Genomic DNA, 72,089 nt, shown 5'->3' with positions numbered 1-72,089 from the left:
GCCCAAACCAAGCTGCCTTCTGTCTTTAACAAAAGGATGCGTCTCAAATGCCACCCTATTCCCTATAGTGCACTTCTTTTGACCAATTGGGACTCAGCCAAAATGTTACAGAGGGAGAGAGTGTGTCTGAAATATACACCATAAAATCCAGTGTTTATCTTCCCATGCTAGTGGAAAGTTCTGTAGCAAGCATTAGCGGTCGTTAATGAGTCATACTGTAGCTTGATAACATGTGGTTGTACTTAATGGTCTTATATACTGTATTGTATGTTGCCATCTACTGATAAGATCAGAAGAACTTCTGCCACCAGAAGTACGTTTTTTAGTAGTGTTGAAGTGTCATCCTAAAGATCAGGATCTAGCACCACAGTGAGTGTCTATAGAAGGTCACTCTGTTAGCCAGCTGTACTGTCGCATGTGAAAGTGGCCCAAGTGTTACATCTGACGAATGGGTGTAGAATGTTCTGCCAGCATTCATAGGGATTATTGACTATTCAAACAGTGGTTTCACCAGTCCTGGACACCCCTTGTATTTTTGTTGTCTTGGTCTCCAAAAAGCTTTCAATCTGTTGATGATTATAACATTTGGAAGCCTGTTGTATCCACACCCTGATCTGTTTCACCTGTCTTTGTGCTTGTCTCCACCCACTTCCAGGTGTCGCCCATCTTCCCCATTATCCCCTGTGTATTTATACCTGTGTTGTCTGTTGCCAGTTCATTTTGTTTGTGAAACCCACCAGCGTTTGTTCCCCTGCTCCTGCCTGTTTCTTGCTCCTTCCCGGTTTTGACAGTTCTGCCTGACCCTGACCCTGAGCCTGCCTGCCTGCCGTTTTTGTACATTACCCCACCTCACTGGATTATTGACCCCTGCCTGCCCTGATCCTGAGTCTGCCGGCTGTTCTGGACCCTTTGCTTCCCCTCTGGATTATTGACCCCTGCCTGTGACCTGCCGTTTGCCTGCCCCTGTATTATTTWTWTWTTTTTATTTGACCTTTATTTAACTAGGCAAGTCAGTTAAAAACAAATTCTTATTTTTATTATTAGAAATAAACATTTGTTTCTTCGACACTGTCTGCATCTGGGTCATACCTGAAACGTGATATACAGTATATTTTATATTCATCCCTCTATCAGCATAACATTAAAAGATATAAAACAGATTTTTTAAATTTATTTGATCAATATTTAAACAAGGTCAGTCTTGAAATAGATGTTTTATTTTTAAGTGAGGACTCACCTAATTGATAAAAGAACAATGCAGAGAGTCAGGAAATATGGGTTACGTAACGAGAGGAGAATTCACTGAGAAAACATTACATTTCAATGTAGAGTGCATGTTCTTGGAATCTATCCATGGAATTCATTTCCCAAACAATTACTACTTTTGTCAAAGAATCTGCTCTACGGTCAAAACTGTGTCAAGATGCCCTGGTGTCCTGGTAACCTTTTGTTAAGAATTTGCCATCTTATATTCTCGCTATTATAAGACAATCAGTATAGATTATTCTGAAATGAAATGTCAATGCCTAACAATGGATCTGTAAAATATGGCTGAAGGGAATGTAATAATGAAAAGATCATACAGAATCCACGACGAGAATGGCAAAGCCCAAGCCCTATCATTATGAACAATAAATGAAGACACAACATTATATTTAACATACTAGAGCAGCTATAKGATTCAGATAAGTGCCCTATGAAAATAGACCTACAGTATTTAGTCATATTGTTAAATAGTAAAACACTTACACAAATTACAAAATGGACTAAATGGAATGTTGTGGTTGTTTTGAATGTATAATGTCATACAAACCAGTTGTTTGTCTGACAGAACTGGCACAAAGGCTTCATTGAACAGGCCAAATACTGTATCACAATGGTGACGCCCATCAGAGGAGCATGATGGGAGTAGGTCTGTGTTTTCAGGGTGTCCATAACAAGGTTGGGTGTGCTTCCTATTAGGACCTCAAATATCAAGGCCAAAGTCAGCCAAATAGTGAAGCAATGGATATTCATCCTGCCTATGGGAACGTCAGTCTAAAAGAGCAGACGTTGAATATCCCTTTGAGTATGGTGAAGTTATTAATTACACTTTGGATGGTCTATCAACACACACAGTCACAATAAATATACAGGTGTCTTTCCTAACTCAGTTGCCAGAGAGGAAGGACACCGCTCAGGGATTTCACCATGAGGCCAATGGTGACTTTAAAACAGTTACAGTTTAATGGCTGTGGTAGGAGAAAACTGAGGATGGATCAACAACATAGTAGTTACTCCACAATACTAACCTAAATGACAGAGTGAAATGAAGGAAACCTGTACAGAATAAAAAATATTCCAAAACATGCATCCTGTTTGCAATAAGCCACTAAAGTACAACTGCAAAAAAAGAAAATGTTCTGAAAAGAAAGTGTTGTGTATGGGGCTAATCCAACACAACCATCACTGCGTACCACTTCATATTTTCTGTGATAGGAAAAAACTGAGGATGGATCAACAACATTGWAGTTACTCCACAATACTAACTAAATTGACAGAGTGAAAAGAAGGAAGCCTGTACAGAATTAAATTAAAATAAACGGAATGGCGCTAAGCACAAGGAAAATCCTAGAGGAAACACTGGTTCAGTTTGCTTTCCACCAGACACTGGGAGATTAATTACCCTTTCATCAGGACAATAACCAAAAACACAAGGCCAAATCTACACTAGAGTTGCTTACCCAACCTGGTCTCAGAGCATTTCGTATTATTCTGTACGCAAACCCGAGACACTTCGTTTAATGTGATATGTTACATTTCATGTGGTATGTATTAATTTGTGGATGTCATCACCCATTTCATATGATGTGTTACAAATTTGTATAATATGTTATGAAATTACTAAACATACAATATGTTACAAATTTAGTAAAAGTACATTATGTTACAAATTTGCAAAAACATATGACATGTTATGAATTCTAGCTAGTTGGCTAGGTTACCAACGTTAGCTAGTTGGCTAACGTTAGCTAGGCTTGGCTAGGGGTTAGGGTTAAGGTTAAGTAGAGAGGTTAGGTTAAAGTTATGATTATGGTTAGGGGAAGGGTTAGCTAACATGCTAAGTAGTTGCAAAGTAGCTAAAAGTAGTACTGTAAGTAGTTGAAAAGTTGCTAATTAGCTAAAATGCTAAAGTTGTCCATGATGAGATTCGATCTCGCAACCTTTGTGTTGCTAGATGTTTGTGTTATACGCCTAACCATCCAACCCGACCAACCACCCTAYTTTCTTATTTTGCCTTAAGTAACCATCTGTCTTATTTAACCATACCGAACATAACATATCATACTAATTCCAGTGTCCCAGATTTACATTTACTATGTTACGTCTAGTCATTGAGTGGCCTAGTTACAGATTTGACTTAAATTTTCTTGAAAATCTATGGCAAGACCTAAAAATGGTTGTATAGCAATTGTTAACAACTAAAATGACAGAGCTTGAAGAATTTTGAAAATATTAATTGGCAAATGTTGCACAATCTAGGTGTGGAAAGCTCCTAGAGACTGACCCAGAAAGACTGTAATCACTGCCAAATGTGATTCTAACATGTATTGACTCAAGGGTTTGGGTACTTATCTAATCAGGAGATATTGCTGTTTAATTTTTCATATTTTTTTTGTTCCACATTTACATGACAGGACATTCTGTATAGATCGTTGACGAAAAAAATGTCATTTAAATCCATTTGAATCCCACTTTGTAACACAACAATATGGAAAAAGTCAAGTGGTGTGAATACTTTCTGAAGGCACTGTATCCTTTGATATCGTATCTGTACGTGACACCATCGGTGTACAGATAGGGATTCATAAGAGAAAGGCTAGATAGTCATGCTCTCTGAGGACTGAACAGTAAATATGTTGGAGGATAGAGGAGAATAGGCCTATAGAGGTTTGTCATTGTGACCACATTCTGCTCAGGAGGTTGACAGTTACAGAATTCATGCATGGAACTCCCTTATCAAGAACAGACGGAACATAATGATAGATTATTGTCTTGTTCTAAGGCAGGGAGGATTTTTAAAAATTGAATACACCAGTTTTGTGTCATTTTCAAGTTACAGATGTAGAATAGAGTCAGGCTGCCATATCATTACACATTAGGAGTAAAGACAGATCCCCCCCCCATGTTGACCTTTTGGAAAATAATTTTGCTCTGTGTGTCTAGGTAAACCATTTGATATCACTGTTCTGTATCTAACCCCAGAAATAGACATCTGGCATCTCTTCAATAAAAAAAGGGAGAGACTGGGCGGAGCCAGAAGACTGACACACAACATTTCAAATAGGCTTCCATCCAAGTGCCTCCGCAATACGCACCACCGCACCCCCATTCCTCCCTCCCTTCCCCCCACAATAATTGCACTGTCAATGCACCCCTTGAACCAAAATGGCTTCTGCAGTGAATAAGATATATTCCACATGAGGTAGACATTGTACAAAAAAAAGTCTTATGTGTTTGTTGGCTGAAAAGGTGAATTGACTGACCTACACCATGGAAACTTGGACCAATCACAACAGAGCGATTGGAGCATTCATTGAGTTGATTGTTCCCTGCCACTGAGGTACAATGTGAGGTGATTGAGCCTCAAAGAAGTGGTCTGTGTGCTCCAGGCATTGAATTGTGTCTATTCTCAAACACTCACTTTTGACATAGAGAGAAAAAAAATCATGTTTTTTTAAATTGTATTTTCAAGACTGTAGTATTTATACGTTAATACTGTATGAATGAAGTAGGCTAACTCACAGGGCACAGASGTCAGTTCAAACTGTAGTTTTGATTTCCATTTGGTTGAGTTTTCAACTAACGTGAATTCAACATGAAATCAACAAAAAAGGTCACTATGTCATTGGATTTAGGTTAAAAGTTGGGTGAAAAAAATACGAAATGCCCTTACGTTGATGATGTTTTGCAAATCCAATCAGTTTTCCACATTGATTGAACGTCATCACAGATTTTGGGGGTTTGAAATAACGATGTTGATTCAACCAGTTTTTTCCTAGTGGGAAAGCATAGCTGCCAATCATCGTATTTATATATGGTCTGTGAACGTTCAGAACTATTATTATGTGATTCATCATAATCCTATTCAAAGTGGTAAGAAAAATAAATGCTTGCTTTCCTTCAGTTGCGAAAAATGACTATAAAATTACCATTACATACCGTCCATTATAATTTTGTACATCCCTCTTAACCATACAATATTAATGCAGCTTGTTAGATCTTCCATTGATCCAAATCTTAGCACAGGCCTATAGCATATTAATATACATTCAACATAGACACACCCTATACACACAAAGACAAGAAGACAGCTAGCAAGAGAACCCCCATAGCCTGGGGAGGATCTAGCTAGCACCAGCTAGCACCCTGCTGTGGTGACTCCCTCCATAGTGGGAGCTAATTGACTGTGCGGGGGCTTACAAGTCAAGCCTCCCTTTCATCTGTACAGGGATGAAGAAGCTTGAGCTGGGCTGGGGAGAGGGGACAGGAGGGGGGAGGGGACAGGGGACAGGAGTGAGGAGGCTGCCTAATGCCGACACCCATAGACGGTCATGAAATATGTATGGTTGCCGAGCAGCAGGCAGCCATAATTGATCAGAGGGCACCATTACGACGCCACACCCCTATTTGGCTGCACCTGTGGACCCGTCCACTCCATTACTCCTCCATGATGATCAGAGAGAGGAGACATCCCCTGACGAGTTATAGCCACGCTCACACTGTGCCTTGGGCCGGTTTAGTTGGTCTTCTTTACTTTTATGGAACAGTGTTTGGCTGCTAACCTTCAATGTTATGCGATGTCTTTGCTAAGGTAGTTTGTATAGGGAGTGGGCTTTAGTCTTCCCATGCAATACCGATATGAATACCGTGTAGTCAAAAGGATGAATTTTATCGATTAAATATGTAGATTTAGCTTAAAGAAATAGAACTTGCAGTTATGCTACTGCCTTTATTCTGTCTATCGTGCTAAACAATATGGCTTGAGCCAATCTAGTTGCAGAATTAACTTTAATAATCATGCTATGCATAATATACATTGAATAACAGTCATGGGTAGCAGTGCTGGTCTTTAGCGTAGCCATGACCCGTATCTGGTGTCTGTGTTTGCACACAGGAAAAGGTCCACATGTAATCCTMTGGCAGCTGTCAGGCTGCGCATTCTAATTCATTTCATGCATTGTTAGCTGCCCCTCGATAACAGAGAATAGTAATCAAATCAAATCAATAGTAATTGCGCAAACGTGAAGGAGGACAGGACGAGGACGGCGTGAGATGTGTGTACCATTGGTGAACCCAATTTCCAGTTGTCGCGTGACGATAATCCCCATGGACAGGTGAATTGAAGAGAATACCCTTGCAGATTGCATGTGTTTCGGATAATCAATGGGTTGCAGCTGGGAGGTGGAGTGAGCCCTACTTACCCTCTGCTCTGACTGAAAGACATAGTCCTGACACTCTTCTATCGTTTTTAATTACAGATCTGAGGAGACTGTTGAGAAGAGCAACATGGTGGACATGGACAGGGTACTGGATTTTGAAAGTTGGAGAGCCATCACTCCAAACCCAATGATTCCTTATCTATACAGTGCCATCTGTCAAGGCTTGTCACTCCAGAGCAGTAATCACCTTGAAGGGATGGAGGGTGGTAGGTAGAAATGCCTTTTTAGAAAAGGTGGACAGCCACTGAGAGATTATTGATTGCCTTCACAGTGATTGAACTCCGGGATAGAGGTAGAATCATCTGTTTATGGCCCTAGAATCACCATCAGTCCCAGTCTAAACCTATGAGCCTTCATGGACATTATGGCTATTCTCATAATACATACCGGTATACTATGATTGCTATGATGATATACTATCATTGTATTATCGTCATCAACAATCATGGCAGTCCTTTTCTTTTTGCCAGTTACACTGTGGAATTGCTATCACATTTGTTTTATAGTTTCCGACAGTATGGGACAACGCGTTTCCATCTGCTGCATTCGTCAAATTGGGCCTCTGATTTGATAGAATAGTGCATTATGTACTGTCTGTAGCTAGTGGATGGCACTGCAGGGTCTCGAACTGTCTGACTACAAATGGATTGCAGGCCTTGAATCACTCCGTTTCTGTTTATTGGTATTCCTCCGATTAAAGTCCGTCGCCTACTGCAGCTGTTCCGCTCATTTCTATCTCCCCGCTGAAAAAAAGTGTATTCAATGTTTGATATTTGCATACAAATGAGGAACGTTCTATTGAGAAGTTTTACAAATCAATAACCAGTGGTGGAAAAAGTACCCAATTGTCATAGTTGAGTAAAAGTAAAGAAACCTTAATAGAAAATGAAAAAARTCAGTCACCCAGTAAAATACTACTTGTGTAAAAGTCAAAAAATATTTGGTTTTAAATATACTTAGGTATCAAAAGTAAATGTAAAAGTATAACAAATTTCACATTTCTTATATTAAGCAAACCAGACGGCACGATTTTCTCATTTTAAAAATGTACGGATAGCCAGGGGCCACTCCAAGACATAATTTACAAACTAAGCATTTGTGTTTAGGGAGTCCGCCAGATCAGAGGTAGTAGGGATGACCAGGGATGTTCTCTTCATAAGTGTATGAATTGGACCATTTTCCTGTCCTGCTAASCATTCAAAATGTATGGAGTATTTTTGGTTGTCAAGGGAAATGTATGGAGTAAAAAGTACATTATTTTCTTTAGGAATGTAGCGAAGTAATAGTCAAACATATGCATAGTAAATTACAGATACTTTAAAGTACTATTAAGTCATTTTTGGGAGTATTTTTCCTTAAGTACTTTACACCACTGTCAATGACTCAGGTGTTTAAAGACCAAGAAGTTTCACCTTGGTTTCCCACGTCATTATTGGAAAAGTGTGCACATGTAAGCTAAGTATTTACTTCATGTTAACAGTACAACTTCATCATCATCATCACCTCATTATGCAACTTTAAAGAACTCTGCCAAGCTTATATAACCTGATGACGATACAAACCGATGACAAAAGTTCTTATAATATTCAACATTCGGTCGTGTATCTTTAGGTACAAAGATGTGCCAGTCTGAAAAGGCTCCAAGGCAGCCATTTCTGAGCTCAACACGACCATGGCACGCTGAATTGAATTTCATTGTGGACACCAAGGCTGTGGGATGTTTGGCGCATTGTTAGATGTCATCTTATTTCATCCCACTGTTTCCACTTCTGGTACTGGAATCCTGAGTGGCGCGGTGGGCTAAGACATCTCCGTGCAAGAGGCGTCACTGCAGTAACTGATTTGAATCGAGGCTGCGTCACATCTGTCTGTTTTTGGGATTCCCAAAGGGTGGTGCACAATTGGCCCAGCTTCATCTGGGTGTGGCCGGGGTAGGCTGTCATTGTAAATAAGAATTTGTTCTTAACTGACTTGCCTAGTCAAAGAAATAAATAGTGTCAGTGAAGTGTGTCATGACAAACATAGGGAAGTAGTTAGATCTGGTAACTTGTATTTAATAGAGCCTGTTGTTTATGTCAAGTACATGTAAAACACAAGTATGATTACAGCAAGCTTCTCAGTACTTCTGTTTAGAAATATTGAATCCATTTTACTGGAGCTGACTTCACTCTACAAATGTCCTTGACAGCTTGAAAAGCAGATTGAGATATACAGTATAAACAACTTGTTCATTTGTACAGGTGTATTCATGAAGAGGATGTTGGGTGAAGTTCAGGACCAAAATTACATAACATAATTTCCCACAACAGAAAAAAAATGAAAGTTAGTGAACACAATTTAGAATAGATTACACCTCTCTTTAGTCTACTTGCATCAATCTCTACATGTTTTTAATTGGTTGTAAAAATGCTACTAAATGATACTTAATTCTCAGTTTCATGAAGAAAGACCATAGTGGCCCACCAACTTTAATTCAATATATACACCCATTGTAATGCTATTGCTGTTTGAGTCATCCAAACCGTGTTTGGAACAAGTTGTCTAAATATGTATATTTYCCTAAAAGAAGACCAAAAAGTCCACAGACTCATGAGCAACATCTTGAAAAATAAAAGACGTCGTTGGAGGCCAAAATCGAAATGATGAGCCAAAGAAGAACAAAACAGACAAGCAGTGGACGGAAAAGGGTTTTCCCCTTGTCTCTGCTTTGTACGACTGAGAATTGACCCATGTCTCATTAAAAATGCCCTTTCTTTCACTGTTCCATCGTTTTTTTTGTGTGTGCCTGAGCAGTAATTTGTTCCAGGGGCGTTGATGCGCATGTAGTGCATAGCACCCTAATGGATATGTGAGGGGGTGGTCTGCCCTCCGAGGGCCTGGCAGTAGCTGCTAYCTATGACTCAGCCGTTCAGAGCTGGCCTGCGTACAGGTTTCTCTCTCTTCCTGTTCTGATCACTGTTTCAAGGCGATAAAGTGTGCTGTTAAAACATGCTTTCATAAAAGCCCACTTTTGGTATGTGTTTGTCTGTTATGCGGTTAGAGTACAGCACATATTGCAGGTAGTTGTTCATAATGAAAGGCTTCTGTTTATCTCAGTCCCCGGTTATGACAAATAAATAATATTATCAGATCAACGCTCACTGAAAATAACTCACAAATACTATTAGATTACAAAATAGATATATTGATTTATTGTACATATAAGTAACTGCCAAAATAAGGGAAACACCAACATATTTAATGAACCTTTATTTAAAGTCAGTTAAGAACAAATTCTTATTTACAAAGACGGCCTACCCCSGCCAAACCCTAACYCGGACGACGCTGGGCCAATTGTGCACCGCCCTATGGGACTCCCAATCACGGCCGCTTGTGAGRCAGCCTGGAATCGAACCAGGGTCTGTAGTGACACCTCTAGCACTGAGATGCAGTTCCTTAGACCGCTGCGTCACTCGGGAGCCCCATAATGGGGCAATTAAATATAAAGTATCTTAATAGGGTGTTGGGCTGCCACGAGTCAGAACCGCTTCAATGCACCTTGGCATAGATTCTACAAGTGTCTAGAACTCCCCGTTCCAACTCCACTCCACAAGAAATACCATAATTTKGTGTTTTGTTGATGAAGGTGGAAAATGCTGTCTCAGGCGCCGCTCCGGAATCTCCCATAAGTGTTCAATTGGGTTGCAATCTGGTGACTGCGACGGCCATGGCATGTGGGTTACATCGTTTTCATGCTCATCAAACCATTCAGTAACCACTCGTGCCCTGTGGATGGGGGCATTGTCATCCTATGGGGGCATAGCATTGGTTGCCAAAATAATGGCCTGCCCACCATTTTTATACATGACCCTATGCATGATGGGATGTTAATTGCTTAATTAACTCAGGAACCACACCTGTGTGGAAGCACCTGCTTTCAATATACTTTGCATCCCTCATTTACTCAAGTGTTTCCATTATTTTGGCAGTTACCTGTATATCCTTTCTGTCAAGTGCTGTAAACACATCCAACACATACATGCAAACTACACGTGCTGTAGCTGCACCACTCGCAATAGCAAAGCTAGCATAACATGACATTTTTTGTCATTTAGCAGACGCTCTTATCCAGAGCGACTTACGGTAGTGAGTGCATACATTTCATACTTTTCATACATGCGATTACAGTGCTACATGTGTTGATTTGGTTTAATTTACGGCATGTTTGAGGGGTGGAATAAACGTAGGAGAAAACTCTCAGAAGAGAACCAATTATGAACGATCTCAGATTGGCTGAAACCTGTTAGTGATGCTCAGAAGCTGTTGTTGAGGCAACACTCTATAATTAGTGTGGCTTTCAATTAATGATTATCCTCCACTGAAGTGTTGTTATGCAGCTAGTGCCGCTTATGCAATTTTCAATATCCAGTCAACATATCAAACATACACTCCTCTCCGTATTTATTTGCACAGTGAAGCTAAAACGTAAAAATGTGTCTCTATACTCCAGCATTTTGGAATTGAGTTCAAATATCTCACATCTGGCAACAGTACAGCATGTCACCTTTTATTTTAGGATATTTTCATACATACTGTATCTGTTTTACCGTTTAGAAATGAAATCACTTCATGTATCTAATCCCCCCTATTTGAGAATGTCACAAGTATTTGGACATTCTCTTATAGTGTATTAAAGTAGGCAAACGTGTAGTATTTGGTCCCATATTCCTAGCATGCAATGACTACATCAAGCTTGTGACTCTACAAGAAGTTTGTTTTGGTTGTGTTTCATGTTTTGCTCAATAGGAACTGAATGGTGAACGGTATTGTGTCAATTTGGAGTCACTTTTATTGTAAATAAGAAGTCTACATTCTACATGAATGTGGATGCTTCCAATAGTGAATGATGATGATTGAGAATGTTACAGAGGCACAAAGATCATACCTTCCAAAGAATGCTTACCTCCCCTGTTATTGGTAATGGTGAGAAGTTAGCATTTGGGGGGGGGGGGATGATCTTTGTGCCTCTGTAACTTTCTCACTTATCATTGTTGACGATTCATTCATGAATCATAGGAAACATTTGATCTCAAATCCAAAATGCTGGAGGATATAGACAAATGTAAACATTTTAGCTCTGCTGTCCAAGTACATTTGGAGAGGAGTGTTTCGGGCCTACATATTTTGTAAAAAAAAAWATATATATAATTTAAATGTAGCAGAGAACTTACGTCAAAGAAACTTTGACAAAGAGGATGCATTACGTGTGGGATGCAAAACCAAAGAAAACATTTCCACGCACGTCTCCTCTTGTGTGGGACATCCATTTCACAAGACACCTATCTCTCCTTTAAACCCCACTGGCCTCACAGAAAGTCAAAATAAACAGATAAGAAAAGATCTTGCCTGTAGTTCCATTTATATGTTAATCTGTTGCCGCCTTGTTCTTGGGCCCTTGAGTGATTCTCGTTTAAGGCAAGGTAATGAATTCAGCTGGATATATTCTACCGGTCATGTAGAGCCTATACATGCTTTTAACACAGAGGCAATCCATCATTGTGTACGTCCTGCGATGCAATGGGTTCAAGCCTCTATAATTGTCCCATTTATTTAGAAGATAACTGGTGTAGAGCTAAATGACTGTTGAATTTAAATCAGCCTTGTAACCATAGCTAATCATAATCGTATCCCGAGGACAAAACATATGAATTTGCCTTTTGTCCAGTGCGAAGGATATACTGTACGTTCCTATTTCTTTCAAACTCACAGTGAAGGTGAAGAAGAAAGGGGAAGTGCTATTCTTCATGGACTACTAACTAAAACCCAGCACTATTTAGTCTTACCATTTGCATGATGGATTGTACCTTTTGTCAAAGTGAAGGAGCATTGGACCTGCGCTGTGTCACCCCCTCAAACACTACTATACATAAAGGAATTTCAACACTCCTGTGAATTTGAGCTCATATGACATATGAATCCTTCAAAGTGTGTGTGATATCCCTTCTAAGCTCCATGTAGCCCACATACGCAGATGCTTGAAACGTCAAACCCAACATATTTGTCTCAATTACTCATTGCAAATAAACAGTGTGGAACTATCAATTGAAACCAGTTTCAGACACGATCAAAGGGACAAAAACTAATTGTTTCACACATCTATCAAGAAAAGTACACAGCACTACCCAGAGTGGTGTAGTCTAGGTTAAAGTACAACCCAAGGTTATGTGTTGTACATGTATTTATGTCCACCGCAATTCAATTTGACTACCACAAACTACCAAAGTGCAATTGTGGCACATGTATGTGTACACACAGTCTGCAGGACAAATAAACCCAGGCTACTTGAGAGCCCTTACCTCTTCCACAGCCGTGCCTCTGTGGCTAATGAGTTCAGACTCTATGTGCTGCTTGGCTGCCCGGGGCAGCAGAGGGGGGCCCCTTTACAAGGAGCCAAAGGTACTGACCTGGATTAGGGGTTGCTAATAAAGAGAGGGGAACGTAAGGGGCCACGGGGCCAGTGAGAATGTGCATTTGTGGAGCGCTGAATCGGAAGGTCATGCACTGATTGTGCTGAATGACGGTCAACTTTGAGGGTCAGTCAATGATTTCGAAGGGGGTTAATGCACGGCTGGATGGGGGTGGCAGGTTAAGACGGGGCGGTCAGTGAGCAGGGCAACATGTCTGTCTGCACACTTTGGCTGCCCAAGAGTTAGCCCTTACTGTCTCGCCAGTTTGTCATCAGGAGACTATTCAAATATATGTTTCTTCGGCCATGGAGTCATGGGGATAGTGGGTTGGCTAAAATAACTCTAATTGTCTAATACCCTCAGACAGGTTTGGGCTATGTAAAATATCGTCTAGACCCACGAATTCACTTCCCCTGGTGTCTTCGCTATGTTGATTTCCCGGACCCTTCCATACTCATTCTCAATTCCCTCATGCACGGCAACTGCTTTTAGTTTCTTCTCCAGAATTCTCCATCTGTCCCAGGGCCCCGTTACACCCAGGACTTTGATTCGCTTGACACGCCGTGGAGAGCAGCGCAGCGGAGTCCTGAGCTGAACCCTGCAGCAGTCGGCGAGGACTGTTTGCTGACAGAACACCAGGGAGAGAAAGAGTCTCGGCTGCCAACGCTACTAAAATTCCCCAGCTCCCCGCTGTAATAGCTCAAACAATAAKCTGTGCATGTAGCTATTCAACATGCATAAATGCGTGCGTTGAGGTATTCCTCAATTTCGTGGTTGGATAGTGAATGATATGTTCGATTGAGTCTCTATCTCGTTCCGTTGTGCACAATGTTTATAGCTGAAAGGGGGAAGGCGAATCTGTTGATGATCATTCCCAGCTGTCTCTGTGAGATTCCAGTGCCCTTGTGTCCCAAACACGTGAAAAAGAGAAGCTATCACAAGCTACAGTATCAAATGCTGTAAACAGCAGTTAAATGTAGCCCTCTGTCTTGGCCACTGGGACGGTTGGGCTGTAATGCAGTACTGTTTATTGTCTTTGGCTTCATCTGTAATGAGTAATGACGTCTGTGTGGTACAATGGTACAAGGGTACTGAATATGGGCTATTCACATACTAAAGGCCAGCCTTTCAAAACGACTGTCTCCTCAGAGACTGCACATAATCTACAAGTATTGTGAAGAAATGACAGATATGAATGTTCAGTCATGAGGGTATAATCAGAAAGGGGGGCAAATATATACGATGTTGTGAAAAAGTATTTGCCCCCTTCCTGATTTTCTCTATTTTTGCATATTTTTGATGCTGAATGTTATCAGATCTTCAACCAAAACCTAAAATGAGATAAAGAGAAGCTGAGTTTATAAATAACAACAACAAAAAATCCTCTGTGTGAACAAGTAATTGCCCCCTGACACTCAATAGCTGGTTATGCCACCTTTAGCTGCAATGACTGCAAACAAATTCTTCCTGTAGTTGATCAGTCTCTCACATCGCTGTGGAGTAATTTTGTCCCACTCTTGCATGCAGAACTGCTTTAACTCAGCGACATTTATGGGTTTCAAACATGAACTGCTCGTTTCAAGTCCATCTCAATTGGGATCAGGTCTGGACTTTGACTAGGCCTTTCCAAAACGTATCATTTATTTATTTTGAACCATTTTCATGTAGACTTGATTGTGTGTTTTGGATCATTGTCTTGCTGCATGACCCAGCTGCGCTTCAGTGCACAGACAGATGGCCTGACTTTCTCCTGTAGAATTCCCTGATGCAGAGCAGAATTCATGGTTCCTTCTATTAAGGCAAGTCATCCAGGTCTTGAGGCAGCAAAGCATCCCCAAAACCATCACACTGCCACCACCATGCTTGACCGTTGTTATGAGGTTCTTACTGTGGAATGCGGTGTTTGGTTTTCGCCAGACATAATGGGACCCATCTCGTCCCAAAAAAGTTGACTCCAGTTTTCCAATATGCATCTGGAACGACCTGGATGATCATCAAGACTCTTGGAAGAACGTTCTATGGACAGATAGGTCAAAAGTATAACTTTTTGGACGACATGGGTCCCATTGTCACTTGGCTGTGGCTTGCTTTATAAAGCAGGCAGACAAGCAGCGAGGCAGACAGTTACTGTCAATTGAATGTTAGAATGGGAAAAATKTGTGACCTAAGAGACTTTGAGCGTGGTATGATCTTCGGTGCCAGGTGTGCCACTTCCAATATCTCAGAAACGGCCGGCCTCCTGGGATTTTCACACACAACAGTGTCTAGGGTTTACCGAGAACGGTGCAACAAACAAAACCATCCCAAAAAACATCCAGTCAGCAGCAGTCCTGTGGGCGAAAACAGATTGTTGATGAGACTTCGAAGGAAAATGGCAAAAATCGTGCAAGCTAACAGGCGGGCCACAAACAGGCAAATAACGGCGCAGTACAACAGTGGTGTGCAGAACGACATCTCGCAACACACAACTCGTCGGTCCTTGTCACAGATGGGCTACTGCAGCAGACAACAACACCGGGTTCCACTCCTATCAGCTAAAAACAAGAAGAAGCGGGTCCAGTGAGCACTCGATCACCAACACTGGACAATTGAGGAATGGAAAAACATTGCCTGGTCTGACGAATCCCGGTTCCTGTTGCGTCATGCTGATGGCAAAGTCAGRATTTGGCATAAGCAGCATGAGTCTATGGCCCATCCTGCCTGAATGTTTTCCTGGTACACGTTAGGTCCCTTGATACCAATTGATCAAAGTTTGAAACTTGTCGAATCCTTGTCCCAAAGAATTCAGGCTGTTCTGGAGGCAAAGTGGTGTCCAACACTGTCCTAGATGGGTGTACCTAATAAACTGGCCACTGAGTGTATACACATCATTTTAATTAATTATATGAAGAGTGCCTTGGTCCTCTTTTCTTTTTGATGACCAATTTAACACTTTTACCAAAGAGCACCTTCTGTCTACCAAAATGTACTATTGTGTACCTTAGTAGCGCTTCCCTTCCTCCTCTTTCTACGGTATATGCATATTCTATTATTATTTTACGTCAAATATTAGTATTATCTGTCTTGAGCGAGCTGCCTTTAAAATATTGCCATATAGCTACCTTTATTGAAGAAGGCATGTTTTTAGCATTGTAGATCAATATTTGGTTTGATGCTACCTTTGGTCAAGAAGTGAAAAACGTATCTTAAGTCTGACACGTATCTCTTTGAAATAATGTATTTTGTACCCTGTCACTCATGAGGGCCCATTCATTAATTCCTTTGAAGAGTCTCTTAGAACACAAGCAGACTTTCCCCATGGCTTTTATGATTGAAGCATCTTAACAAATGACCGTTTAACATCTTTGTTTAGTATCGGTTCAGTCACGTCGTCTGCCTTAATTAAAATGTTGCCTCGTAAGAAAATAAACAAACCCTTTCACCAATTTACAATTCAGGCGATCGCAGCACCAGCTCCCAAGCTCATGAGATATGCAGCAGGGCACGTATATAATGCTGCTCTGAAGTTCATTTGCCGCCTCCATCTGCAACGTAATAAATCTCCATCCAGCATGAGCAAATCAATACCTTTTCCTCCAGTGAATTATCATATAATTGCAGGAACGTTCAGCAAAATTCAAAATCTTCTTTTCTCGCTCACAATTTATGACTATTAAGAAAAGCCTAGCTATGGCAACCTCTGATGATTTAATTTGAAACCCAGACCGGTACTTTTGTCATTAAAAAAAGGATGGATGGATTGACACAGTGTTTCCCATTGAGAGCTTTCTCCATGCCCTTACCCTACTCCCTCATCACCAGCTCCTACATTGATCTGTTTAATTGGAGTATTTAGCTGTTGTACATGCCCATTTCCTTTAACAGCAATTAACATTAGAAATAGATTATGCCTGGGCTGACAGGGGGTGCACTGCTTCACTCCAATCCAGCTTATCCACGAATTGAACTTGTTTTGGAAAAAGAACACAGCAGCATATTGTCCCATCACGTGTCCAAAGATCACTCACGTGAACAGGCATCAAAACATGCCAGTCTGTGTGTCCATTAGAATGCAATGCTTCTTGAAATTGGTCTATGGAAAACAATTGTGCTCTTTTCAGAGGTTGTATTGTGAGAGATTGTTGGGATCCAAAACAAGGGTGGAGGAGGAGAAACAGATGTGGTCACTGTGGAGTCCAAGAGACAGACACAACCATGGACACTGTCACGCCCTGGCCTTAGTATTCTTTGTTTTCTTTATTATTTTAGTTAGGTCAGGGTGTGACATGGGTATTTATGTGGGTTTTGTAGTGTCCAGGGTGATTGTAAGGTTTAGGGGGTTTATTTAGAGTRGTTGGCTTTATGTTTAGTATAGTTGTCTAGCTGTGTCTATGTTGTGTGTAGTTGTCTAGGAAAGTCTATGGTTGCCTGAATGGGTTCCCAATTAGAGACAGCTGGTTTCTGTTGTCTCTGATTGGGAGCCATATTTAAGGTAGCCATAGGCTTTAGTTTGGTGTGGGGAATTGTCTATGTCAGAGTTGTGCCCTGTGTGTGTGTGTGTGGTGTGTGTGTGTGTGTTGTGTGTGTGTGTGTGTGTGTGTGTGTGTGTGTGTGTGTGTGTGTGTGTGTGTGTGTGTGTGTGTGTGTGTTGTGTGTGTGTGTGTGTGTGTGTGTGTGTGTGTGTGTGTGTGTGTGTGTGTGTGTGTGTGTGTGTGTGTGTGTGTGTGTGTGTGTGTGGTGTGTGTGTGTGTGTGTGTGTGTGTGTGTGTGTGTGTGTGTGTGTGTGCGCAATACGTTATTTAGCTTCACGATCGTTTGTTGTTTTGGTAGTTTGTAAGTGTTTTTGTTTCGTTTTGCCTTCTTCAATAATAAAAAGAAGATGGCTTATTTTCCTCATGCTGCGTTTTGGTCCGTCTCTCCTCCACACGATCGTGACAGACACTCCTTTTTACAGCGCATGATGATGTCATCACCAGATGGTTTGCTCATTAACACCCTGGTTGAATCCCCAAACACCTTAACACAATCTATAACTGTGTCACGCCCTGACCATAGAAAGCTTTTTATTCTCTATGTTGGTTAGGTCGGGGTGTGATTAGGGTGGGTCATCTAGGTGATTATATTTCTATGTTGGCCTGGTATGGTTCCCAATCAGAGGCAGCTGTTTATCGTTGTCTCTGATTGGGGATCATATTTAGGCAGCCATTTCCCCTATGTGCTTTGTGGGATCTTGTCTAGGTATAGTTGCCTGTGAGCACTTCATTTAGCTTCACGTTTCGTTTGACGCTTTATTGTTTTTTTTCTTTGAGTTTCTCTTCCGAAAAAAGAGGATGGAAACATACCACGCTGCATCTTGGTCCACTCATTATAACGATCGTGACAAGCTGAGGACCTACAACATGGAGCTTATTTATTACTGGCCTACATGGCAGGGTAGGCATATCAAAGATCATGTCCCYCTTGTTTGTAGTTGGAAACTCTGTAATCCAACGAGCAAGATTCGTTTTTTTATTTATTTGGAATTAGAATAAAACAGTTCATTGCCCTTGTAACATACAAAACCATCCCTGTGATTAGACCTCTTGTGGATCTCTTCCTATGCGGTGAACTTAGTGAAGCAGAGCTGTGATGGAGCTTGGCACAGAACCTCTGTTCCACTTCAGTTTGATCCAAATGCTGCGATGCATGCAGTGTCCTGGTTTGGCCCTCCACCATCAACTCCACGGTGGGGAAAATATCCAGTGTACCCTGTGGTTATGTAGCTTTAATAACAGGAAAATCGGACCCTTTTCTACATCTACCTTCTGGATTCCCGACAACATGTCCACCCACTGGAGGCTACTGAATCAGGCCTTTATTTGACTTGATATATCGGTCTGCTCTCGGATCAGTCAGCTAGAAATAATTACAGTTGCTATACAACCTTGACCTACATGTCATTGCCCGAAGTAAACAGTAGACAGCCAGGTATTAGTCATAGATAACACAATTGACACAAGGTTAATTGGGAAATTACTAGCCCAGAAGGTGACATTCTTCTCGGGTGTATACAATTATCTGGTCAATCTATGTGTGTATATGTAGGCTTCTTGAGAGTCAAGGCATAAAGGCAGGCAACACTGCCAAAACAGACAATTATTTGACGATCAATCGATCACAATGTTCGGTTAACGGTTGCTTGATGCATGTAATGGCCTCGGATGTAAGGTTAGCCAATAGGGCATAGACATTGCATAGTATGGATCTCTGTTAAGTGTCTGGTCAGTTGTACAGTGATTGAAAGGATACATTGAGAAAATGGTAGTAATTCAATTACAATGATGTAACAATAGAGAATCTGTCATTTTCCAGCAGTAAAGCAAATATGTTTATTAAGCACTTTAATATACATCAGACAATTCTGCTTAATATAGTACAGGAAATACATTTTTTGAAATGAAAAGTTCAATGTACACGGTAAGTTATTTACAATCAAATTGTTTAGGGTCAATTCAAAACAATATGAGGTTTGAGCGATGGCGAAAGAAGTCTGAATACTGTCCAGAATTGATCCTAAAAATGAGTCCTTCTTCCTTTATACCTTCATAGCACACCTTCAAGCTGTCCTGGAGAGCAGAGGGCTTTGACTTGGGTTTATACAGTGTGTTTGCGACGGCTTTACCATTTTTTCCCCCTTCTCACTTTTAACATTGTGAAAAGCCTGCAAAAAAATATGACACACAAATGCTCACACAGCTCCACAGAGTCCATGAAAAAACAGATGTTTCCAATCCGAGAGCACCGTCTTCAAGCCCCTCCCTCTACAGTGGAGCTATTGCTGGGTTAACTGACATGCAGCCGCTCAGAGAAGAAAAAATAAATGCTTTGTTCCAACTTTGGCTTGACAAGTATACATTTCAAACCATCCTTTAAAACCATAATATTATTGAAGTCTACCACTCAGTGAAGCCGTGACGAGTGAACCGTAAGCCGTTTTTTCGTGTGTCTTGCCCCAAAATATACGGCAATTATCAAAATATAAGCGACACTGCAATAATAGGGGAAACAAAGTTTGAATTTTGTTTCTTGAATTGCAGGTTATAATAAGAATTCCACCAACGAAAGCACTCGTCACCGCTTTCGCTTCAGACCTTTGCATTTAAGCGCCAACCACTGTAGTTGACAGTATACGCAACGGTTATTTTAATCAATTTAAAATGCACACAAAAACACGTGAAAAGTCCCACAGGGACGAAATGAAGTCACGTGGGTTTAACGTTTTCAATTCACTCTCTCCCTTCGGTATCTGTAATACTACAATACACATAGCAAAGAAAATAGTATCAAGATGACCAAAATGGAGTCCAAAATAACCGCAGGCAACTTTTGAACACAGCACCATGATAGAGCATACAATACAACTTAAAGTGGCTTTTTCCTAAATAAATATGGTTGATTATACTTGTATAGCAAATTGCCTTAGCTATTAACATATTACACACAGCATATGTTTAGTACACTGAACGAGGTTAACACAGATTTTTTGGGGGTCTTCAGAAAGGCAGAGTACCAATGCGTATCACATTATCCCATGTCATCGATTATCTTGATGTCCTCTGGTAAGATGTGATGATGCACTCAGCGGTACATTGCTGTCGGTGTGTATGATTGCAGGCAGGACAACAGAAACAAACATACAGTATAACAGAAAAACAATGTATAATTATTTGGAACAATTAGTTTGAAACACAGGAGCATAAAGGGGAGGCTGAACAAATACACGTTTGTCATTTTCTCTATTTAAAAAGTGCATACACCGCATATTAAATATCAATACATTAAAACGATAGTGTGCATGATTACACTGAGAAGGCTGTAACAGATGTAGGCACATTGAAGTATCAGGTCATCTAGGCCTTGTGCAGCGATCAACATTCTTCCCTAGGTTTTCTGAGGTGTTCCACTTGAGAGAGTGGACATTAAAAAAAAAAAAAAAAATCATTTCTTATGCAGATGGAAAAAAAAGTTGCTTTGGCACATTCCCTCCGATGTCTCCGTGACGAATGGCATTCAAGACATCTGAAATGGTAATGATTTATGTTAGTGCTGAGTTGGRAAAAAATTGGCGTCTTTTAGGCCAGAAAAGTGCATTCTTCGAAATCCATCATTCATGTAAGTTTAAGTTCTACTAATGATAGGTCAATGGACCGTAATAAAATATTGACAAGACAGTTTTTTCAGTAGTGGTGAGTGAGTCATTCAATTGTACTTTAATAACAGCATACTGTATCAACAATGTGGCCATAAATCCTATAAGTAATACAAAGACATTCATAATAGTATACRGGGATTCTGATTTTTCAGCCTACATACCATCCCTGGATGCTTAACATATACTYCTACTATCTTCACGATGAACCCGTTTGAAATCGTAATGAAAATAAAGCATGTCTGACCTGATCTACTTCTAATATCATGAGTAAAACAATTATGTTGAACATTAGAATAACTCTATAGTTGGTGGTTAATGCTTAGAAAAAATGTACATTCTAATTACATCAGATTCGTTTGAGAATGAAAACTTACCAGCTATAATGGTGTCTCCTTTTTGTAGTTAAACCCAGGGTCTGATCCTTCTATCTGCAGTTTCAGTGCTTGTTTAAGGCTTAATTCAGTCTCCCCTATAGGGTAGTTCTCCAGCACATCCTGGTGCCCTCTATTCTGTACAGTCCATGGGACAGAAACCCTCCCGAGAAAAACCTGATTGCCCTGAAGATGGTAGTTGGGGTTGGTCATAATGCCATTTCGCTTCTTCTCTGCAATGCTCTGCTGTTGGATGAACAACTGCTCTTGGGTCAGTCCCCCATCTGGCTGGGTGGAGCCGCCAACCATGATCTTACAATGAGGATCCTTCACGGCAATGTTCGCTACAGACTTGTTGAACGTAATCCTCTTATCAAACTGGGTCATCTCATATTCCTGACCCTGGGTCGAGCCAATGCTCTTGAGCCTTTTCTTGTCTCCTGACCCCCCTTTGCCGTTGGATGTGTCATTTCCGGTCTTATTCCCTTTGGTCGACTTGAGACCGGGCTTAACCTGAGCCCAGTCAAATTCACTTGATGGAGACCCTTGATGATGTCCAATTGACTTGGTGGTGGAGGAAGGTGAGACGATGGACTGTCGGCTCCGACTGCGAGGCAAAGAGTGCTGCTGGATTTGCTCTGTGAAGGTCATTCCGTGGAAACTGTCTATCGGCACAGTCTGTGCAGTCGCGGTGGACGAGGTGGTTCTCAGTGAGTTCTTCGAACTTTTGAGGGAATTATTTGAGAGAGAGGATTTCTGTCTGTCCACGGTAGAGTCAGGAGATTCTGAAGGGGAGCTGAAGGCGTGGACAGGACCGTTCTGTAGACCACGTCCAGATGACTGCATGTCTCCAGCTCCTGTGCTGCCAGAGCTGTTGGATTTGATTGTGAGAGACTGCATTTTCCCAGCTACAGAGAGTGGGGTTTTTTGCTCCATAGTGTGTACTGGCGAAGGACTACAGCCATTAAGACTTGAGGCCCCATACTTCTCAAGAAGTTTGATGATCATTGAATGCCCCCCTTTTGCAGCCACGCGCATGGCTGTGCGTCCAAACTGGTCTGCGTGGTTGGGGTCAGCGCCGTGCTCCAGAAGGATCTGCACTACATCTCTGTGCCCCTCTTGGGCAGCAATGCCAAGCGCTGTTGCCCCCTGATTACATGTATGATCCACGTGAGTGCCATTGTCAATCAAGAACCGCACAACCTTTGCGTGGCCTTGCCAAGCCGCTGACTGGAGGGCGGATCGCTTCTCGTTGTCACAAGAGTTCACGTCGGCATGATAGTTGATCAGCATCCTGACCATTTCTACATGCCCTTGCCAGCAGGACACGTGGAGGGCCGTCCTTCCCTCTGTGTCGCTGACTTCCACATTGGCCCCATTTTCCAGGAAGTACTCTGCCATTGCTAGTTGATTCTCAAGTGCCAATATGTATAATGTYGGGCGTCCGTCTGCGTCTTTATARTCTATATCAGCRCCATGACTCAGCAACAGTTCAACAATATCCCTGTGRCCTTCCAGTGCAGCCRCCCTGAGRGAATTCCTCCCATCRTAWCCTCTYTGGTCRATGCAAGACTTGTTTTCSAGAAGAATRTGGACACAGTCATAGTGRCCCTCTTGCGCAGACAATATCAGGGGTATTCGACCATCGTTATCCACCTCTGTGCATCGGGCACCTTGCTCAATGAGGGCATCGCATACTTGCCGGTGACCCTCRAATGAGGCCATGTGCAGTGGGGTCCAGCCTGMGTCATCTCTGTGATTYTCRTCCAGCCCTCTGTCCAGCAGAGTTCGGACCACCTCTACGTTCCCTTGAGCGGATGCTATGCTCAGAACAGTCCTTCCTTCACTGTCGATGCTGTCTACAGCTGCACCCCAGAAAAGCAGGGTATTGACAACAGAGGCATGGCCCATGGATGCTGCTGCAAGAAGAGGCGTTCGGCCATTGTTGTCAGTGTGATCCACGTCAGCTCCACCTTCCAGCAGCAGATCAACTACGTCCACATGTCCTTCATAGGCAGCCACAAGGAGGGGGGTCATGCAGTCTTTGTCGCAGTGGTCGACCTCTGCACCCCTGTCAATGAGGAGGCTTACGACAGAGGCATGGCCTTTACTGGCAGGCACACAGAGAGCAGCAACTGAGAGGGCTGTCCTTCCGTCCGCATCTCCATGGTTCACCTCTGCCCCGTGTTCCAAGAGGTGCTCTACGATTTCTCTGTGCCCCATGTATGCCGCTGCAATGAGAGCTGTCCTTCCTTCATTGTCTGCTTTGTTGACTTCTGCCCCGTGTTGGAGGAGGTTCAGCACGATGTCTTCATGACCTCCCCAAGCTGCGGCTCTTAAGGCCGTTCTGCTGTCGGCATCAGCACAGTCAACTTTGGCACCAGCGTAGAGGAGAGCAGACACCACCTCCGAATGCCCACCCCAGGCTGCAGACCTAAGGGCGGTCCACCCATCATGGTCTGTGTGATTGATGTTTGCSTCACAGCCRATGAGGCAGTTKACSACCTTAGTGTGCCCTTGTCTTGCMGCAAGAGTAAGTGMCGTTTGTCCATGGYTGTCCTCCAKCTCCATGYTKGCTCTTCTRGATATGAGAAAGTTCACCACATCCAGGTTTCCACTGTAYGCWGCATTGGCCAGCAAAGTTCTSCCRCTRGAGTCACATTGGTTCACAGAGGCYCCATTGTCTAGCAAYGTCCGAATSGAATCCTCTCTCTCCAGTGCCTGCTGCACTATGCARGAGGCATGGTCGTCSTCGTTGTTGACRTGAGCCCCAGCTTTGACCAGAAGCTGCAGCACCTCCTGYTCTTTAGGTATGGAGGTGGAAAGAGAGTCTTTAGYGGGTGTRCCATTCCACACCATCCAAAGAGCCAGGTTGAAAGTCTCTATCTGCAGGTTGGAGTTGATCAGATGCAGGGCAAACTCCTGCACCTCCAGCGGTTTGAGCTGCTTGGCCCTGCAAGTGTAACTCATCGCCACCATCCTATGTCCCTCCGCTGCATTACACAAGTACTTTTGTGTACAATGCTTAACATCCAGGAGCCACTCGGCAACACTGTAGTGAAAGAGGATCTTAGTACCTCCGAGGCCATCAACCAACAACTTGGAGAGGATGTCCATCTTCTTCTGGAAGTCCTCCATGGTGAGAGTCATGTTTTTGGTCCAGACAGCATGGTAAAGCTCCTTGAAAGTAAGTGGCCTGCAGGTTGCAAGGATCACGTTGAGAATAGGCTGGACTTTGGCAAACTGCTTCCGGACAAACAGCCTTTGGCAGAGCCATAAGTAGAGGCCATTGAGCGTGCCGGGAATGTCACGGATCTCTCGCAACATGATGAAGTTCTCCACCACTCCGTCCAGCACGCGCTCCAGGTACAGGAAGCAGCCGCTGCTTTTGATGTGTAGCTGGTTGAGCATCTCGGCCGTCTCCTTGGTGAGGTGCTGGCGAAGGGCCTCCTCCTGGTCGAGCCGGTGGAGGATGTACTGCTGCACGTCCTTGACGATGTAGGCCTTGCGAAGGTCATCCAGGCTAATTTTACGGAATCCTAGAAAAGAGAAAAAATAACTATTAGTTTACCACATCAAAAGCAATGAATTAAACATCAATGTCCACCCCAACTTCTTTCAACACATTTCCAAGATTAATATGGCTGTATTACAGTTTATCAAAGGAATACAGAGAGGGTATAATTAGTCTTTCCATACGAAGGTGACTAATTCCTTTTTCACATGATGCCCTTATATTCTCAAATAGATATCTGACCTTCAGAATATAGTCACTCCATTTTCCCATTGATCTTTTACCTTTGAAGAATTCTATTACGCCAACCTTTAATTTCCTAAGGCACAGACTAATTAGTGGTGAAGCCATGTTGTTAAAATAAAACCATTCAAAGGAATTGAGAGCATGACCCTGGTCTCTGGCAGAGTAATCAGTAATCAGTTCAGCATCAGTATGACAGATCTTTTGTGAAGGACTATGGAAAACAAAGCTGGCGTATTTGATGCTCTAGAGGGGTATTTGATGCAGAAGACCTTTGATTCTCCTAAGGAAGCGCAGTACATTATCATCCCAGCCATACATTTAACTAAAGAAATATCAATACGATTGCAAAAGTATACAAGAAAGACTTTCATCTACATATCAATATATTTAAAGGGGCAATCAGTAGTTGAAACAATGACTAAGCACACTCCCCTGCCCGTTTTCGGTAAAAAGCTGAGGGATGGGGCTGGAGAAAAGTAACCACTCTCAAATTCATGGACTGAGCTATGGATGCAAGGACCGTCCATGATAACACCAATATAGTGTAAAACATGTTTTGAGTCTATATAGTGTATGTTTACATATACTTTGTTAACAAACATTGGCATAAAAGAAGCTTATATTTTGGGTTCTGGTGGGGTACGAACTAAGATCATGAGGCATTAATAGCTATATTCTTCAAGAATCAATGGGTACWTATCATTAACTTATACGTCCAAAAATGGATGTAACAACTGCAGATTGTCCCTTTAAAGCTCAAGGCCCAACTAATTATTTAAAAGGCCTCTCCTCACATATTTGAGAGAAAAACACAAAGTAGACCCCCGGAAGAGCTATTTCCGTTTCATAAGCATACAAATGGCCATAAGACAACTCTATGGTTTCACACATTAACAGACTACATGCTACCAGCACAGGCTTTTAGAAAGAAATCACCAGGGGGTCTTAATTAATTACCACTAATGTGCAGTGGCAATCCTTTCTCAGACATAAAGGGGTAACTTTCTCCAGGTTAGAGCAGTCAGCTCAGGCTACACACTCAAGGGCAGGGGATAGTTTTATTTACTGTTTCCATGGTCTCAGGCCTGATGGGGGACAGGGGAAAAAAGGGACTCGGCAGAGAAATGTTCAATGCTGTTGTAATTTTTCTCAATTCTGAACTTGCCTCCTGCTGTGGGAAACGAGTGTTACATTCTTTTGTTTTATCTAATTACCTATATCATGAAAAACAAGCTGCTTCTAAATGTTTCCTGAAGAAATGGGCTCATTTACTGCTGTCTGGGTTAGGATAACCTAAGCTACCTTAAACACCCTCAATGATAAATAAAACAAACACTACAAAATGGGGATCTGAGAGGGTTCTTGACAGAGACTAATGACAACATTTAGACACAATTAACATGCCTATMATCAATCAGTGCAGTAAGTACTATAAACTGGATTGCTTGGATTATATAATCAAAGTTTCTCTGTGTACAAGTCTCAAACTGTCGCGAAGCCTGAGGCGTCGTTCCCTCCATGAATGGCTTTGTACAGAAAGAAGACTAAGAAATCTTACCCCGCACAGGGGCAATGGAGCCACACCAGGAGCAAAATGGGGTGGTAGAGTCTAGGGATGTTACAAATGGACAATTTTTAAACGTTTAAACTGCAAAAGAAATACAAATATAAGCAATAAGAAATAATCTTATCTTGTACAATAATGGTCTTATTACGTACACTACTGTTCAAAAGTTTGGGGTCACTTAGAAATGTTCTTATTTTTTTAAAGAAAAGCATTTTTTTTTGTCCAATAAAATAAATTGATCAGAAATACAGTGTAGACATTGTTAATGTTGTAAATGACTATTGTAGCTGGAAACAGCTTTTTCTTTGCAACTCTGCCTAGAAGGCCAGCATTCTGGAGTCGCCTCTTCACTGTTGACGTTGAGACTGGTGTTTTRCGGGTACTTTTTAATGAAGCTGCCAATTGAGGACTTGTGAGACGTCTGTTTTAAAGGTCGACCGATTATGATTTTTCAAAGGCGATACCGATACTGATTATTGGAGGACCAAAAAAAGCCGATACCGATTAATCGACCGAGTTTTTAAAATGTATTTGTAATAATGACAATTACATACGAGCCTGCTGGTGCCTACCATTGCTCAGTCAGACTGCTCTATCAAATCATAGACTTAATTATAACATAATAACACACAGAAATACAAGCCATAGGTCATTAATATGGTAGAATCTGGAAACTATCATCTCGAAAACAAAATGTTTATTCTTTCAGTGAAATACGGAACAATTCAGTATTTTATCTAACGGGTGTCATCCATAAGTCTAAATATTCCTGTTACATTGCACAACCTTCAATGTTATGTCATAATTACGTAAAATTCTGGCAAATTAGTTTGCAACGAGCCAGGCGGCCCAAACTGTTGCATATACCCTGACTCTGCGTACAATGAACGCTTTTTTCGCAAATGCGCTTTTGTTAAATCATCCCACGTTTGGCGAAGTTGGCTGTCTTTGTTAGGAAGAAATTGTCTTCACACAGTTTGCAACGAGCCAGGCGGCCCAAACTGCTGCATATACCCTGACTCTGTTGCAAGAGAAGTGACACAATTTCCCTAGTTAAAATAAATTCATGCTAGCAGGCAATATTAACTAAATATTWAGGTTTAAAAATATATACTTGTGTATTGATTTTAAGAAAGGCATTGATGTTTATGGTTAGGTACACGTTGGAGCAACGACAGTCCTTTTTCGCGAATGCGCACCGCATCGATTATATGCAATGCAGGTCACGCTAGTTAAACTAGTAATATCATCAACCATGTGTAGTTAACTAGTGATTATGATTGATTGTTTTTTATAAGATAAGTTTAATGCTAGCTAGCAACTTACCTTGGCTTCTTACTGCATTCGCGTAACAGGCAGGCTCCTCGTGGAGTGCAATGTAAGGCAGGTGGTTAGAGCGTTGGACGAGTTAACCGTAAGGTTGCAAGATTGAATCCCCGAGCTGACAAGGTAAAAATCTGTCGTTATGCCCATGAACAAGGCAGATAACCCACCGTTCCTAGGCCGTTATTGAAAATAAGAATGTGTTCTTAACTGACTTGCCTAGTTAAATAATGGTGTAAAAAAATGCCCCAATTAATCGGCCAATCCGATTAATCGGTCGACTTCTAGTCTATTTCTCAAACTAGACACTCTAATGTACTTGTCCTCTTGCTAAGTTGTGTTCCGGGGCCTCCCACTCCTCTTTCTATTCTGGTTAGAGCCAGTTTGGCTGTTCTGTGAAGGGAGTAGTACACAGCGTTGTACGAGATCTTCAGTTTCTTGGCAATTTCTAGCATTGAGTAGTCTTCATTTCTCAGAACAAGAATAGAGTGACGAGTTTCAGAAGAAAGTTCTTTGTTTCTGGCCATTTTGAGCCTGTGATCGAACCCACAAATGCTGATGCTCCAGATACTCAACTAGTCTAAAGAAGGACAGTTTTATTGCTTCTGTAATCAGCACAGTTTTTAGCTCTGCTAACATAATTGCAAAAGGGTTTTCTAATGATCAATTAGCCTTTTAAAATAATAAACTTGGATTAGTTAACACAMCGTGCCATTGGAACACAGGAGTGATGGTTGCTGATAATGGGCCTCTGTACGCCTACGTAGAGCCTACGTAGATATTCCATTAAAACAAATCTGCCGTTTCCAGCTACAATAGTCATTTACAACATTAACAATGTCTACACTGTATTTCTGATACATTTTATGTTATTTTAATGGACCAAAAATTAGCTTTTCTTTAAAAAACAAGGACATTTCTAATTGACCACAAACTTTTGAACAGTAGTGTATGTATGACCACTAGGGCCGGGCAATGAAGTTATATCTACCACAACCCTTTGGAGACTTAGAACACAGCTACAGTAACATGTCAATAGCGACAATTGATAACTTTTCAGATAATAAAAAAATGTGCCGCATCAGAAGAGTCGGTATCTTTTCAGACAGTAGAATTCTGCTCCGGCATATAATGTTCTATTGTTTCCCTGACAACAATAAATGTTGCTGATTGATGTGCTGCTGTGTTTTGTATGCTGTTTTTAATGGTAGTGTAGATAGATGTACTCTCTTTCTACTAAATGTATTGGTAAGTCGAGGTATTTAAAGAACTTTTAAGTACTTTTTTAGGAGGGCGTGGTTTGCCGGCAGGCAGCATGCAGGCTGCATGCAGCAACTTGAGATTATTTGATTGACAGTTATGGGTGCCTAGTGATGGAAGTTAGTCCCGCTTCAGAAGCAGCATTACTTTACAAATGCTGTGCATATCTCCAGAGAAGGTTTCGTGCCGGCAATTTAAAAAGCCGTAGTGTTGCCCACCCTAACAGACAAACAAACATGTTGTACCTGAGGCGCTTTTGATGGACCACAATCCATTATATCTGAAAAGGGTAATCGATACAGGCTACATGTAGCTGCAGTTTCATATTATGAAACAAAAACAACTCCAACCCACCAGGGCCGGCCCTGGCCGTTCTGCCGCCCTAGGCGAGACAAACAAATTGCCACCCCCTGCAAAATTACAATAGTCCCTATAAGAAAAATTACGTTGAAAAGAAATAAAATAAAATATGTATTTCTGGACATTTAGAATGCATATTTCCCTGGAGGTTGAAAAGGTGCCTTTTATGGACGTTGAAAGTACGTATTTTCAACTTTAATTCAGAACCAAATTAATTTTGTATTTTATTTTACGAATGCCCATCCATGTGGTAGGCCCAACGTTTGTAAAACAGGCTGTTGCATTGGCTTTATTAATCCTGATTCCTGTGACTAATCCATTTGGCTATTTAACCTCTGAATATCAGCTACCCAACTTCATCAGGAGTTATCCTGAGCCTATTTGCAATGTGTTTACACAGCGAGAAATGCAGAAGTGTTTTCCTTTTCGCTATGATCAGCTCGTCAAAAATGTACGGATACAATCTTGAAACCCATGATTATGACATTTTAGCCCACAGGAGGATTCTCCTGGACAGCAGTTATGAGTAGGCTGGTTGTCCATTCCATAAAGTCCATTTTCCTTTGACCTATCCTGTTTTCAAGACATGTTGTTTGTTACAATTTCAGTGCAGTTTTTTATTTGATTGGGTGCCATTTAGTTTAGGTTCTTTGATCTCAGAAATCTGCATGCTGTAAAAAAAATGTCCATCTCATTACATTATCATACATTTCATCTCCACCCTGTAGACTACAGAAAAGGCCACATACTCTACAATATCCTATATCTGCTACATGATCTATGTTAGATCATTTTTTTGACGGAAAGCTGGTGGAGCGCCGCAGCGATGGGTGTCTCCAACAGAGAGGCACACTGGGAATGGACAARCAAAATATTTTGTGGCCCTGCCTTTGAGAAAGTGGGCACTGCTTATCACAGGGTGGCATCAGCGCTCACCTAAAAAGCCCATATGCCACTGGTTGAGAAAAACACTTTTGTGAGGCTTTACGTGTTGTTGGAGGTCAGTTTAGCTCAGAAAATGCCGACCTCGTCAATTTTCCGCCATAGTCGGCCGCCTAATCCTGCCTAATGAGCAGGCCGGCCCTGCCACCCACTCAGTAACGAAGAGTACCCCGTGCTCGCAAGACTGTCCTGAAGATACCTCTGTATCTCGGCGACATCGGTCTCAGATATCCTACAGGCAACAGACCGAAGACTGAAGACACACTTGTGTCATTAGCAAAGAGAAAGGGCAGGTAGCCCAGTGTCAGGGAGAGAGAGGAGGAGCAGGCAGAACCACGTGCATATGTCTTGGTAATATGCATCTCGCAATGTCTTGTCGCGCATGCCTCGCAAATTCACCAAAGAGGCCTAAAGTTAGCCTTTTTCTCTCTGGTTTTATTGAAATTTACACAACTGTCCACAGTCTAGTTAGGCTATAACACCAAAAATAATATGTTTTGTGATAACTGCACTGTGATTTTAATTGTATGGGGGAAACATTGTTTCGGGGATTAGGAAGTTTTCTTAACGTTAAGGATCTCACCTTGGTTTAAACGTTTCAAGTGGTCACACCACTAGTAGGTACCCCTCTAATCATCGCCATTGTAGCTTTCGATACATGAACCTGGCAGTACTCAAACACGTGCCAGAAACCTATCCTTGAGGAATATAAAGAAACAATGGTTTTTTTTATGACTAATTATGTTCTAAAATGCCAGTCCTAACGAACAAAAACATTCGTGGAGGCTATCTGCGGAACGTTACCATTCCAAGCTATAAGAGAGACGGCGAAAAACAATCTGTCCTATATAATGCGGTCACTACTAACAGAGTACAGTAGGATTATAATAACCCAGTGACCCAAAGCCTCAGTGTCAGTCAATGTTTTTAGCAACAGAGCATTTTCCACTGCCTCTCCCAGGCCCTGTGACCTCCTGCTCCACCTCAGACTGATTCTCCACTAAGCATTCTGGATGCCTTCAGCTGAGACAGGAAACCCACTGGCCGAGAGGAAGAGGCCATTAAGAGGGGGAGGGGGGGGACTGAACGATATCTAGGACAGACGACCTAAAAGTCMATTTTAGCCAGCCGGGAGCCTTTGCCTCAGCATGATGTTTTCAAAGGTTGTCTCAATGTTTAATTTAGACGTGCGTTTACCCACCAAGAGAGTATCAGTGAATCAGACTACACTGCCCAGCCAATCGTAGACGTTTTTGTATTTTTTATTCAGACAATGATTAACAACAAATGCACTCCTTCTCTCCTACAGTTTTGAGATTAGTGGCCTCCCACAGTTCCCACAAAATTGATCATATGTAAATTATGAAGACTTGTGGTGTGGAAAACCCAAGAGAGAYGGCGAGTTAACCGCGGCCATCTTGAAATAGAGCATTAGCCTTGAAAACCCTTTAAAAATATTTCCAGAGGCCCATTGAAAGGGAAAGAAAGAAATGAACAAGCAGGGGCCTCCAGTCTGAACATGCCAAAGAGGCCTTTTCATTCAATTACTATAAATGGAGGAAGCTGACCTACAATTTCCACTTGAGTCATCGCAGACATCACTTCATATGGCCTGAAACTCTGCTGTGCAGTCATGGCATTATCATTGTTCTCCTCATGTGGCACAGATAAGCACAGGCGCAACGAGAGGAACTTGAGCCAACAACTTCAGCTCCTTGCAGTAGCAGACGTGGTCACTAGCTACACAGTGAACTGCTAACACAAGTCAGCGTGACTAACGTTGCACACACCTTCCACAAAGATTGTTTTATTTTAACTGCAGGCAAGTGTGGGGGGGGGGGGGGGGGGTGCAACAGTACGAGCATGGACGGCAGGGGTCTGAACAGAGAGGGACTGCTAAACAACCAACAACTGATGCATTCATCAGCGCCAGGGATGCAGCTCTGAGTACAGGCCTCGGAGCCAGCTGCTGCTCGTTACGAAACTGGATAGTAGCCAGGAGAGACACAGCCCTATGTACAATGAGGAACTGTTTTCAGATGACAAATGAGGCAGGGTGTGTGTACGTGTGTTTGAAGTGGGGGGGTGGTGGTTACAGGTTCTGGCCCATGGACCTGGTTCTGAGCGTCAGCATCTCAAATGTATCAAGTTCTTAGCGATCCACCATCTTTAATTCATAAGATCCAAAAGATAAACAGAAAGCCAAGCTCATCTCCTCTGGCCTGCTGTAAACCCCCACTCGACAAAACGCCTGTACAACAGCTGCAGAGGTCTTGGCTCCAAAAGCGAAAACTGCAGCCTTCCAAACACAAGTACGTGGAACGAGAGACTGCTTAAACCATCTGTAGAAAAATATGTTTTTTTTCTCCAAAGCTCCAGTTGCCTTTTCATTTTGAAAAATGTTTGCTGCTAATATTGATTACATTAGGTAAATGTTAGTGAACAGTGGAAAGATGCTGTAGTCCAGTGGTTATTGAGAAAGGAAATGCAGATGGTAGTTGGTATTTATTAAGGCAGTACAAAGCAAACTGTAGCCTACCCGGAGTCAGGTTTATTTGTTGGGGGAAGCGGAATTATGTAATTGATACAGAATTTCTCCCTCCAATTTATACGCCATTTTTCTCCGTGCACGGCACCCTGACATGAGAAGCGGCATCAAACGTGCAACTGGAAAACAATTACATAAACATCCAAAACAATTAATTTGCAAAGTGTTTATCCTGGCGGCACAAGCATGAACAGTTTTTGCCTGAACTTGTCCTCACCTGAATTTCAAACATGGGAGAGACCTTCCAGTCAGACCTGCTGTGGTTACTGAATGAGAGCGGAGCGCAAACAAAGATTACACTGAAAGGGATACACTCAAGGCCCTTCAGTACGGCCTAGCATTACAGTCTACAATCCAACAGTCCTATCAAGCCACCTTCATGAAAACGCATCATGAGCTGCAGGAATACATCCAAAGATGATTTACGGGAAACACTGCAGAGCCTGGAGACAGATGAGCGGAGATTTCCAGCCAATGAAACACTGTATCGTACTCCAGATATACTTTGAATGGAGCGAGGGCCAGAGCATAGTGGTATGAGATTAAGAAAGCAGCATATCCCGAGTGCCTATGCTCAACCTCACTCTTTGACCCACAATGGGTCACTATATCTACAGCTGGGTTTCACTGCGACATGAAACCTCCTTATTGCATGCAGCTGCACCAATGACTACCTTCATTAAACGTATGGAGATAAAAATACTACCATGTTTTACAACTAAGGGCCAGACATTTTTCCTGACCACATGCCTAGTTACCAGAAAGAACAGTCTTGTTTCGGTTACGGTCTTGCCATGACTGAACTCTTAGTGACCTCATTTGGCCCACTCTCCATGATTTCCTGTTCTCCTGCACAGTAATGTGTTCAGTCCTGGATGCCAATCATGTTTTATTAGCCACTTCAAATAAACCTGTATCTGCTACTGGTGTGCAGTCTGGAACCATTTTGGTCAGCATGTCCACACAACAGATTTAAAGCTCAGCCCATGGAATTTTCACCGAGCTCGCTGTAAAATCAGGTACTTGCAAATGTATTCTTGGCATGCAAGTCGGCGGCAGTATGGGATACCACCCTGTCTTTAGCAAAAGTCACCCCCTGTTGCAAGGCGAACCGCTGGCGTGCCAGCAATTACAGGGCATTTATTTTCCTTAAATCAAATGAACACCTAGTTAAAGATCTTCTCTATCGAAACGAGAACCGACATACCTCTCTACACAGAAACAAAATAAGAATACTAATCTTGTGTATGAAACCGGGATCGTTGGAAGAGGCCTTGCTGCATACGAAAGGCCCCCACCTAGGAGGCAAAGAGACCCAATTCTTCAACCATGTCTCGAGTCACATTTCTGCAGTGCAGCACCAAAGATGTTATAGACCTGTAATTTGCTTGGCTGTCAGACAGCTCGTGGTAAATACAGCATTCAGGGGTATTATGGTTGTCTTCAGTGCAGCCAAAGTATCAGCTCAACACGCAGACCCAGAGGTTAACCAGCATACAGGAATACAGACCGGATGCACAATCTGCATGTCTAAACACCAACTCAGGTGTTAACAGCAACTGGCCTGTTAAGATATTAGCTAATTATAACCTATATCTAAATATGGTTAACAATTAGATGGCCTCAATAGTATTAGAGACTTTGCAATCAAAACCAACATATCTAAATAGTCACTAGTCCAACCAAATACTATCATTTTAAGTATATTTTAGTCAGTTGAGGCTATGCATCCTGTAAGCAATACGTTCTTAGAAAAATAGGTGGTCCACATTTCTAGCAGTAAGTTATTTGAAAAGTCACTTCCACTTCTAATGATTTTACCCATACTACATCCAAGCATCCTGCATCAAAGACAATGATAGTCAGTCCAAACACCGCCTTCGTCCCTCTTCTGGGAGCATTCCACTCCTGGCACAGAATAAATAAACAGTCCTAGATGCTTTATAGCTGTATTTGTGTTGTCAGCAGGCCAGAATACAGTATATTGAGGTCCCTCAAGTGAGGCCTCTCCATTTGCTCAAATAGTAAGAAAAACAATTCCCAGGATATAGATGTTAAGAGTGCTGTGACCTTCTTGCTGAGGGGCCCTATGCTCTGCAGCCCCTCGTAGCCACACTTCGGTCTGCGGGCAAGAGCTGGTCTGAGAGCCGTGGTGGGGGCTGGAGAGTGGGGCAAGCCCACTTCAAACAGGACTGCTATTTTAATTCCTGGTCAGTGGTGGTAAATCAGGCCTGTCACCTGGCCTTGGTGCAGAGAAAGGTCCATTCATGGCTGGAGCTGCGGAGGAGGAGAAGGAGGCACAGCTCCTCACTAGGGTGGGCTTGAGCCTCACTCTGAAGATATGTGAGAGAAATAAACAAAAACACACACCTACCCGAAACCGGCCCGTATAAAATACAGCAGATATCTTGACTTGCCAGTCAGTATATCAGCAATGTTCAGAATTGTACAATAATATCATTGTCGATTGATGGTCTTTTTAATCCACTATCCAGAGTCGGGAACAGATGAAGATTGTCAATATCTCAAAAGACGGTCTTAAATCAAGATGACTGCAGGTCTCAATCTCAAACGAATGAGGGAAATGGCACCATCTAATAAGATGTTTTTTAGGGTGGAGGATGGTTTAAGAGAAGGGATGTGGCATAAATACTGATACACAAGCGTGGGGGGAGTTGATGTAAAGGTACGTATGTTGTAGACATTAGCTATGGGAAAGATTTGTGCTCAAGAGTCCAATGGATAAATCTCAATCAAATAAATGAGGTGGGCAGAATAATGTCCCCTGGATGGGTTTAGGCTTTCAACCACCATTCCTGGGTGAGTAACTGAAATATGCCCGTCTTAAAATTCAGTTGCTATACATAGCCAAAAGGAAAATACCATAATGTGTGTGTGTGTGTGTGTGTGTGTGTGTGTGTGTGTGTGTGTGTGTGTNGTGTGTGTGTGTGTGTGTGTGTGTGTGTGTGTGTGTGTGTGTGTGTGTGTGTGTGTGTGTGTGTCAGCCAAACTTTATTTTGACAGATGGTACCCATTACCGTTCAGTGACACTTCTTTGATATGGAGATCACGCAGGAATGCATCATGCATTTTGAATGAGTTTCCACCTGATTAGTCAGTCATTTTCAATGACGACCTCAATGTTTCAGCATCAACAGGGTGCACACTGCTAACAACGAGTGCAGGGCAAACAGATAGCGGGACAATCGAACAGTCCACGAAGAGGCTGCTTTAGCTTAAATCTTCAATAGACTAGTGTATATCAATCCCGACAATAAACAGAACATTTCTTCAAAAAGTAGGACCTTTCTTCTTTGGAGAGACTGAAGCGTGTTAAATGTCTTAAGATAGCTGTTACATTAGTGGTTGAACAGACTTTTTTTCAGCGGTATTGTGCTAAGCTACCATCTTTAACCCTGATCTTGTTAACCTTCAGGCCAAATTTATTGCAAACTCTTGAGATATTCCACACGTATTAGCTCGAGTTGTTAAAGCGATGAAGATATCTGCAGCTGGGAAAAAATGGGTCTGCTTCTGTTTAAAAGGCTTTTCCATGTCCCGCCAGGCCCCCTTTCTCCCTGCTCTCCTTTTKCCGAAGGCCCAGTTAAATTGGCACAGATTCCACCCAGCTCACAACCAGAATCACTTCCTAAGTGTTTCCACCTCACTTGCCCAACGATGGCCTTACAGTAGCACAAGAAAACACAGGGGGGAAAGTCAACCATGCTACAATAGGCCGCCTGACACACAATGTAAAAGAGCAGCCTTGCAACACACGTACAACCTTTATGTGCCTTCTTCCGGCAGACGTTCACAGAGCGTACAGTACACCGCCATCATAGAGGGTTTGTGAAATGGACTCTGTACAATCGGACCTAAAAGGATTCTTAAAAAAAAAAATGAATTTCTTTAAGCCTCTTCACAGATGGCACGTTCGTTTGTTTGTGTAGCATTAGCAGAGCGGACGTGATGCTGCTGGCTAGTCGGTGGCTCACTCTTCCTGCATGGTCTCTGAAGTGTTGAGACTTCCCAAAGCACATTCCTCTCGGAGAGAGAGAGAGAGATAGAGACATGGAATAACAGTTGAGCAAGTACTTAATACAAGTAAGTCCAAGTTTGCTCCTCAGGTAGAAAAGTAAAAGTCATCCTTAATAACGGAATTCCTTTTGAGTTCAAAGCCATGCAAAACTGTGCTTCCCATACTGAGATGACAAATATAGGATCATTTACAAGGATCATTTGAGCTGGATGGTGGCCCACCCAATGCTTTAGCTTCGAAATTACCTTTCCGTCAGAAGTTGTCCTCCAAAGGCAATCTTTACTATATTCATGCGACCACAAAGTTCACACAACCACAAAACAGTGCGTACTGGTCTTCAAACACCTCCTCCACTCAGGACAAAAGGGTTATTTCCAATAGTCACATTCGGTTGCTTGGCAGATAGTGTAACGCATGACTCTGCCAACAAACTGGCCTTGTAAACAATATGGAGGAGTATTTTTTGTGTATGCTTGGCCTCAACAAGTCTTTTGGTCTATTTTGGTCATGCGCTACAGGATTTGTAAGTATTCTCACAGCGGTTATAGTAAGCCAGTGTGTCTAATGGAAGATAAAGTAAGTGTGTATGTGTGTAGAGGGGCTGCAGAGCTGAATGGTAGCTGACGGCATGTAAAACACAAGGCACTGAATACAGACAGAACAAAAATGAATAGTTTGAATGCATCAAGAGATTGGAGTTTGCATTCTGTGTAGTTCTGTGAATGTTACACCTATCACAGAGTCGCAATTCGGAAGCACAAGCCACTTTATCGGATGTGTAGACTTTGATTCTGTGACTGATGGTACAATAGCTGGGAACATTAAAAACACGTAACAGACAGGTAAAATGTACCTCCCTTTTTAATTCTGTGTGGTATTTACAGTGACAGTAGACATGGGTTTGTCCCTTATCAAAAAGACAACAAAAGGGAAAGAGGAGGGGAGTCAAAGCGAAAACACAAGAGATAACTGTTGTTTATCAGATTGTTCCATGGAGAATAATCCTCTCAATAAAACCATATCAAAACAACCAAAAGACAGGGCTGTCTGTTTAAGCAGCGAGCAGCTTGTAAGAAAGAATCCCAGTAATAATTAAAATCACTATTATGTCAGGAAGCAACTTCCTGATAAGGATTATCATGTGAGATTTAGATTGGTGGCATGTACCAGCGGTAATTCCATCACCAACCTTTGGTGTTGTCTCAAATGAAATCCGAGGATCTATGGTTGGAGGCAATCACAACATTCGGATACATTTCCGCTCAGGATGAATGGAATAACTGAAAAGTGTCAATCGTATGCAAATTGGACAAAGCCTTCCACTAGGGATGTGCATCTTTCCCTTTCAAGACGATTCTATACGTACACTACATGACCAAAAGTATGTGTGACTTAATTCCATTCAGCCACAAGAGCATTAGTGTGGCCGGGCACTGATGTTGGGCGATTAGGCCTGGCTCATAGTCGCTGTTCCAATTCATCCCAAAGGTGTTCGATGGGGTTAAGGTCAGGGCTCTGTGCAGGCCAGTCAAGTTCTTCCATACCAATCTCGACAAACCATCTCTGTATGGACCTCGCTTTGTGCACAGGGGCATTGTCTGAAACAGGAAAGGGCCTTCCCCAAACTGTTGCCACAAAGTTGGATGTACAGAATTGTCTAGAATGTCATTGTATGCTGTCGCGTTAAGATTTCCCTTCACTGGAACCAAGGGACCTAGCACAAACCATGAAAAAACAGCCCCAGACCATTACTACTCCTAAACCAAACTTTACAGTTGGCACTATGCAGTCGGGCAGGTTTTGTTCACCTAGCATCCGYCAAATCCAGATTCCTCCATTGGACTGCCAGATGGTGAAGCGTAATTCAATACTCCAGAAAAGGTGTTTCCACTGCTCCAGAGTCCAATGGAAGGGAGCTTTACACCACTCCAGCCAATGCTTGGCATTGCGATGGAAACCCATTTCATGAAGCTCTCGACGAACAGTTATTGTGCTGACATTGCTTCCAGAGGCAGTTTGGAACTCGGTAGTGAATGTTGCAACCAAGGACAGACGATTGTTACGCGCTTCAGCACTCGGCGGTCCCGTTCTGTGAGCTTGTGTGGCCTACCACTTTACGGCTGTGCCGTTGTTGCTCCTAGACGTTTTCACTTCATAATATAAGCCGTTGAACGGGGCAGCATAGGGAATAAAAATAAATGTTTTATTGCATGGTGCAAGATTGAATGCAATTCATTGATTATTGAATGTTATGATGGACACAGCTTGGTAGAACCAAAACACAGCCCCTGCTCAACAAACTGGAACTCGAGAACTAATCATTTGGGGTGCTGCAGTTCGCGAACGATATTGTGTTATTACCCTCATGCAATGTTTTACACCAAGTCTTTCATAATCTAGTCCAATTGCGGCCACAACTAGACCTTGTTTGAAATGCATCATAAATCATTTAGTTTGTACGCCTAGCAATCAACAAATGTACATTGTTTAAAGCACACTTGAACAACTCTGTCACAAATGACAGCTCTAATAAGCCCCTTGTAGTGAATGACATGTGAACGAGAAGCTTGTATAATCATGACTCTTTCGAGTTTTCAGTTCATCGTTCGCCGACAGGGGTCCTGCTTGCTCTGGGCGTTACTGACTGAAATGAACGAAATGAGTTGAAACATTCATTCTTTTGACTGAACGAGTTGAAGAGATCTGAATCAGTTAAAACAGCTGAACTTCCCATCACTAGTGTGTGTGTGTGTGTGTGTGTGTGTGTGTGTGTGTGTGTGTGTGTGTGTGTGTGTGTGTGTGTGTGTGTGTGTGTGTGCGTAAATTATGTATGTTGTGTATACTAAGTAGGCACCTGAGCTGAGCCATAAGGGAGACTAGGCATCTACCACCCTGCAGATTAAGTGTTTGAGCTAGTAATGTATCAATATTTACTGTTTACAAATGAACTATGACATTTCACCCCCCATCTCAAAATCGAAGGGTTTTGACCATTTGAAAGTTTTCACATAGTGATCTTCTCCTCTATCGCTTCGGCCATGCAGTGCGCCTCGCAAAAGTGATTGCGGTCCTCGTTATGAAATGATCAACTTTACCTTGTATGTCGAACAATTACCATATACACTCATTGTTTAAAGCAAAATTACCACAAAATTACCATATACACGGATTGTTTAAAGCAAAATTACCAAAACTATTGCTGATGGTAACCCCGAATAATCAAAATTAAATCTATTTGCAAGCCCCGTTCACCAGGTATAGCCAGATGAKAGTTGTCTCCTGTAGCGTACTTTAATCCGCCAAAACACATTTTCAACATAGATAGCAATAACCTAGCAAATTACATAGGTTGTCACTCAACTAATAAAGCCTATTATCACAAAATCCATGTAGCATTAGAATGCGGAAGGTGCCGTGCAGATGTGCAAGATCAGGAACAAACTGCCTGCCTCGCGTTGGTCAGCGCGCGAAGCTGGGCACAGTGCACAGTTTGACTAGGCTACTGATATTGCCTGGGGTTGTCCTGCATGCAAAATGATTTGGAGATCAATGATTGTCAACGGTTGTCACAGAAGATGAGAGGTATTTTCGGAAGGTTAGATAGAATGTAATATAAGCAACAACAAAAAATGTGAACCAGCTATTTGTAACCTTTGAATACATTTTCTGACAGACTCATGCTACATTTGGTTAGGTTTTGGGGTCCCAGGACTCCACTTGTGTCTTAAACATTTGAATCGGGGCGGATGAGCATCGGTGAATCATTACATCCCTACCTTCCTCTCAGATCCATTTCAACAATGTAGCTGTGTGTTCTGTAGATTGATGATGGTATGAAAAGGAGACATRGCAGAGCTATGATTCATCAGCTGCTATGTCATGTTAAATTAAGACTGTTGGGCAGTAGGTCCAGGTCACTGGTGTAAACTGGTTTAATAAGAAATGAATGCAACTGCAGACCTTCCAGCAACTGTTACATTTAATTGTCTCGATGCAATGCGTCCATTTTAATTTCATATCTATTTTATGTCCATCGGAATTAACATGCCTGGTCCACAATAGGTTCAAAATATCGATTAGGGGGAAAAAATCCTCTAGCAAATTCCTGTTCATGTTATCGACGTACAAAAGATAAGAGCTTCCGGCAGGTTTCCAAAACCCAAAGTTTGCTTTTGATCCCTATTCGATCCCAAGTCTTTAACTGAGATCCAAGTTAGTATTTTTACATAGCGCGTGTACATATATTAGAATCTCTCTAGACATTTATTGTGACGTGTTTGCCCAGCTACATTCATATTTGCAGTTATTTGTCAGAATATGTCAGCACATCTTCTTGTTCAAAAGTGCCAGCTTCCCTGCATTAACCCTGTGCCCAATGCCAGAAACACTCACCTAAACTAGCCTTGCATAGGAATTCTATTCAGAAAACTAATTGTTATTGCCAACCACTTTCTGAACAGAGCACAGAATGAGCAGAGCTGTTTAAACGGGGTTTTACATAATGTTTCAAGCAGCAACAGGAGGGCATCTGAATTCCCCACATGTTGTGGTTGGAGAGGTAAAGGGGACACACAACCGTGCAGGTTCTGCGGCGGGTATTACACCCACGCTCTCTCTTTCTGGTTTGATTAATGCTACGCCAGCCTCTCTGCTCATCGCCCAATAGTGGGCTGGTATTCTGACGACTAGATAATGGCTGCTAGTTCGACTTGTCATGGCGTACAGAGCAGTAGTCGTTTTCGTAAGGCGTCGTGATATTTAGACGTTCTGTGGCAGGCCCTAATCTTTTTAGCATTTGATGATGTTAAAATGTCTTCGGAATTAGCCTTTTCTGAGCCGGCTCGGCTGCAGAAAAGGCTGACATTTATCACAATACGCAATAGAAAAGTTTGTCTCGCGGAAGAACATGGCATAAACTGCTCAGTAAAAGTTTAAATATAAGTGAAAAGACTAGGCTTATGCTAGGATCGCCTTACAGAAAACACAAAGGAAATCCATATCTCTCTTGAAAAACATCAGATTAATGTATGCAAATAAAAGCAGTTAGAATTCTGTTTTCTTCTTCAAGGAGACAGACCAGTGTCAATACAAAATGCCAAATCCCCGTTAATTGTTTGTGTGGCCATGTGTTCTGTCTAAAGGGAACAACAATTATTTTGCAATACATTTTCCTCCTTTCGGTGATAAAACAAACACATTTTACAGTAATACCAAATACTGTACAAAAGCATCACCATATGGATCCCAGATATGGACCCCATCACCCTCTTCATTTGGGTGCCTGTATGAACTCACACATTTTTATTTAGTTTTTTACCTGTGAACAGTTTGGTGATGGCCTTGTTCTGGCGGCGWGCTGAGCAGATGAGAAGGAGCCAGGGCGGGAGGTACTCGTGGTGGCTGGCCAGTAGCTCAGCGATGGTCCTGGGGGTGTCTGAGCCTGAAGACCTCTGTTCTCCCTCACCCAGCTGACAGCCTTCGTCGATGGAGTCAACCAGGAGGAAGAGGGCCTGCTGAGGTGGCTTGGCACTCAAGAGTGGGAGGAGAACACACCTTTAGGGCGAGAGAGAAGAGGAGAGAGATTTAGAACTCTCTCTGTGCACCTAACGCTTTCCACCGCAAGCTGATGCTGTTGAAGAGAGGTGAGGATGATTGCCGACGTACATCAACAAAAATAGATTTAATGTCGGTCTAAGTCACACGTTTGACTRTATCTTAGTAACTGTCTCTCTATCCACAGTTCAGCTTTCAGGCCCTTGACAGGCCTTGACAGTGCAAATGCAAATCTTTAGGGAATTGAAACCTGCAGTTATAGATAACAGGTGACATGCCGCCCCCAAACGCTTCTGAAAAAAATACTGGGGAAAACACTGGACTGTATGTACTGCATACATACAGTCTGTATCCTAAATATTTGTTCTTAGCCGGGAGCTGAAATAACTGAATTTCAACTGAATTTCAATTGAAAACAGACAGAGCAGGTCCATATTAATCAAATGAAGACGTGACAGCTTACAAGGCCGACGACTGTCTGGAATAACCAGGAAAATCTTTTGAAAGTCGTTTAAAAAAAATCGCTGTCTGTGTTTGAGCCTACACACCCAAAAAAACAGCCTCAATACACTGTGAATAATGTACAGTATTAAACCACATCAATCCTTGTCTATACTCACAAACCCAAGGGTTTAAATGCTGCATTAACCTTGAAATAACATGAGCGTGCAAGCCAAAGGGAAAAGTGAAGACCCCATTTGCTCGAATGATAATGTGTATTATGACTGCGTGCATAAATGCCATGAAGCCAGCATTGTAGCCAGCATTGTATCTGTTCCCGTTTTATTTTCCCAACCTGCATGCTTGTGCTGGCAAAACGTCAGTGCCTGTGTACAGTACAGAGCTGCTACCCCCAGCCCGATTCCAGTCTTGAGACTGTTGTTTTGCTGTTGTAAATTACCGCCACCGCTAAAACAGCGCTTAGTTATGCATGTCCCTCGCTGATCAAATTGGAGCCTTTTAAACATTACTTTTAGTCAGACTGCAATTCCAATGCACGGGCTCAGCAAACACTTTCCAGCCAAACCTCCCCTCCAATCCTCTATTTTCCAACAGCTCAATTTCTCAAGTGCAAGAAAAGGAGGGTAGTGCGCAGTCATCAACCTGCAAGCTCCATCATTACATCGCTCCATCTCAGAGAAACATGGCCGATTGCTCTTTCTGACGGCTGCAGCCCCACGTCGAATCTGCAGCACAGACAGGAAAACCAGCCAAGAGGAATGYCAATCTGCAGAGTTTGTGTACGGCAAACAACTACAGCAATGCCGCCTGCAGATAAACAAATTCACCGAGACAGCAATGCGGGCCTTGTYAAAGACAAAGAGCTACTCTTTTCCTTAAAATCAACTGCTTTCAGAACTGTTGATAACTGACTTTCCTGCAGGAAGAAGGCAGGGGCTTGAAATGAGCACAACAATGGGCTGGGTGCCAGACTAACGTCCGAAGAACCTCAGCCAAATGATGAGTGTATTTGTGACGCATCCTTTGCCTCGTACGTTAACACTAACTATTTTGGTTGTTCTTATTCCGTCCTCGACATATGTAAATAGCCGGAGACCAATTATAATTTAGAGAAAGAAAGAGAATGTGATATGTCCCTAATGCACCCGCCATCTGTTGTGCTGCAGTCCCCATCTTCCACGGCCCGGCCACATTGTGCAATGTGGGCTTCGCTTTGAAGTTTCAGTTAAGATGTTTAGGCCGACAGGCAGCACCGGGCACCTTGCTCACGTCTTACACATTTACTGAGACGCTTTTATGGAGTGGGGGCCGAGCCTGAAATTTCCTTCATCATTCAATGGCGCAGGGAGACTGTGGCTCAGGTCCAATATACTGTGCATGTCCGGCCATGACACCATTCTATTCATGGAAAAGAACAGCAGGTGGGTCAACTACTCACTGCAGAGACCCCATTGAAAAGCAATAGCGACTAGCACAGGGCCCACTGGAAACCTGAATGAGGCTCTTTAATTAAGAAAATTAAGATTTCTTCATTTAAAGATTCCATTTGGAGAAAAAGCCTGCTCAGCTTCTTTGCCTTAGTCAGGAGAGCTTAGCAGAAAAAGACGGCATGACAACAGCTGACTCATGGCCCCATCAGGGGGTGGAGAATGAAAAAGCAACCAGCTCCCAATTTGGAAAATGCATATTATTAATTTATACATAAAGCATGGTGTAATTCCAATCATATTCTCCTAACGAATCAACCTGATAGAGACAATGTGAGGGGTTCTGCTGGGAGCAATGTGGATTCTGAGAATTTAGCAAAATGGCAGCCATGACACAGCAAGCGCTGTTACCCCATTGCATTAGCAATTCTCTCACTTCCTCCAAAATCAGAAAGGAACTCATTTTATTCCCTCTTGGATTGAGTGATTTCACAGACTTACATTGACGGTACATGTTTCTCAGCTTGTCATTGGTCAAGGACAGCGAAAACAAAACCGACAAGAAGTGGTGCAACAGAAATGTATGTAAGTGGTTACAAAGAGACTTCAGAGTGCTTCATGAAAAACRAAGCACTTTTCACACCGAACATATGCCATATTTATGCAGAGGTGAATTGGTAACATGCCAACTACGCTGGAATGAATAATGCTCGAATTTTGTCAAAGAGGAGTCAAGAACATACAGCAAAGTGTTTATAAAGTGATGGGGCTCTCAGACATGTCAACACAACACAATGTGAACTGGTGCTGCAGACRAAGTAAAACCATGTCTAAAAGCTCAAACAACTGCATCTCCACAACCCACAAGCCTCTGCAAGCAGAAAAACATTTTTTTACATTTTCTGACAAACTGGCATAAAGCTATTCGGCCCACATTTCATATCTCCATGGGCCCCCCCCCCCCTCCTCCCTGCAGTAGCGAGGATTAATGGATTGGTTGACTGGATTTACTGAATGTGTGCTTTTAAACAAAGCATTTTCTGAATTGCAGCATACTGTTTTTCTCAGGGGGAAAAAGTATGTATAAATGGTGTAAATGCTACTAAATTCAGCAAAAAAAGAAAACGTCCCTTTTTCAGGACCCTGTCTTTCAAAGATACTTCGTAAAAATAATGAAATAACTTCACAGATCGTCATTGTAAATGGTTTAAACACTGTTTCCCATGCTTTTTCAATGAACCATAAACAATTAATGAACATGCACCTGTGGAAAGACACGAACAGCTTACAGAYGGTAGGCAATTAAGGTCACAGTTACGAAAACTTAGGACACTAAAGAGGCCGTTCTACTGACTCTGAAAAACACCAAAAGAAAGATGCCCAGGGTCCCTGCTCATCTGCGTGAATGTGACGATTCACGGTTTTGTCTCATCAGGGGTGATGGTCGGATTCACGTTTATCGTCGAAGTAATGAGCGTTACACCGAGGCCTGTACTCTGGAGCGGGATCGATTTGGAGGTGGAGGGTCCGTCATGGTCTGGGGCATTGTGTCACAGCATCATCGGACTGAGCTTGTTGTCATTGCAGGCAATCTCAACGCTGTGCGTTACAGGGAAGACATCCTCCTCCCTCATGTGGTACTCTTCCTGCAGGCTCATCCTGACATAACCCCCAGCATGACAATGCCACCAGCCATACTGCTCATTCTGTGCATGGCAAATCTGATGCAGTCCATGAGCAGGAGATGTACTGCAGTACTTAATGCAGCTGGTGGCCACACCAGATACTGACTGTTACTTTTGATTTTGACCACCCCTTTGTTCAGGGACACATTATTCCATTCTGTTAGTCACATGTCTGTGGGACTTGTTCAGTTTATGTCTCAGTTGTTGAATCTTGTTAAGTTCATACAAATATTTACACATTGTTAAGTTGTTGCTAAAAATAAAATGCATTTGACAGTGACCAACACACACACACACACACACACACACACACACACACACACACACACACACACCACACACACACACACACACACACACACACACACACACAACCACACACACACACACACACACACACACACACACACACACACACACACACACAAGAACTAGACAAATTTAAACCTGTTTGCTTTTTCAGAGCATAACAAACAGTGATGTGGTGTTCTTTTTTTCATTTCCAGAACACATAATTTCTTAATGAAAGTTGATACCGAAATGTAGCCTATTGTACGATATAATTTTAGAACAGTGGTCACCAAATTGGCGTATCTCCAAGGCATTCCTAGTCGATCGCAAAACATTTCTATGAAAAACACAATGATAAAGACTTGCATTCCTGTCTTGCGCTGTTGGCAGTAGGTGCACTTGTTTCAGCAGCCCTGCGCGCCGGTAGGCAAAGTGTTTCATGTGTCTGAAGGTACAAACTCTGCATACTTGGCATGCCCAGAGAGCAAATCAAGTGCACATATATGCCTACCGCTAGCCAATCAGATTTCGCAGATCACTGTGTCTGCAGCTTCCTCGTTGATACTGTGGTTTCAAAACGTCTAAAACCATGGCTAGTGAGAGACTTTCAACAAATACTTTTTAAACACTTTTACAAGCTATAAAATCTACTTCTACCCTCGCGGTGTGACCTGCACTGCAGCTTCAATAAATGAGGCAAAGTGTATTGATAGGCTTGTGTTGTAATTATTAGAGGCTGTGTGTTTTTTCCAATCGGTAGGCCCAGTAGAACCGGCAGAAATGGTGCAGTGTATTTTAGCCTTTCGCAGTAACTTGATTCAAGGTGCAAACAGCAAATTAGTTGGCTTAAGGACAAAAAGGGCATCTGGTAATGGATGTTGCAAAATAAAATAAAAATGTTCAGGCTTCCTAGAAAATGTATTCTAGAGTTGTCTAATAAACAGTGCTCAATAGACAGCTCAGTTAATGCAAGATAGAGACAGAAGTGGCTAGCGTATACAATTAAATAACCTGCACAAAAGCAACTTATTTTGTGCTTTGGACCAAGAAAACAAAACACGAGTTCAATTTGGCATGAACCGAACATTTATTTAAATGGCTTAAAAGCAGAAAAAGAACACAATTTAAGATAGCTGAATGAACAAAAACAGGTTTAAGCCCTACACTAACCCCTGAACGCCCAGACGAGGTGTGCATTCCCGGGTCAGACGGACAGTTATTCAACACTGTCAGTGGGATCTGAAATTTCATCCCTTCCAACTCCACGACCCCCTACGCCTTCTTCTATACCACTGTTAAATTTGACTCTGGGACACGCTACACAGTACAGGGCATGCTAGATGTCTGACGAAGTCTGATGACGCAGACTGTCGGGACAATGAGATGGTCTCCTGTATTTCACCCTGATGAGGAAACACAAGAAAACACAATGTGCCAGACAAAGSGTAAGTAACTGCCTCCCCTCCCATTCACTCTGGTCAGAACGAGAGAAGAAGAAGACTGATAGCCTGCACGGCATTRCAGGATTGACATCCTCTGAGAGCACAGAAGATCAACCGCAGCTGGGGCTTTCATTTCACATCACTTAGCGACCTCCTAACGTGCGCAGGCAACACCTCAGTTAACATTTAACCCGTTCGTCACGCAAACACGCAAAGGGGATCTGATGCACATGTTTGGTCTTTTTAGTGCGATAACACCCCCTCCCATACCCGCCACCCCTGTATGCCAAGTCAAAGTGACGTGGACAGAGAGGCTGGCTCCAGAATGCTGAGTCATCRCGGCATCCTTTAAAAAGTGGCCTAATCTGCGGTGAGTCTTTCTGCAGCCGAGCAACGCATGAGAGGCGCGCAGCCTTTCATCTTCCATTAGCATCCTCTTTTTTCACTCCAACTGCCGCTCTGCAATCCCCAACAATCCCCAGCGCCACTAGCAATTACAAATTGAAATTACTACAATAAGAGTCAATGTACTGGTACAACTTTACAATAAGTGTCCCTTATAATAATGTATTTCCATGGTGTGCAGGTACAGTGTTATCCGAGTTAAGGTGAACATTGTTTCATGGTACTTACCACTGTTGCACCTGTGGAGTGCACAAATTCAAGAATTTGCCAATACACTCAGAGTTGAGATGCATTTTGAGGATATATGATCATGGCAGGTTTGTGAGGTTAGGACAACCATTTGTGACTCACCACCTGGATTCGGTCTTACGTAGCAAAATTTGAAATTGTGTTTTTTTTTTAGTTTTTTTTTTTACATTGGATAAAAGTAGAGACTCAGAGCTACAAAATTGTATATCATACACTGCATTTTTGAGGAACAATGGGAAAGTAATTCTGCTTTGAAAGTTGATAAACTTGTAAACTCACTTTTTGAGAAAATGGCCTTTGAATGTTTTGGTATCTAGTGAAGAGCTCTTCTTTGTCTACACCCATTCAGCATCGTTTACACCCTCTTAAGGTTTAGCCCCACCCATCTCGTTTCGCTCTCGGGGCGTTCAGAGCGCACACTTGGTGCTCTGGCCGATGATTAGTTAACCTCTGGATAACATGAAAACAGCTAGCTAGCTAGGTAAACAATGAACTAAGCTAGGTAAACAAAGTGTAAGATCACACACGTCACGTAACGTTAGCTAACGAGCCAGCCAGCGAACGTTAGCTAGCTAAGGGCTTGTAAGTAGGCATTTCACTGTAAGGTTACCTGTTGTATTCCGCACATGTGACAAATAACATTTGATTTGATTTCAAAACTTGCTTCTCCAGAAAGTGGAGAGAAACACTTATGCAGCTCCACTACAAAATACATTTAAAAAAAAAAAAGATGAGTTCGACATGATTACCAACACAGACTGACCAGTTCAAATAGACAGAAGCCTTCTATATGGCAGACCAAACAGAACTCTTCTCTCGGCATGTCCAGCCCACTCATTATCTCAGCAAATCATGGCTAGTGGGAAAGTTGCTCTCTTTTTCTGTGGCTTAACCAACAAGGCTCATAATTTAACAATTGTATTTGTATTTACAGATGGCATACAAGGTTGTTATTAAGGCACATGAAAGTTCATTTTGATAAAAACATATTTTTTACGTTTCAATTGGCTCTCCTGTGAAGCCGTGACTTGCGACATACGCCAAGTTTCCTGAATCAGGTCACATATGTCATGAACATATAGTGTCAGCAAAGTTTCAATAGATCCWGGTGATACGGCCTAAAAATCATATGTAGATTTGTTTAAACTTATGGGCGATTCAAAATATATCTCAATTTATTTTATTTTTTTAACAATTTCTCTAAATAAGATTTGTTGCACAATTAAAGGTAAATACACTGCATTTAAAACAGTCAGCAATAATCTAATGAATTCCGGGCTTGTTAAATTATACCTAGGCTAAATGTTAGCCTTCCACAACCCACTAATGATTAAATTGTTTTATAAAAAAATAAATGCTTTTTTGCCATATTCACTGATCTTGCTTTMAAGTCTCTCTATGAAAATGCACTTTTTGTTCCAAAYTTAACCAGAACCATGCACAATGACCAACTTCTGGTAGCAGGCATTATAGAAAATAACAAAGGTCTTACATACAATCTCTCAAGCACAGGCCCACGTGCTACTGAGTAGTCAGCATTGATCTATTTGCTTACTTTTACAAATACACCTTCCTGTCCGACACTTTGTTTAGATGTTGAAATCAAGTGGCCTACCTAGTGAAGATGCTTATTCCTCAATATGAGATTGTGTTGCCAATTGCGTCTTTCTATGCTCATTAAMAATATAAATAGTAAAGTAAACAGATACCCCAAAACACTACTTAAGTAGTACTTTAAACCTTTTTTACATAAGTACTTTACAATACAGTGCTTGACATTTTCCACAATCATGTTCATTGATACTCACGTACAGTATGTTGTTGGGAGTTGAGACAAAACAAGCGTATCGCTAGAAGGTTAAGTTATCCTCTAATACAGTTAAATAATGTCTCAATGGGTTTCGTTGTCCATATGACCGATTCTGTTGGCCCAAACCTGAAATTCAAATAGCGAGTTGAAACTGCGTGTTGTCAGTAAGGAAGAAGTGATCTTTCGTCTTTGTTGTTGTGAGTGGCATGGGGAGGGGCTTGGAGTCTGTGTGGGAGTGGGAAGGTGCACAGTACTGTCACGTCCTGACCATAGAGAGCATTTATTTTCTATGGTGGAGTAGGTCAGGGCATGACCAGGAGGTGTTCTAGTTTATTATTTCGATGTAGGGTTCKAGGTTTAATTTTCTATGTTGGTGATTTTGTATGATTCCCAATTAGAGGCAGCTGGTAATCGTTGTCTCTAATTGGGGATCATATTTAAGTAGTGTTTGTTCCCACCTGTGTTTGTGGGATATTTCATTTTGTGTTTTGAGTTTGTGCACGTAGCATCTCGCTAGTCACGGGTCGTAGTTTATTGTTTATTGTTTTGTTTGCTAAGTTTCACTTTATAATAAATATGTGGAACTCTACATCCGCTGAGCCTTGGTCCGTCTCTACACACGACCGTGACAAGTACACAGCGCAGAAGGAACAAAAAAAAACGAGTTTCTTGCTATACAGGCATTTGGAACATTGYGCTAGAACATACATTTGAATTAATCAAATTAATTGGATATATCGCCCAGCCCTACATCCAGATCGCATCCATAATTTACAGAGTTTCTGAAAGTTTCTCCTTATGTTACTAACAACATCTGAAGTACTGCATTACAGTAGACGAAAAGCTGCATATTGCTGTCAAACTTGATTTGTAAATGTTAGCAACAAGCTAGTCATTGCCTACAGCCATTGCATGTAGAAAGATTTAGAACATTACCTTGTTCTGCTAGCTGTAGGGCTATGTATTTAAAAAAAWATATATACAGTGGGGAGAACAAGTATTTGATACACTGCCGATTTTGCAGGTTTTCCTACTTACAAAGCATGTAGAGGTCTGTCATTTTTATCATAGGTACACTTCAACTGTGAGAGACGGAATCTAAAACAAAAATCCAGAAAATCACATTGTATGATTTTTAAGTAATTAATTTGCATTTTATTGCATGACATAAGTATTGCAACTATAGTTGCAAACAAAATAAATATAGGCCTAAAATATATATATATTTTTGGGGGCTTGCCTGTTTTGCATGTTATTTTGACATTAATACGTGTCACATATCCATTTGCATTTGGTACCTTGGGTCGAGTGTTAGCACCAACTCACAAAACCCCCGTTTCTCGACCGTGTAAATTCGGGCCATGTCTTTGCAGATGTAAGTTGTAACGGCAGCTGTTATCTCCTTCCATCTTCGTGATTCTTTGCCATATGGTGTGCCGCGGACAAAAGCCTCTTGCAACGTCTGAGTCGAGGGTTTGTTTTGAGCACTCAACTGTACTTTTTTGGGTCTCATCCGTAAACTCTCTCCGTACTGTTTCACATGATTCTTGCATACAGTTGAAGTCGGAAGTTTACATACACCTTAGCCAAATACATTTAAACTCAGTTTCTCACAATTCCTGACAATTAATCCTAGTAAAAATTCCCTGTCTTAGGTCAGATAGGATCACCACTTTATTTTAAGAATGTGACATGTCAGAATAATAGTAGAGAGAATTATTTCTTTCAGGTTTTATTTCTTTCATCACATTCCCAGTGGGTCAGAAGTTTACATACACTCAATTAGTATTTGGTAGCATCGCCTTTAAATTGTTTAACTTGTGTCAAGCATTTCGTGTAGCCTTTCACAAGCTTCCCACAATAAGTTGGGTGAATTTTGGCCCATTCTTCCAGACAGAGCTGGTGTAGCCGAGTCAGGTTTGTAGGCCTCCTTGCTCGCACATGCTTTTTCAGTTCTGCCCACAAATTTTCTATGGGATTGAGGTCAGGGCTTTGTGATGGCCACTCCAATACCTTGACTTTCTTGTACTTGAGCCATTTTGCCACAACTTTGGACGTATGCCTGGGGTCATTGTCCATTTGGAAGACCAAAGCTTTAACTTCCTGACTGATGTCTTGAGATGTTGCTTCAATATATCCACACAATTTTCCATCCTCATGATGCCATCTATTTTGTGAAGTGCACCAGTCCCTCCTGCAGCAAAGCACCCCCACAACATGATGCTGCCACCCCCGTGCTCCACGGGTTGGGATGGTGTTCTTCGGCTTGCAAGCCTCCCCCTTTTTTCTCCAAACATAACGATGGTCATTATGGCGTAACAGTTCAATTTTTGTTGTATCAGACCAGAGGACATTTCTCCAAAAAGTACGATCTTGGTCCCCATGTGCAGTTGCAAACCGTAGTCTGGCTTTTTTGCTGAGCGGCCTTTCAGGTTATGTCGATACAGGACTCGTTTTACTGTGGATATTGATACTTTTGTACCTGTTTCCTCCAGCATCTTCACAACGTCCTTTGCTGTTGTTCTGGGATCGATTTGCACTTTTCGCACCAAAGTACGTTCATCTCTAGGAGACAAAACGCGTCTCCTTCCTGAGCGGTATGATGGCTATGTGGTACCATGGTGTTTATACTTGCATACTATTGTTTGTACAGATGAACGTGGTACATTCAGGTGTTTGGAAATTGCTCCCAAGGATGAACCTGAATTGTGGAGGTCTACAATTTTTTTCTGAGATCTTGGCTGATTTCTTTTGATTTTCCCATGATGTCAAGCAAAGAGGCACTGAGTTTGAAGGTAGGCCTTGAAATACATCCACAGGTACACCTCCAATTGACTCAAATGACGTCAATTATCAGAAGCTTCTAAAGCCATGACATAATTTTCTGTAATTTTCCAAGTTGTTTAAAGGCACAGTCAACTTAGTGTTTGTAAACTTCTGACCCACTGGAAATGTGATACAGAGAATTATAAGTGAAATAATCTGTCTGTAAACAATTGTTTGGGAAAATTACTTGTGTCATGCATAAAGTAGATGTCCTAACCGACTTGCCAAAACTATAGTTTGTTAACAAGAAATTTGTGGAGTGGTTGAAAAACAAATTTTAATGACTCCAACCTAAGTGTATATAAACTTCCGACTTCAACTGTGGGTGGTAAAAGAGGTTAGTGGTGTTTGAGCCTGTTGTCGGGACCGGCCTGCGGCATATTTTGCAGAGGCCGGGTTTCTGGTCCATGTCAGACTTTTCATACCCCAACCCCGCCCATGCGACCGAAGTAGCCCCTCGTTTAGGTACGAGCTCCGTGTCTCCGTGCTCTGTGTCACGTTCACTCTCCTCCATGTTTGTTTGCGCTGCAAATGTCCTTCCACACGGCACGTGTAGAAGAACGCAAAGCGTCGTCCAATTGACAAAAGATGTTGCCCGTAAAGAGTGTGATTTGCGACACAATGAAATAAACTATAGAGCATAATATGAAACGATAGACGTTTTTCTATCGTCACACGATATATATCGTCATATCGCCCAGCCCTACACAGAGTTGTATGAGATCTTCAGGGTTTTCTAATGATCAATTAGCCTTTTTGAAATGATAAACTTGGATTAGCTAACATATCGTGCCATTGGAACACGATTGGAGTGATGGTTGCTGATAATGGGCCCTCTAATCGCCTATGTAGATATTCCATTAAATATCAGCTGTTTCCAGCCAAAATAGTAATTTACAACATTAACAATGTCTACACTGTATTTCGGATCAATTTGATGTTATTTCAATGGACAAGGACATTTCTAAGTGACCCCAAACATTCGAATGGTAGTGTATATATTTTGACTAATGAGTCAATTCAATTAAGTGGTTAATGTTAATTTGGAGGAAAATAGAAATCTAATGTTTGGAAAAACTTCAACCTTCTTAGCAAAAGTATCATAAAGGAAAAAAACATTGATGCACTGAGTGAACAAAATACTGCCAAGAAACTCAAACCTGGTTATCAGATTCAAGCCATGATCACTTTCCAAGGTTCCTTTGCTCCCACATACAGATTTGCCTGGCAGTTATTCAAACTACTGCACGCTCATTTAAAAATCCCCCTTACAAACAAACCCCAAAAGCTCTCACCTAAACAAAAAAAGAACCTGCCCTTTCAGCACATTTCCCAGTGCCTTGAGCTTTTAGAGTGCCCACATGACTGAGTTTATTCCACCTATTTATTTGTGCTCTTTTGTCCTGAGGAAAAAAGCTAGACATGTGGCAGGGAGACAATTTCAAATTAATTCCACTGTTAGTACTCTAGTCAAAACATGGTAGAGGCCATTGCTAGAGGGAAAGCATGTTGCAATTAGATGACATGAGTACATTTGTGAGATTCCTTTGTATATTATCAAGTTTGTGCAGTTTAGTTGGTTATCAACAGTCCTATACGGTGCTTGAATTCCCCACCACCCACCTTCCTCCCAGGTTTTCACACTTTGTTGTTGTTCCTATAAAGATTAAGATTAAAGGTATATAACTTGTTCTGGTGACTACAATAGCACACACACTGGTGAACGGAGAGGACGGCAGTGCATAGGATGGAGACCAGGTTGAACCAGGTTTAATGTATTGACACAACCAGTGATTACGATCAACAAACATGCTTGTTTGGCCAAGGGATTTGGCCAACCCCTCTGGCATTCACATGCTGGTAAGGTTTTAAAACAAGAGTCTGAGGTCAAGGCTCCTCCAGTCTTGTTTACCAGGAGCCTAACCTTAACCAATGAACACACTATTATTCATTATTGAGCAACAATATAGCCTCGTTTTTGGAACATGTTCACCTGAGATGAGATTCCACTTCTAAAGTAAATTAGGGGAACCCTAAGTTTGGAAAAAGAATAAACTTTTATAATCCTCCATTGCTTGCTTTGCCTATTGAACATGTCAGAACACAAAGATAGAGCGGTGGATATTGGCTGTGATACAGATCTTCCACTTCCCAACTTTCTGCAACCTGATAGGATCTAGTATTTGTGTACAACAGTGCCCAAGATTCTTTTACACCAGAGATGGTGATAAGACATTCTCCAGAGTGCATATTTACTGCACAAACAAAAGGCTGTAATCTTCGTTGGATAAGAATTCTGTCTGTTGTCCACAGAGTCTGAACCAAACCTCACGCGGTAAAGAAATGCACTTGTTTAGGCCAGGCTGGGATGTTGATGCTGTCTGTGAGAAGCTTTCCATTCACTTGACACTGACTAGGACTGGACCTCTGTCTGTCCACTGGTTGTTTATGTCCCCATGTTAACCTGCCTTTATCTCAAATTTCACAGTCAAGTCCCAGGCATCAATAGTGGCATTATAACTATAATAACTGACACAGGGCTACTTCCTCAGCTTCTTTTGGGAAAGATGTAAAAGACCAGGGATATCAATGAGTCCATTGGCCATTTAAAAATGATTTACCTCGCTGAACGTTTGACCCACTTTCCCRGTGTGTGATGTAGAGATGGTGCAATAAGCATCACCAGATGGCCAGACAAGAGGCATGTGTGTTCAACACTGCATTCCATCCCATGTGTGTATAGTATAGACTGGTTGACCCATCGTGCTGACAAGTCGTGCGAGTAGCATACACACAAGGCACTTCCTTTAAAAATATAGGTTCAAACCCCTTTTAAAGCCCCAGTCTTACAGAGAGAAAAGTCTGTGTGGATCACATTATATGACCAAGCTTGATCCTGTACGGTACTTTGTTTCACATGTGCAGCCCACATCTTCATATAGGGCAGTCAGTCACACACTTCCAAGCAGTACGTTCTTCCCTCCAGCCAACTGAGCCTGGGTGCCACTGAAAATAACTGATCTTTTTCTCAACTAAGGGCTAGCGGGGACAGTCCCACAGCATGCCACAGCACGGTAAAACAACAACACAAACACTATGTCAATGGGTAGGGGGACAGAGGACTGCTGGGGTAGGGTTAAGGGAAGTGTGTGAGCAGTAAAAGTGGGAGGGGAGGGGTAAGGACAGGGGGGTGGAGGGAAGGGGGTGGGGCAGCAGGCTTCACCTACCTCTTGAAAGCCTCAGTGGGGTTTCTCTCACACTCCCCGGGCTGCAGGGCGCTCTGCACCTCTGGTTCATGCACCTTCTCCTTGTAATCCGGCACCAGGCCGCTCTGGCAGATCTGGGCCACCAGGCCTCGGATGAAGCCGCCAAGGCAGAGTGTGTCCGAGTCGTCCGCACGGCAAAAATGGAAGGCCAGACTCTGCTGCTGCAGCCCCCGATGAGTGCCCTGGGCTGAAGAGGGCCACAGGAGCTCCGTGCTCAGGGCCGTCTTCCCACTCCCAGGCCCCCCCACCAGCAACACCCCCCAGGCGGTGGCCTTCGCAGAGCCTGCTGCGGAGCTGCCGCAGGGGTTAGATGCGCCAGTGCCAGAGGCACCAGCCTGCTTGCTGGGAGTGCTGGTCAAACCGCTCAGGCCATTAGTCTTTTCCTGGAGACAGTGCTGGATCTTGTGGAAGACCCACTCCCTGCAGTAAAAGCGCTTCCCCTGCAGCAAACTGGTTTGGGCCATTTTGAGATACTGCTGTTCTGGCTTTTCCTCATAGGGCTTTCCTTGCCCTCACATGTTCAACCCAGAGTAGGCCAGCTGTAAATTTGAGTATCCATTTTTTTGCCTCCACATGTGCCTTTCCAAGTTGATCGCAGCTGTCCTTAGTGTGGTGATAAAGCCAGTGTGCAACTGAAGCTCCCTTCTGAGAAAACAGAATGGCTGTGGGCAAGAAAAGCAGTTTTTGGGACGTCGCTGAATATCTGGGGCAAAAAAAGAGTCACAATTGAGGCTTGCACTGTACATTTTCCACTAACTTCTTCCATGGCTTTCTCATTGGCTGGACTGAATGCTCAGTGTTATTCCAGGTTTGTTGCTTTAACATGGTCTTGTGCATGACAGGGCACAGTGCTTTGAGTGCATCCACTATCAAACTCAACCGATGCTTGATAAAATTAGCCCTGAGAGTCAGTGATTTGTTTCCCTTGATACATTTCATATGGAAACTGGAGCGGGTATATAGTTTCCATTACATTAACATTTGAGAGTGCCAGAGTTGTGTTGGTCTCTCCAATAACATTGATTGCCTGGTCACTTTCCTGGAATAAACAGAAGCTTGCTGTAAAACACAAAATCAGATTACAGATTCAACTTTTATCTAGCCTATACAATTACACAGTTCACTCTCATTGGAAAATGCATAGCTTTAAAGAATGGGGGAGCGTGTTTATAACACAGTAGCTAACAAGACATTGTAGACGGTCCACACTCTTGGATTCTTGGCAAGGTTTCGTTCAGTATCTCTAACCTACTCATTGATCTCCCTTCCTTCCTAGGTGGCTTTAAATCGCAAACATTTCACATCCGGGGGAAAAAAATCCAAATGATTGGACCCCCTTTTATCTGCATACAGCGACATTAATGTTCCCTATCCCACGATGCAATAATGACTCAAATAAATAACTTAGAAGTGTGGTTTATTTTCAGATCGCCAATACAGCGAGTGTAATATGTCTATCAATTTAAAACACGTGTATTATGTCTGGTAAATGTTATTCACCTTTCTCCTGTTTTCTAGGCGCCCACCTCATCGCGTAACCAATAGCCTGCTACAGCGCTCTCATTTAGGAAATACATGACAAAGAGGCAGTTTTAAACTCATTAAAGAAATGCAAGCGCAAGCAAAAGCCTACAAATATGTATTAGGGGTAAACTGTCATAGGTATCGATGAAAAGTGGGCCAAAGACTGGTCGGGATACGCCGTCTTTTGTATGACAAAAAAACCTCACCCATTTCAAATGAAATAGAATTTAAGACCTTTAGTGAGTCTAAAAACCTACACGATCTAAAAATAATGGCATTCCTACAAACAAAGAATAGGTCAATGAGCTGAATGCGGTCCTTAATCTTGTAAAATACAATGTAGAAAGTGTTTTTTAACTTCAAGCAAATGTGGAACGTTTGCCCATTTTTCAATGTTACTGTTTCAAATACCGTATAGCCTACGGCTTCTCACCTCTTGCCGAATCCCCCTTTTCATTTGGTTGCTGTGTCCGTGGTTAAACCATTTGTCTCTCGAACCAAATGCTCTGCTTTAAAAGCAATATTTGATTTGCTTAATCTATTTCTAAACCCAATCTTCGAATTTTTCCATCAGCGTCTTTGCATTTCTCTTTCTTTCAGCAGCCGCGGCTCCTCCTGCTATCCAACACAGCGCTGCAGCCTACTATAGTTAACCAGTCTCTCAGCCTCCAAACATTCTAATATTCTATCTCTTGCATTCAGAGCACACACGCAGGATGGACGCAAAGTCTGATGGGAATTAGAGTTTTATAGGTACCTAAGCCGCCATTATAAGGGCCTTAGAATAATAAACACATTGACTTTCTGCATTATAGAACATCAATAACGAGTGTAAAGTTTTGAGTTGAAACCATTGCAGCAGTTTTTCTCTTTATTTACATAGATGTTTAACAATGCTAAAATAATGTTATTACAACAATGTTGCGTAGAGTAAAAAGTGACTGTTTCAGACATTTCCACACACCTTATAATCACTGATGAAGGTTGACCATTGAAATAAAGGCAAAAAGTAATTACTTTGCAGTTCCAACACATGCTTGCACATTGTGATTAAAACAGTGTTGCTTGTGCCTGGTACATTTTCTCTTGCAGATCACACTGAGTCTAAATTAGTGTTTTAATTTCCTAGTAAATACCTTTCCTTCTTGTAAAAGCATTGCCTGACTCTCACCATCTGGAGAAGGTATGTTTATAGAGATGCCCCCCGTGGACACGACAGCGAGAGATAAGCAAATCTATATATTGAACGCAGCCTTTCTCCCATAATCACACACATACACACTAATCTCTCCTCTGTCTATTCCTCCAGTGCTGTCAACCTCTCATTAAAACAGTATGCCATGCAGTTTCTCTGCAGAGAAGTAGGAATCTGCGTATCATCTGGCTGTTCACACAAAAATGACAAACACAATCAAATCCAACAGCACCATTCACGCCATAGAATCAACATCTGCATGGCACTATTGTGAGAGAAGAGGGGTTCTTAATGTGCACTGCACTCCATTCCAATGTCAGCTGGAGTTTGTGTGTTACGAGTCCATTCCCTTAAGGTGTGGTAAAGCTGCAGGTTGCTGTTCATACCATGCACAAACTGCTCAGTGGGGGTATCCAACAATGCAGCCAAGCCAATCTGCGAAATGTGGGTAATTGCAACGATTTCCCCTCTCTGTGCCAGTTAAATACCAACGGGTTAATTTTTGCCCAAAACACAGGCTTCGGCAGTCATTGTGTGCCATAATAATGATTATCCTTTGTAAATATGTCAAACATATTTAGATTAAATGTGGCATCAACAGTGTAACCCACTTGGTGTATACTGGTTGGCAGCGGGTTATTTGTTTAGGGAAATTGATGTAGACCGAGAGCGTCCATGTCTTTGCTATTTTGTATTTCTTACTGAAATGTTAGCGGATGCTCTACTGCCCTGTAAAAAGGTTGTGGGTATATAGGTATCTTAAACACACACTGAGCCCTTCAGGGCCTGAGAGGGTAGGTTAATGGGTTACTGCTGGCTCTTCACATTGCGCCTTCTTGCCTCGCAATGTAAGGCATAAATAATGGGACCTTTAAAATGGCAATGAAAACAAAAAGATATTGGCCATTTGCTGATGCAGAATGCAGATCTAACATTTGTAATATAATGTATCTAATCACTAAAGATAACAAACAAAGCCAAGTGGACTCCAATTTGCATCCTACATTAGAGTGAATCCACTTCAAGCTTATTCCACTCAAATAGTACAGCATGCTTTCCAAAATATATGTTTTTTGCACGATCATGCATGCAAATCAATGTATTTCACAGTGAAGACAATGTAACAATGATGAACAGTAAGGGCATTGAGGGATTTTTTTTTACATGAAATATCGCTCGCACTCTCTGAACAGTCTCTGAGTAAAATGCAATTGGCAATCACGAATCCCAGCAGCCGGTCAGCGTGTGAATAATAATTTGCAATCACTCGATGTGGCTCCTTGATTTGAGCATGGTCCAAGAAGAAGTACTCTTTTTAAGGTGTGTGTGTGTGTGTGTGTGTGTGTGTGTGTGTGTGTGTGTGTGTGTGTGGTGTGTGTTGTGTGTGTGTGTGTGGTGTGTGTGTTGGTTGTGTTGTTTTGTGTGTGTGTGTGTGTGTGTGTGTGTGTGTGTGTGTGTGTGTGTGTTTATTACCATATTTACCAACTGAAATATCCCATTAAAGGGACATATTTAGAGACTAATGACATTTGGGTTGACGCTAGCGACATTTAGAACGTTTGCATAGAACATTTATGCAAAGATTGCCTGCTATAGTGCGTTTCCATTGAATTGTCTCATGTCGATAAAAACAGCTGTACATAATGACAAAATAAAGGACAAAAAATGCAGTGTTTCCATTATCCATTTAGGCAAATTGTGCATTAATAAATAGTTGATAGTCTGTGCCATGGTGAAACTTGCACTCCTGCAGCCTAGAGCTGAAATAATTGAATGGTTAAAACATGAATCAGCCAAACAAAAAAGTAGGGCGTAGCAATTCAGGCATTCTTGAAAGTCAAGACAATCCTTGGCTTGTCCTGCAAAGAAACATAATTTGTTATAGTTGAAAAATAGATTTTGCAAGCAGTAGGCATTTAGAATAAACTGTGGAGTGGAGCTTTATAGTTACGTGATGATATCACGTGACCCCGCACACCTTACAAATGATTTGGCAATCATTTATTCTAAAAATACAGTTTCCATCAACATTTTTCTCAATAAAGAAAGTGAGACAAAATACAAATCCAACCCTGTCGAATGGATAAAAATTGTGTCGATCTTTAAAACATTTCTCCTATAGCTGACATTTCCACTACACATATTTTTTGCAACATTGCTTTTGTCTAATATACCTGGGACAATGGAAACCTGCCTATTGACATGACCTTCTCCCATCTTCTCTAATTGTAAATATGAAAAACACTTAGATACAAGCATGTATTTTAACTAACATTTTATCTTCTAAAGACTTGATATGTTGATATGTTGATGATATGTTGACACTACTTCCTTGCTGTTGGACCATTATTRGAGCTAAACATGTTTCATGTGTTACGCTTTCCTCTCACTGTCAGTTAGAAAAATCTTTGGAAGAGCAAAGTCCTCAGGGCTACAGAAACCAGTTGAGAGGAAAACTCAAGCGGCATGATTCAACAGAGTCCTACGACCCCTCAAACAACGAGGGCAGTTGGCATTTTCAAGGCGAGCTCCACTATGTTTGAGGTTAAATATCATTGTGTTTCGAGGACCATGATGAATTAGCTGCCATCAGGACAGGGAATTAAAATGCAATAGGCCTACTTTTTGTTGTTCTACGGTGTGAATTCACCTCAACTGACATTATTTCGTTAGACAGGATGTCAGAAATCACACCAAGGCCAAGCCAGGCAATTAATACAACATTTAATAGCGTAAACCTATTTGGTTCACTTTCATCCATCTACCTATAGTGAATTTAGTTTTCTCTTGGAAAATAAGCTTTTGTTCCTTGCCATCATTTTGTTTCTGAAAATAAATAACCATCGCTGCCCCAAAGAAATCTAGAAATGGAGAATAATTCTGTCCCACTTGGCACACACTGGTTGACTCAACATTGTTTCCACGTCGTTTCAATGAAATTGAACCGATGTGGAATAGAAGTTGAATTGACGTCTGTGCCCCATGGGGTCTATCACTTTATAAGACAGATTCACCCCGCTCCTGGACCAAGTTGACTCTTTGTACAAGGTTGTCCAGCAGACTGGAACTAACAACAACTATTCTCTGAAATATTAATATCCATGGAGTGCGAGTGTGTTGTGGCCGTCAGTGGAAAACTGGCACAACATTCAGGCAAACATGTGTGATGCATTACTAGAGGGGGAAGTCTTCTGTCTCTCTCTGTGCCTCCAGGCTACATCTCCCACTATCGATGCTAAATATCCTGTGACTTCCCAGAGCTACTATTTGTCCCACAAAGGCCCTGTTTACTACAAAATATATCCACTCTTTGTCCTGTTCTTGGAGTAATCACTGATCCGACAAGGTTTGATTGGTCAAAGCAAGGCGATGGAAACTACACTATCCATCCACGTACAGATCGGTGATGACTTCAAGGAAGGATACATTTAAAAAGTATTGAAAGGTCGGCACTACATTTCATGCATCCCACAGTGGACAATGAATAGAAGGTTAATTCACTGAGGTAATGCTTTTAATGGAGGCTTTTAATGAATTGCTGAGTGTGGTTTTAAAATCAGTGTTGCAATTTAACAGTCATCCATCATTCTTATTCTTTCCCTATGAGACACAACGTGTGGTAATTACAATGGCTATGTCATTGTAATTAGAGCAAGGGTTGTACGAGTCAACACTCATGTAAAGGTACCCTCATAACAAACAAAACCAACTGGTTTACAGGGATTCTACCACAGCTCTACTCCCAAATGACGTACCCAAATTCTCATTGTAAATTCATAACCCCTTGAGTGCTGAATTATTAATTCTAAAATAACAGAAGAAGACATCAAACAATAACATGTCATCTTCAGACATATAGGACGTGGAAATTGGATCGTGAGAATTGTAAAACAATGCAGATTTTAATCATTTATAAAGACTTGGTGGAATTGAAGGCCTAGTGATAGGCCCCCAGACTGCGGTGGATACTCATAATAGAGTATTAGTTGTCTGTTTCTATGTCTCTCTGACTCCTTTGAAAAAATAACTGCTTTGTCCCTGTGCATTTTGCTTACCTAACCGGCTCATCCAAGAGCTACAAGTTTCACACCTCTCTTTACTTCCTTACTTTCCCCTTATTAGATCTATGAGATAGGGGCGCCTGTGGAGGAAAAATATATTGTGCAATGACTCTTTTTCATCATAGTGTCCCTTGATACAAACCCAAAGAAGGAAAAAAAGGATATTCACAATGAAAGAGCACTGCATTCTCTCTGGGTGCGGAGTGATGCCCTCATGCAATCTTTCTGGGTGCAGGGTGATGACATCATACAGAGAGAATATACTTGGTGCTTCACTACACCGTGACACCATTGTTTGCATGGTAATTGACACCATTAGGATTCCTCACATTGCACAAAGGACTAGAACTCATTTAAGTATTGGTTAGAATATGTAAGAAATTCTAGTTGCAAAATGGATCTGAATGGAGGCCAACAGGTTGCGGGTTGAGACCTTTGTTGGCCAAAAAACATACAGTAATTACTCATATATTACTAGTAATTAGAAATCCATTATGAGCATTCATGTAACATTAATAATTTGGGCCACAAGGTCTGTAGCACTGCTGGTTTGCATCCTTCCCCACTAAACAGGGGTTGATTCAGACCTATGGCACCAGCAGATGAGACTTTCTGGCCGGCTGGTGATATAAATAAATCAAACCAGGGAGAAATGAGGCATAATAAGTCATTTGATTAGAACTCTTAGAACTGCAGAAGTGATTAGGGGCGGATGGATACCTTAGCTGCTTCTCCGTCCAGACAGTCCCACTTCCTTCCCCTTGCAGTGACCTCCAACTGACCTGGAGGTGACATGGCTATCTGTTGTGTTGCCACACTGCTGTCCAGTTTAACGACTGGTTCAGCTCCCAGCACGTTGTGTTTGTGCAGGCCATAAAGTCTGAGGTCGCGAGCTGCCTGTTTTTATAGTTTTCCTGGGACTATGTGAATTTGGTGCCATTTAAAAAGGAGAAGGATGCTGGGAAGGATCTCCACTATAAGAGAGAACATTCGAAAATGTGTGAGAAGACAGGCGACAAAGGTTTTAATGTCTCTTGCATTTGTCTTATTAGCTTAGTCTGACTATCAAGGTTAGTGATGACTGGAGAGAGACCATCAGGGATACCTGCACCATGGTGACCCTCTCAACAAATAGTCCAGTTACCGGAGAGGCCGAGGTTGTACCAGGCGTCATGCATTCTCTGATTAACCACGCACACACGCACGCACACACAAACACACACACACACACACACACACACACACACACACACACACACACACACACACACACACACACACACACACACACACCAAGAGGTCAAAGGTTGACACACTTGCAGAAGTCTTAATATGTTTAACAGAACCTATGACTAATTTGATGGTTTAACAACCATTGCCTTGCCTTCCACTGGGAGTCAAACTTAAGCATGCCAAATGCCTGTGCAATAAAACTTACATGATAGACACAATGCAATGGAAAATGTTTAGATTCAGTTGTTGATTTGCAATGTTATGTATATAACACTTCAATTACACCTCAACAATTTAGACTTATCCTCGTACTGTTAGGGTATGAAGTGTTTAGTTATCACTACCTTAATGGATAGCATAATTCTACCCTCCACGATTCCAAGGCTCCGCACTAGTGTTGTCGGTGTTTTCAGAAATAGACATGATGCCTACATCGCTTCTCTCTCGTTAACCATGTTTCAACCTACCTTCACTGTGGTTTCGGTATTGCTGAGGAGATTACACTGTCAGGCCCTCTTAAGGTAGCCATTCACAGGGTGACATTTGATTTCCCTTCCTCACTATGCAATTACTGCCTAAACTGGGCTCTGTCTGAAGCCTTACCAGGTGCTGTTGGAAATTGTGTTTTTGGCAAGAATTCCATCCGTTCAGGGAATACCAACATTATCGTCTCCCTTACAGGCCTTTTATGGATCTCTGTAATTGATAAAGGTTACGAAACACAGCTGAAGCCATTGAAAAAGGGTCATATTGAATATTGTAAATGCACTGTTAGGCCATGGCTGAACATACTGTATATCGTCATGAATGTGGCCATGAATCCATGCCATTTTAACTCATTAGATCCGAACTGCATTCACAGTGTAGGCTACCATTCTGGCCCTGGCACAGTACTTCACTGTACAGTGGCGTCAAGAATGGCCTGTTGACAAATGGACCAGGTCTACTGGAGCTCTTCCGTCACTTATTTACCTCCCCCTCAAAAGGGGCAAAAGCATGTTGGCTACAGAAAAGCTCGCTTCATGTCCAGATGGCCATGCCATGTCGTTGAATGGTCTCCAATGAGAGTGAAAGAAGGGTGGTTTCTGTCATTTTTCTTGTGCAAGGAAAATTTCTACTTATAAAATGTTGTGTACTCAACAAAACAGTGTTCACCACGTAAAACAGAAAGAGTAATTTTAATTCAAACATGTTTTTTTTATTATTCATTTAGACTTATTGCAGAACCGATCACCGTCATTTATATGAACCGTCCATTCTGAGTGGGAGAGGACGACAAGGAATAGGGGGGCCTCAAAGCTGTGGAACATAACATGACTACGTGGAAGCCAGAGGAAGTGGCAGAGGAAGTGAGATCCTAGATCCATGTTGTTCTCTGGACCATCTGGAGATATATGGAAGCCAGTCATATGGCTGTGCTGTGCTGCATAGGTGGAAGAAAGAGAACATATGGCTTGTGAACCTCACCAATGGTGGTCTATGAATGCTGTGATATCAGGCTTTCAAGCCTACTCAAACATGTTCTCCTGCTCGTTAGAAGAGAGAAGAAGTGGAAAGAGGGTTAATGAAGGATTTCTCACCGTCGTTTTGTCTCTGTGGTGTTGTGAAGAGTTAACAAATGCAAATCGTGTTCATGGATCATTTGATTTCCAGGCTTTATCTCGCTACAAGCCAACAAAATTCCCGGAAAAGAGTTCATGTGGCCGAATCTATGTCAAATGCTTCAACTGAAGATAATTTTCATGTTTTGCCACACGATGACCATTCAATAACGTCATTGTATCTTAAGCAAGCCTAGACGTTTTCCCGGTGTCCACACGTCATTACTAGTTGGCGACATTGTGTCACATGAATGTGGAGCAAGAGGTCACCTCGACTGGTGGAGTGCGTTAGTGCCAGCGCTGAATATTGACACAATACAAAAGAAGCCAAGTTTCACCAGCTATCCGTCACATCTCGGAGGCATGTGAACTATGCATGACGAAGTAGGGATCTGTAAGGAACCGTARGTGGACGTCGAGCTCACAAGTGTGTATTGTTTAACTACAGCCCAAGTGTGGATGATGGAGTCAGAGGATGTTTGTTTGACTGAGTAGCCAGAGGACAGTTTGGAATAGCATGACCTTTCAGCATTGCCAATTATGTTAATGTGTTTTTGTTTATCTGCTTCTTATATAATTCGGTGTTATATCCTGCTGTTACTTACATCAGAAAGCAGTTTTCCGACTTTGTGAAATTTGATTGAGTCTGTTATTTTTGTTGTTGTTGAGTATAGAAATAAATACTGGAATTGAGACAGATACACAATAGATCCAACAAATGTTTGATAGTAGCCTCAGGGTTGCCTGTGAGCTGTCCTTGTCAGCGCCGGTCGAGGTTAGAAACTTAAAGCCTTCACACTTATTTAGTCTGTTGTCACTTTGTTGTTTACTTTACAGTATGCATACTGATATGAGAAAAAAATCCTGGATGCTAAGAAGCATATCTAGCACTCTACATCATAAATGTGACAGTTGTCAAATAAAAAGGTTATCTCATATTTTTGTCAAAACCACGTTTAGAGAAAATGCGTTATTTATAGAATTGACTTTGAATTTACGAGGCATTCTCAGTTCAATTATGAATTGAGCCTAACCCTGACGCACACAGGTCGTCACTGTCACAACAAACACACTCGCCCGCTGGTAGTGCAATAGGTCAGGCTTCACCTGAGACTGTCCCCCTTGTTACAAAGTGTGGCGAGAGTATCGAATCACCATAATGCACATATATAGGTTTTTTCTAAAATGTTTTGCCGGCTACAGCCCAATAATGTCACCAGTCAAAAGTTTGGACACACCTACTTATTCAAGGGTTTTTCTTAATTTTTTACCATTTTCTAACCTGTAGAATAATAGTGAAGACATCAAAACTATGAAACAACACATATGGATGTAGTAATGGATGTAGTAACCAAAAAAGTGTTAAACAAATCAAAATATATTTTATATTTGAGATTCTTCAAAGTAGCCTTGATGACAGCTTTGCACACAACGGCTCAGCCGTGAAGTGTTAGGYCACACAAGCTCACAGAATGGAACCGCCAAGTGCTGAAGCGTGTAGCACGTAAAAATCGCCTGTCCTCGGTTGCAACACTCACTACCAAGTTCTAAACTGTCTCTGGAAGCATCGTCACCACAAGCACTGTTCGTCAGGAGCTTCATGAAATGGGTTTCCATAGACGAGCAGCCGCACACAAGCCTATGATCCCCATACGCAATGCCAAGCGTCGCCTCAAGTGGTGTAAAGCTCGCCGCCATCGGACTCTGGAGCAGTGGAAACATGTTCTCTGGAGTGATGAATCACACTTCACCATCTGGCAGTCCGATGGAGGAATCTGAGTTTGCGGATGCCAGGAGAACCCTACTTGCCCCAATGCATAGTGCYATCTGTAAAGTTTGGTGGAGGAGGAATAATTGTCGGGGGCTGTTTTTCATGGTTCGGGCTAGGCCCCTTAGTTCCAGTGAAGGGAAATCTTAATGCTACAGCATACAATGACATTCTAGACGGTTTCTGTGCTTCCAACTTTGTGGCAACAGTTTGGGGAAGGCACTTTTCTGTTTCAGCATGACAATGCCTCCGTGCACAAAGCGAGATTCATACAGAAATGGTTTGTCAAGATTGGTATGGAAGAACTTGACTGGCCTGCACAGAGCCCTGACATCAACCCCATCGAACACCTTTGGGATGAATCGGAACGGCGACTGCAAGCCAGGCCTAATCGCCCAACATCAGTGCCTGGCCACACTAATGCTCTTGTGGCTGAATGGAAGTAAGTCCCCTCAGCAATGTTTCAACATCTAGTGGAAAGCCTTCCCAGAAGAGTGGAGGCTATGATAGCAGCAAAGGGGATACCAACTCCATATTAATGCCCATGATTTTGAAATGAGATGTTCGACGAGCGTGTCCACATACTTTTGGTAATGTAGTTTATCTGCGTCCCACTTCACAATATGTGTAGTTTTTCTCTATATTTCCTACATACAGTATTTATAAAATACTTCAGTATGCAGGTATAAAAGTCGTCTTCAGGTGGCCTCTGGATACATGCCCATCAACCGTAGGCAGCAATGAAGCATGTCATTGGCTCACTAATAGGGGGATCATGGATGGCTGTATAATGAGAGCAGAGCCCTGTCAGTGGCCGTCTGCAGGCGTCCTTCCCAACCTGCCTTGCAGCAGTACCGCCCAGCGCTGTCGAAGGCCCTAAATCTCGTCTGCTGCTCTGCTGATGAGCCAAAGGCGTCCATCTCCCACAGACAAAAGCTATTAGGTTTCCACTGAATCCCCAGTATACTGGAGGACAGGAGTTTGCCTCTCTCCATCCAGCTCTGAATCAAACTCCATCCTGTCAGGCAAAGGGTGGTGTGTTTGTGTGTGTGTATGTGTGTGTGCGTGCGCACGCGCTAAGTTCATAGCCATTAAGGGCATTCTCTGTGTTCTGTCATTTCACTATTACGGACAGTAGACAGAAGTAGGGCAACAGGAAGCAAAACATTTTTCAAAGGACATTTCTGGAAAAAACACTGGTCTGGCTTACAGGCAGAAGTAATGTTTTTGGTTTGGTCCAAAATCTGAAATGATGTATCTCCAAGTGTATTTTCTAGGCCAGTACTGTAAGCCAGAGTCATAGCAAAACACACTAGGCCTGTAAGGAAGAAAATCCATCTTGGCATTTCTCTTCCTGCAACACCAGCACAAAGCCTTACTCTATATGTTCTTGTCCACTCTAATTCTTGCATGTCTAATCGGTTCCAGAAGTTCATAAACATCTGCTGTCAGAAGTTAGCTTGTGTCAAACTAGGCTGGCTGCAGTGAGTGTCAAACAAAACTTCSTAGTAGAGATAAGCATGGTGCTGGGAAATGGAGAGCAGTAGAGGTCCACCAGCTGACACATTCTCGATCAGAAGGACTTGGCTGTAAACAGGGGTTAACTAATTCAGATCTACTGATAGTGCCCATGAGAAACGCCGCAGCTGCCTTCTCATTGAGCTTGTTCAGAGAGAAAAAAAACATGTCTCTTAACGTTAGTCGCTCATTTTTGTTGAACATACTATTTTTACATGGTAAGGGCAAAGCCTCACATAGATAACATAATTCAACATATGGGCAGCACACCAGAAAGTAATGGACCAGCTTGCATTTAATTAAAACCTCTACAGGATCGGTGGGTCCCCCGCGGGACGGTTGAGCTAATGTAGGCTAATGCGATTAGCATGAGGTTGTAAGTAACAAGAACATTTCCCAGGACATAGACATATCTGATATTGGCAGAAAGCTTAAATTCTTGTTAATATAACTGCACTGTCCAATTTACAGTAGCTATTACAGTGAAATAATACCATGCTATTGTTTGAGGAGAATGCACAGTTAGGAACTTGAAAAGTTATAAATAAACCAATTAGGCACATTTGGGCATTCTTGATACAACATTTTGAACAGAAATGCAATGGTTCATTGGATGAGTCTAAAACGTTGCACATACACTGCTGCCCTCTTGTGGCCAAAATCTAAATTATGCCTGGGCTGGAATAATACCTTATGGCGTTTCTCTTGCATTTCAAAGATGATGGTACAAAACAAAACACAAAAAACTGTTGCTTTTGTCTTTCTAAACTCAGCAAAAAAGAACGTCCCTTTTTCAGGACCCTGTCTTTCAAAGATAATTCGTAAAAATCCAAATAACTTCACAGACCTTCATTGTAAAGGGTTTAAACACTGTTTCCCATGCTTGTTCAATGAACCATAAACAATTAATGAACATGCACCTGTGGAACGGTCGTTAAGACACTAACAGCTTACAGACGGTAGGCAATTAAGGTCACAGTTATGAAAACKTAGGACACTAAAGAGGCCTTTCTAGTGACTCTCAAGAAAATGAAAAGAAAGATGCCCAGGGTCCCTGCTCATCTGCGTGAATGTGCCTTAGGCATGCTGCAAGGAGGCACGAGGACTGCAGATGTGGCCAGGGCAATAAATTGCAATGTCCGTACTGTGAGACGCCTAAGACAGCGCTACAGGGAGACAGGACGGACAGCTGATCATCCTCGCAGTGGCAGACCATGTGTAACAACACCTGCACAGAATCGGTACATCCAAACATCACACCTGTGGAACAGGTACAGGATTGCAACAACAACTGCCCGAGTTACACCAGGAATGCACAATCCCTCCATCAGTRCTCAGACTGTCCACAATAGGCCGAGAGAGGCTGGACTGAGGGCTTGTAGGCCTGTTGTAAGGCAGGTCCTCACCAGACATCACCGGCAACAACGTCACCTATGGACACAAACCCATTGTTGCTGGACCAGACAGGACTGACAAAAAGTGCTCTTCACTGACTATTCATGTTTTTTTTCTCACCATGGGTGATGGTCGGATTCGCGTTTATGGTCGAAGGAATGAGCATTACACCGAGGCCTGTACTCTGGAGAGGGATCGATTTTGGAGGTGAAGGGTCCGTCATGGTCTGAGGCGGTGTGTCACAGCATCATCGGACTGAGCTTGTTGTCATTGCAGGCAATCTCAACGCTGTGCGTTACAGGGAAGACATTCTCCTCCCTCATTTGGTACCCTTCCTGCAGGCTCATCCTGACATGACCCTGCAGCATGACAATGCCACCAGCCATACTGCTTGTTCTGTGCGTGATTTCCTGCAAGACAGGAATGTCAGTGTCCTGCCATGGCCAGCGAAGAGCCCGGATCTCAATCCCATTCAGCACGTCTGGGACCTGTTGGATTGGAGGGTGAGGGCTAGGGCCGTTCCCCCCAGAAATGTCCGGGAACTTGCAGGTGCCTTGGTGGAAGAGGGGGGTAACATCTCACAGCAAGAACTGGCAAATCTGGTGCAGTCCATGRGGAGGAGATGCACTGCAGTACTTAATGCAGCTGGTGGCCACACCAGATACTGACTTTTTTTTTGGCTCCCCCTTGTTCAGGAATACATTTCTGTTAGTCACATATCTGTGGAACTTGTTCAGTTTATGTCTCAGTTGTTGAACATTATTATGTTCATACAAATATTTACAGATGTTAAGTTTGCTGAAAATAAACGCAGTTAACAGTGAGAGGACGTTTCTTTTTTTGCTGAGTTTATTATCTCTTACCAGATCTAATATGTTATATTCTTCTACGTTCATTTCACAAGTGTTTTCTTTCAAATGGTATCAAGAATATGCATATCCTTGCTTCAGGTCCTGAGCTACAGGCAGTTAGATTTGGGTATGTCATTTTAGGCGAAAATTGAAAAAAAGTGGCGGATCCATAAGAAATTTTTAAGCTAGCTAGTTACCTATCCCGCCTACTGTGTACTGGAGTCCTAGCTTGCTCACTAGCTAGCTAGAACCCAGTGTC

At 42.2% G+C, this 72,089-nt stretch overlaps 1 protein-coding gene across 3 annotated transcripts; it reads right to left on the bottom strand.

Moving 5' to 3' along the window:
* Positions 1 to 19,247: 19,247 nt before the first annotated feature.
* LOC111967548 (ankyrin repeat domain-containing protein 50) lies at positions 19,248 to 58,886 on the bottom strand. Of its 3 annotated transcripts, none has more exons than XM_023992642.1 (5): positions 58,642 to 58,886; positions 56,646 to 57,743; positions 42,586 to 42,821; positions 21,473 to 25,008; positions 19,248 to 20,965 (listed from the first exon to the last, which is right to left on the bottom strand). In XM_023992642.1, the coding sequence occupies exons 2-4, from the start codon at positions 57,146 to 57,148 to the stop codon at positions 21,476 to 21,478; spliced, it is 4,272 nt and encodes a 1,423-aa protein (XP_023848410.1). In that variant the 5' UTR covers positions 57,149 to 57,743; positions 58,642 to 58,886; the 3' UTR covers positions 19,248 to 20,965; positions 21,473 to 21,475. The 3 variants fall into 3 exon arrangements, with proteins under 3 accessions (XP_023848410.1, XP_023848411.1, XP_023848412.1); XM_023992643.1 differs by having other exon boundaries at positions 56,646 to 57,723; XM_023992644.1 differs by having other exon boundaries at positions 56,646 to 57,387.
* Positions 58,887 to 72,089: the final 13,203 nt, after the last annotated feature.

This window comes from Salvelinus sp. IW2-2015, linkage group LG8 (genome assembly GCF_002910315.2).
Source record: "Salvelinus sp. IW2-2015 linkage group LG8, ASM291031v2, whole genome shotgun sequence".
NCBI lineage: Eukaryota > Metazoa > Chordata > Actinopteri > Salmoniformes > Salmonidae > Salvelinus > Salvelinus sp. IW2-2015.
Note: the sequence above shows the minus strand (reverse complement) of the source record. Positions and strands in the feature narration are given on the sequence as shown.